Here is a 72,089-nt window from a genome sequence, read left to right as displayed (position 1 = left end):
AAAAAGAATGAGCTCCAAAGAGAGAGAGAGAGAGAGAGAGAGAGAGAGAGAGAGAGAGAGAGAGAGAGAGAGAGAGAGAGAGAGAGAGAGAGAGAGAGAGAGAGAGGGAGGGAGGGAGGGAGGAGAGAGAGAGAAAGGGAGAGAGAGAGAGAGAGAGAGGAGGGAGGGAGGGAGGGGCTCTCGTCCTCCTACACCTTATACACTGCAACCTGAGAGAGGTGGAGAGCATGTTTTTCATTCTTGAATGCAACCTCATTATATTGACAAAAATAAGACATGTGCCCTCATGCATTTTTATCATCAAGCAACATTAGGGAAATTGAACTAATCATTAGGCTTAAAGAAGATGATGGAAGAAGAACATTGGCCTATAAAAACCAACAAAAAGAATTGTGAGAAAAAAAGGTGACAAAATAAAAATTCAACACAATAATATCAACACAAAGAGTGATTAACTAAGAATAAGAGAGTAGAAAAGAAATTGGAAGAATAAACAATAAGACACAAGGGGGCTAGCAGCAATGGAGGTGGAGTGACATGTCCAAGAGATGGAATAATAATATGATGAAAAAAGAAAATGTCTAACATTAAAAAGAATGAGCTCCAAAGAGAGAGAGAGAGAGAGAGAGAGAGAGAGAGAGAGAGAGAGAGAGAGAGAGAGAGAGAGAGAGAGAGAGAGAGAGAGAGAGAGAGAGAGAGAGGGAGGGAGGGAGAGAGGGAGAGAGAGAGAGAGAGGGAGAGAGAGAGAGAGAGAGAGAGGAGGGAGGGAGGGAGGGGCTCTCGTCCTCCTACACCTTATACACTGCAACCTGAGAGAGGTGGAGAGCATGTTTTTCATTCTTGAATGCAACCTCATTATATTGACAAAAATAAGACATGTGCCCTCATGCATTTTTATCATCAAGCAACATTAGGGAAATTGAACTAATCATTAGGCTTAAAGAAGATGATGGAAGAAGAACATTGGCCTATAAAAACCAACAAAAAGAATTGTGAGAAAAAAGGCGACAAAATAAAAATTCAACACAATAATATCAACACAAAGAGTGACTAACTAAGAATAATAGATTAGAAAATAAATTGGAAGAATAAGCAATAGGACACAGGGGGGCTAGCCTAGCAATGGAGGTGGAGTGACATGTCCAAGAGATGGAATAAGATTATGATTGAAAAGAAAATGTCTAGCATTAAAAAAAATGAGCTCCAAAGAGAGAGAGAGAGAGAGAGAGAGAGAGAGAGAGAGAGAGAGAGAGCCACCATAGACAAATTTTTTCTCATTTCTCCTCCTTTGGCAAAGATGCAAATCCCATGCCTAGGCTAGTGCTTTGCATTGGTAGTCTCTCTCTCTCTTGTCCTCTTGTTGTCTCTCTCATTTCACACTCCCATGTGTATGTAGCTCCAGGGCACATGAGCTTTAGACCATGCACAATAGTAGCTCCAAAAACTAGAACTTTGGTAAGTCAACAACCTACTCATGCATAAAGTAAGTCAAAAGTAGAATATGCAAATGTCTCCACCATGAAAGGTTACATGATGTGTTTTGATGTGCCATTCTAGTTTCTAATGCATAGCCCATACATCACATTGAGACCATTCTCTAAATTGCTAACAAACAAATAACATGTGGCTCTTAAGAGAGGATAATGTTTTATTGTAGTGTGGAATATTCACAATTCAAATCAACATACCACCACCATGGTGACAAAAATTTAGCCTCATCTGCACATTTTTTATATGTAAAATACATCTCTCAGTACATAATGGACAATGGTAAGATAGAGGCAAACAAGGTCTACAAAGATATATTTTTCTTTTGTGCACTTAGCACCAATACTAATGTTGTCAATGCATATTGTACACGTAGGTAGGCCACAATTTTTGTAGCTTTGTGTATTAGTTAGAAATATCTAGATCATGATATCATACAAAATGTTAAGTATTAGCCTTGCCAAGAGTCATAATGGATTCTCATTGTCATGTGGATAAAAGTCCCATGTGATGAAAAACTCCGAAGAAGGACATCAATGAAAGTAGTTGAGTTGAATGCTTATGCGACTAGACTTACTAGTGTATATGTTGAATATGTACATTCTGTGAGTATCTATCATGAAGATTAAGTCACCTTACGTAAGAGAGAGTGTTAGGGTGCTTTGAGGTAGAGCAAACATGGACTATAGAGGGCAATAAAATGCATATAGTTGGGTGGAGACTAACTTTGTGTGATCCTACAAAAAGTAGGGCAAGACTTGGAAAGAGAAACCTCTGCGTAGTTGTGGACTGTTACATGAATAAACAGATTATTGTGGACTGATTTAGATACAGATTTTATGCAATCTATTGTTGTTCACAGAGTTCTCTTACTACTTTATGTGTGAAGATTGCTCTTAACTATCCCATATCAATGCTTTTTGTGGATTGCTTTGATGCATCTTGATTCTCTACTATAATAAGATGAAAGATTGAAGTTTGGAGTATAAAGAAGATAAATTTTGTGACTCAAAATAGGGTTAGTCATGTTTATATGGGCTGCATAGGTTCCGAGATGTTCTCATGAATATATAAGATTGTTTATGAGCCAGAAACACATTGTTTGATGCCTAAACTCATGTATGGTGAATCTAATGCATATGGCCTAAATATATTTGGGATTATACTAAGTCATAGCCTCACTTCTTTATTTATATGTTGATGTACATGTAGTATATGGGTTGAGCACATGCTTTTATGTTGTAGACATAATCTATTGTTGGGATTTTTAATAAATTGGATTTCTGTTGTTTCATGTCTTATTCTTCTATAAAATTTCTTCTCTTTGTACTTCTAGCAATTCTTCCTTGATTCATTGTGCAACTTTCAGTTATACATGCTAAATACCCAACATGAGAAGCCAAAGGAAGAGTTCTTCAATAGGGGGGATAATACATGTTAATCTGATAATGTGAGGCAATTGCTTCACACTATTATTATGCATTTCTAGCAATAGCAACAATAGTTGTCTTCAACTTAGCATGATTCCATTGTAAGAAAAGCACTATAGGCTGTTGAAACCTAGGTAAAGTTGTTTGATTGACGAAATGTATAGAATTACTTGAAGGTGTATGCAAAGAAATTGATTTCTTTTGGACAATATTTGATTTGGCTTGTAGTTCATGAATCCAAAGATTGAGAGACATATAGGGATGATTTGGACAAAAATATGATCTTTTTAAAATATGGAAAATTTCATCTATGTGAGATAGGATTACCACTTAGTCCAAATTTTAGAAAGGGTGGCATGCAAAAACTAGTCGATGACATGGTTATGAAAGATGCATATGTTGCAATTGAAGTTGCAATCTTTGGCTTGGATTGAGAAATATCCTAGTTGTGTGACTATACTTGGCAAGGAAATAGAATTCTGGACACATATAATGCATATACTGCAAAGAAATGAAAACTTCCTAGAGATGAATTGGACAAGGCAGGTAATTTATTCATGAAAAAACAAGATGGAATGCTCTAGTTAATTCTTTCTCTATCTATGCATATCTTGTTCCAACTCAAAATACTAAGGTTGTTGATGAGAAAAAAGGAAGTAAGAAATCCAGGCACACCAAAGAGGGCAACAAATGGGAGTGGCAGGTTTGAGACTGATCAATATTCACCTCTTGTTAGGACTTCATCTCAGCATTCTATGAATGATGTATCAAAAGAAAAGAAGTATGATCATGAGAAATAAAAAAGAAAGCAGCCAAGCTACAAATTGCAATCTAATATTGAGACATCCCCATTGATTTAAAGAAGGTTCTATAAGAAAGGATTTTAAATAGGAAAGTAAAATCCATTATGGGTGAGATTCTTGGCATTTCTAAGAGATAATGTCTTGAGGAGATTATCAATATTATCAAGAGAAAATGATACTTTCGTAGAGATCCAATGCACTGTATTGTTCAAGAGAAGAAGAACCAAGTTTGCAGGGTATACATGCAATACAAGATGTGTTGAGATATTGGCAATCACACCTAGCTTAGCCTCTTTGTATGAAGCAGTGTGGGCTCAAGATGCAGAATCCCATATGCATAGTGGTGGAAAGTGCAACCCAGTCTATCCCTATAAAGCATTGTACTAGCTCTCTTTTTTAATGCAATGTCATAGTACTTTTGTCCTTTCAACAAAGTGTTTGTGTCATTGTCAACACACAAGATTGTGTTTATGAGTCCAAGTCTCGATCTTGGAACCTAATTCTCTTATGTGACAATCAATCTTAATGTCTATGTCCTCATGAGCTCACTCTTCCTCTTTCAACCTCCATAGCTGTGTCCTAGCTCATCTCAGCTTACTTCTCTGCTCTTCCAGCTCCTCTTCATCATTGCTTAGTTGAAGGTCTCATCTTCCACCTCTATCTCCACTTGACATTTCTTTGGCAACCATAGCCAGTCTATACCTACCCTACCTAGAGCTTTCATATCTCTCAAATTAGGCCATATCTCACGAGCTTCCTTCTAGAGAATTGTTCCCCTACTTCCAAAGCTTCTCTGTGGCACTTCAGTTTTGCTGACATTGGTGGAGCATACTTCTAGCATTGTAAAACTTCTCCATCACTTCCCTATTTGTGCATGTTCCTATTCGTACTGATGGCGCACATCGTGCATGTCACGATTTTGGTTGAAATCATGGGGCAACTGGAGCTTCATACCTAAGCTACCCCCCACTTAGAGGGCTTCCCAAATGATCATCTCTATGAGCTACCCCAACCAAAAAATAAGACCTCTATCCTAAAAACCCTAATCTGCCGTAGCTCATTTTCACTGAAACTTTTTTTTCACATCATCTACTTCACTGATTCAACCACACTAAAGGTCTTGTCACTCAGATTGAAGGTCCTAGCATCAAATCAAGGAGGGAAAGATTTTTATTTGGAAGAAATTGAAGGATCTTGCAAATTTGGAAGACTCAAGGAAGAACATAGTGTCCATTGACACTCAATTAGTGCTCTTAGCACTTGTGTCTTTTGACACATCTCAATCAACTCATCTACTGCTCAAATTTGATCATTATGGAGTTGATTTGCTGCTGTCTCTACCATTCCATCATGGGCAAAGACTCTCCAATGGTTTGATTCAATAGTGTCGAGTTTCACACCTGGCAAACCCACATCAAACTCAACCTGATGAAGAAGGGCCTATGGGCCATTACCAATGGAGAAGAAAAGAAGCCTCGAGGTGCAACTCTTGCAGCTACTTGGTAGAAAAATGATGACAAAGCACAAGCCATTATCAAATTGGAGTTGGATGACAACTACATCCATCATGTAGATGCTTGTGACACATCCCATGACACTTGGGATAGATTAGATACCTTGTTTGGTGCACAATCCAAATTATCAAAGTATGGTTTACTGATTGAATTCTTTCGACTTGATATGAAACCTAATACATCCCTGGCATCTCATTTGAACTACATGGATAAATCTCAAGATGGAAAGTCTCCTAACCCAGCTTGTAGGGATAAATCTCAAGATGGATGAAGATATTTGTATTGGTGTGTTGTTAAAAAGCTTGCCTACTGACTATAATAATGTGTCAACTACATTAATCAGCATGCCTAGTCCTAAACTGGTTGACATTAAGGCCTCCCTACTAGAAGAATAAAAGAAGATAAAATCCAAAGAAGAATCAAGCACCTCTAAAGATGAACAAATGTTGTATGTCGATAACAAGTACACGGGCAAGAAAGATCAGTTGGTATGTGACTTCTGCAAAAGGATCGAGTACACTGAGAAATTCTTTCATGCTAGGAAGAGGTCTCAAAATGCCTATCTAGATGCCATTAAAGAAGAAGAAGACCATGAAGCAAAAGAAGAAGAAGAAGAAGAAGAAGAAGAAGAGGAAGACCACCAAGAGAAGGACAAGCCTCATCAGTCCTTCTACTCCTATTCTGATAGACTTTTTAGCCTTGTATTGCCTAGCCCTAATGCTTCTGACATAAGCTTGTAAACTCCTCATGTAACCTTGTACTACAGCCTCTGTACACTTTGTGAGGCTCTTATTATAGCCTCTGGATGTCCACCATGTCTTTGGTACCCACACTTAGCCATTTCTGCGATAGCCTCTGGTGTTTACCATGTTTGTGGTGTGCACACACTTTGTAGGTGGTTGCTCACTAAAGCCTCTATACACTTTGTACTTTTCTAGTTGTGATTGAGGAGGGGTGTTGAGATATTGGAAATCACACCCAGCTTACCCTCTTTGTATGGAGCAGTGTGGACTCAAGACGTAGAATCCCATATGCACAGTGGTGGAAAGTGCAACCCAGTCTATCCCTATAAAGCATTGTACTTGCTCTCTTTTTGAATGCAATGTCATAGTACCTTTGTCCTTCTAGCAAAGTGTTTGTGTCATTGTCAACACAAAAGATTTTTTTTATGAATCCAAGTCTCAATCTTGGAACCTAATTCACTTGTATGACAGTCAATCTTAATGTCTATGTCCTCATGAGCTCGCTCTTCCTCTTTCAACCTCCATAGCCATGTCCTAGATCCATGCTTTTAAGAAGATGATGAAGAGGAGGTATAAGTGTAATTTCTAATGCTAAAAATGTTTTTGTTGATGCTCAAAATGTAATTTTTTGCAAACACATCTCAAGAGAAGTACATTTAGTGCATTTTAGTGAAGATTAGGTAGCAAACATTATAGTTAGAAGCCACTATAAATGAAAAACTTGGGCTAGAGCACCATAGAAATGGTAGTAAAAATGGGAAATCTTGAGGTGCCTTGTATTGCTTTGATTGATTATGGATCTAAAACTTATGTAATGGTTAGAAGTCTTTATGATCCAATGGATGTGGAGCATGCACGCTACTAATAATGCTCATGGGGACTTGTATACACCTTATCCTAATGTAGAGGCTACTATTGGGGATACACACGATGAATAATATTTCTTTGTTTGGGATTCTTCTTCATATCCTCTAATTCTTAGGAAACCATACATTAATGCAATATGCATAAAAACCAAAGTTTTGGACGATGGTTCAATATATGCAAGAATTAGAAGTCATGATGGAAAGCAGGTTGTGCAATTTCTTGTATTGTTTGTATGTAAGTAATCGTGATAGTTTGAGAGACTATTGTTTGCCTCTTAATGTGAAAGAATTCAAGGAATCTCATAAAACAATGGGTTTTCAATAGCAAGTATCATTATAAAGTGAGATTATGATGATGCAAGATAGAAAGGCTCTCACCTCATATAGTAGGTTCATGCACTTTTTCTATAGATTTTGTCAGATTTTCACTAGGTAGCATAGTATATTTCTAGAGGTTTGAAAGTAGAGCTATTAAAAAATATTTCTGCAACACATAAGAAGATAAGAAGAGACATGGATTGCTTTGAGAGAGAGAAAATTGGGGAGGTAGCACTCGCTTCCAAGCTGGTAGAACAAGTCTTAGGTCTCTATTAATCATTAGAGAAGCATGATGGACCTGTGAAACCCATGTGGTAGACCGAACATGTGATGATAAGCCTAGTGTCACTCTGTATGGATTATTATTATTGGCCATTTAGGATGAGGATCTTAAGGCCACTACATAAGTTTTCCATCACTTGTTTACTTACAATAAACCCATCAGTGAAGGTACCCAAGGGCCTCATGGAAGATGTACTATATGGTAGGATACTTAAGTTAGATCCAAATGCCTTTTGGTTGGATCAAGCTTGTGAGTCCCTTTCCAAAACACGTACAACTCTTCCCAAAACTCTTGATGAGAAGCTCACCATTGCTAAGGCCAAGTTGTGCATGATCAATTATGGCAATGCTCTTATTAAGGCCATGATTTCAACATTAGGACTCTTGGAGCCATTGCAAGTGGCCCAAGCATCAATAGAGGTAGGCCAAATGAAGGACAAAAAACCGAGAGAAAGATGAGCCAAGTATGAGTAGCCACTCAAGAAAATGAGCCAAAAAGGTAACAAGAAATGAAAATACCAACAAGAAGAGCTCCACATAACCATCAAGGAGTCTTTGAAGGAGGTGCAACACAAGAGGAAGGCTTTCTAGAAGGAAAAGGAGGACACGGCCATTGCCATACAATTGTCATATGAAGAAGACATGAGGAGGAAAGAAGTCTCCATTTCCTAAAGAGTTAAACAAGAACTTTCAAGGAGAGCAAGATACTCTAGAAAAGGAAAGGCAATAGGCCATTTGCATTGTACTTTCCAAAAGCATAAAGGATGTAGAGGAGCTAAAAACTTAATTAGGATTGGTTACAATCACCTTAGCCAATCTTAACCAAGGAAGAGAGCTCACATTATTGACCTTAGATCCAACAAGATCTCAACTATTTGATAACTTGTATGACATGGGCTATGGTGATCAAGAACTTAGATATCAAGGAATGGGGTAGCAAGAATCTTTTGAGCCAAGTGACATGTAATAGGAGTCACTTTTACTGAAACCTCTATTACAATAGAGCCTCTTAAGGTCATGGCACCTCCATTTGATTATATGGATCCTCACGATTTTGATGAACTAAAGGAGGGTGTTGAGGCAGAAACTCAAGAGCTACTATTAGTAAATTGACCTAGTACCTAAAGCCCAAGAGTGCTTTGATAAAATTCTCTAGGTTTTTTGGGCTTACACTCAAAGGTGCTAGAGTTTTGAATTGACTTGTAGGGTGTAGAAGCACAAAGAAGAGATCTAGATGAGCCCATTGGAAACTATCATGAGAAGCAAAAGAAGGAAGAGACCATGATTATTATTTTAATCTCTATCAAGATGCTAAAATTAGAAATCCCACACCACTAAGCACTATGCATAAGCTCATCAAATCAGGAGAGAATATTGCAAGAAAATGGTTGGAGAGACAAGATAGATGAGCTTTTGAGGATGCTTGCAAAATCCCCAAGGAGAAGAATCAAAGAGAGTATCTCATTGAGAAACCATGAGAGGTATGGAAGCTCTAGCTAGAATGGCGATATCCTATCCTTGAAGTAGATGAATTGATCGATTCTACCTTTTGCTACTCCAATCACAAGGTAGATATGCTTTGTTGCCCCTATATAAGAAGGCATGGGAGAGAGTATGATGTTAAGCAGCATGGAAGATATAACTTTCCCAAAATTCACAATATCAATGCTTTGTTGGAGAGTAAAATTTATCTATTCCAATTGTGGAATCAATAGTCCTCCTTTATTGTCTTCTTAAATGATTCACAAATTTTCTAGATCCAACATTCATATTTACTTGTAATTATCTCCGCCTCATCTTCAAGCTCTTATAGTAACAACATTGACTTCTTATGAGGATGGCCTACCGCATTTGTTTTTTGACATCAACATAGGGATTGATTATATTGTCATGGCAAGACTTCATCTAGAGCTCTACTGTTTCATCTTACTATGTAGCCTTACTGGACGATATGGTAGATAGAGTAGATTCATAGAGTGTACTCATCCCTTCTATCTAGAGTCCTCCCTTCAGCTTTGTGAATTTCTCAACCCTATTTATGTAGTAGAGTGTATCTTTTGCATTCCTTGTAGTCACTCCTTGAGGAGTAAATCAGTTGTATCATTCATATATTTATTTTAAGAAACAAAAAGTCAAAGGCCAAGAGTCAACAAAGCATAATTACCAAAATGTGTTGAATTTATCTAATAGTGGCTATTATTTTTGGAGCACTCCACTATATTATTTTTGTGCACTTGAATTATTTTTGTATTGCATGGACATCACATTATTCTGAATGTATGATTTTGTGAGGGTTAGTCTCACTACACCCATGTACATTGTATTTATCACCCACAATTGTATTCCACAACTATTGCGTGGGATGCGCACATGGAAATGTAATTACAATAGTATAGGCTACGTCTAATTAGGCTAAGTATAAGCATGCATCAAGGAAGGACTAGCCAAGATCCCACGAAGTGGATAGGACACTAAAAGAGGGCACAAATCCTAATTTATAGTTGTAAAAACCCCTCGGGTAAGTTACTAATGAATATATGTGTGCATCACGTGGGTTCAAAATAATGTATTTTTAAAACACCATTTTTACACATTTTTTATATACAAAAGGGTGTAACATAAAGGGGTTATTTACAGATTGAATAGAAAAGGGTTATGTTTTATTCAAAAAAAATTCGCAGATAAGGATATTTTTAAATAGGCCTTGAACGCACGTGATGTAGAGGATATACATATAATAACTTCCCCGAGAGAAACCCTAAAACACAAAAGGGATGAGAACTCTAAAATGTAAATGAGGACCCACCCTAGAGAAGTGACCTATCTTTAACCCTAATCTTGGTCTATATAAGAGTGGAAGGTCTTAGTTGCATTTACACGTTGGTGTATCCATGTTGCGGAGGCTCTACAATGCAACTATTGAAGCTTTCTATTTACTTCTTCTCTTCTATCATCTTGCCTCCATTGTTGAGAGCTAGAGAGAGAGAGAGAGAGAGAGAGAGAGAGAGAGAGAGAGAGAGAGAGAGAGAGAGGTGTGTTTGAGTAAGGGATCGAGGGAAGGTGAAGCTCTATATCATCTTCTTGCTCCTCCTCCTCTTTTTCTCTTTTCATTGTTGTGCTTGGTGGTGGGTGCAAAGGAGCAACAACATCGGATCATATTGTTTGGGTCATGCAACTATCTTTAAGTCTTAAAGCTTTCATACTACAACGTGGAAAGGCAAGTTAGTGAGTTTATTATACCTCAAATCTAGTCTTTTGTTCTCGCTTCCTAGGATAAAGAGAAGGATGCATAATGAGGTAGAGTGAAGTGTCAAGAAGACAAGGTGAGAGATTGTCGCCAAAGTGAGTTGCAGCTTCTAAAAGAACAGAAGTTCCGTCCAAAGTCTCAATTGTTGTGCATTTGGCCAACACTCAATCAAGTTGACTTCCTTTGTTGTGCCTACTGTACATAAGTTCAAGTTTGATTTGATTAGAGGATCGGTTATTTTTCTTTCAAACAGATAGTTGTTGTTGCTTATCCATATATTCCAAAGGTAGAGACCACTTAGCCAATTCCAAATTGTTGGTGATATGCCATATTTCTTTTCATATGAGAATAGTGGGATGGTGTTCTCATATCAATACCTCCACAAGGCAAATAATATTCTAATTATTTTTATAACTAATAAATAAGTGTGATATTGTTTCAAATTTCCCTTTTGCATCTTGGAAACAAACCATTCCCTAGCCCTAATTTGGTTATTGACTCATTGGTCCATAGAGCTTTGCATAATATTAACCATTAAAGGCATGAAATTTTACCTTAAGTGTTCGGAATCTATACTCGCATTGCTTGTTGTTCCATTCAATGTGCTATCTCCTATTGAGTTTTTAGATGTTAATAAGGGGATATGGAGGATAGGTTTGTTGATTTTCCACTCTAGTCCTCTAGAATTAAAATTTAACCACCCCTTTCTTGCAGATTTTGCAAGCCATTAATACTAATCTAGGCTAATAAGTTGTTGAGAAAAGCTAAACCACCATACAATGTCTAGCCAACACCGAGTGTGAAGTTAATGTTGTTGGAGAGAGTGATCAAGAGAGTATATTTGAACCAAGCCTTCAATCTAAAGGAGAAGAATCTTTGATAACAACTTTAATTTCACTGAAGGCAACTCTAATAAGGTTTAGCCCTTTCCATCTAAAGTGCATGACTAGTCTAAATTGGCAACAATTGTGACGTAGTAAGATTGCCTATTTCTCTTCAATATGGAAAAAACTTCTAGCTATCCACTTAGTAGCCATTATATTGGCTATGATTTTTATATGCAGGAGACCTAACCCTCCTTCCTTCTTAGTTAGGGTACATGTGGCCCAAGCAACTTTTGGTATTCTAAACTCATCGTTGTCTCTAGACCAAAGGAAATTTCTAGCCAAGGTGAGTAGAATGACTCCATCAACTAGGTTAAACCATAATCCTTTCCATCAACACAATGGATCCATTAGCTCAGTTAAACTATAATCCTTCCCATTTGTCCAATTTCTATTCTATTCTATCTAAAACCAACTCCCATCTTTGCTTTTGGGTCACCTCAAACCCTGTAGGAATATCCAAAGGTTTGAAATTTGTTCCTTCTTCTACGACCTTGCATCTTTCCCTTAGCAACCAATCAAGAGGGTCTTTGATTTATGTTTAGATTCTTGTTTTCAAGGGGTTGATAATAGAGCCTAATCCCTTATAAAAAATCTAAAGACAATTTCAAAACATTCTTATTGAGATGATATCATTTTTAACAGTACCATTTGTGTCATTTGTGAATTAGTTTAGGACCTTTTTTAAATTTCCTAGAAGCTTGATTCCTTAGAGATTTCATTTCCATATTTCTTGTTTAACCAACCATGTATTCGAGAGCATCCATTACAATTGCAAATAGTAGTGGTGTCAAAGGGCAACCCTATGTTGTTGATCTTTTGAGGGGAAATGTGACAATGATCTCACCATTGATAGCAACTCTTGGTGATGCATTGCCAAATAAGGTGTTGATATACTTTATGAACCTCTTGCCTAGTCCCATGTCATGAAGGGATTAGAAGATAAAAGTGCAATTTGATCTGTCATAAGCTTCATTGAAGTCAATCTTTTAAAAATTGAAGACTTGGTTAGTTTTCTTGGCATGCTTAAAACCTCCCTTAAGATTAATTATTGAGTCCAAGATGCAACAACTGTTAATGAACCCTTTTTGTCTTTTTTAATCCAACCATCCAAGTGGTTTGAGAGTCTTCTAGCTAGGGTTTTTAGAAACATGCAAATGTGAGACATGTTATGGGCTACCCATTGTTCAAGATGTCATTTCATCTCATTTATGTATTGGTTTAATCACTTCTTCATTAATACTAATTGATAGGGCCCCAAACCTCATAAGTTCTCAAAATAATGCTAAGAATTCTTGGCCTCTTGCCTTTGTTTAGTGATGACACCGAAAGAGAGATAAAAACAAGGCACAAAAACATCTATACATACACCATATTTTCATCTTTTGTAAATAGAATAATATTCACTTTGTTACAAAATCACTAAAATGAGATACCACATGAGGGGGCCACATCCACATACATAATAAATAAATGGTATACACAAAAGTGTATGTGCGTGCATTTTTAAAAAGTTAGAAACAATTGAAATGTAAAGGCTAAAGCCTTACGAATGCAAATGTATCAAAAATTTAAAGAAATAATAAAAATATGAAGGGTTGTGAGCCTTTTGGGGAAAGGGTGGGGTGGAGTGCACTATGTATCTCTTTCTTCCTTTTCTTCCAACATTCACACATTCTCTTTTTGGATGGTGCAAAAATTTCTCTCTCCTCTCTCCTTTGTGCAAAAGTTCTCCTCTCTTTCTATTTTTTCTTTTCTCTTTTCTCTTTTACAACTAAGTTATGGAGGATGAAGATAAAGATGAAGATGAAGATTATGTTCACTGTTAAGAGCAAGATTTGTGATTCTTTATTGTTTTGAGATTAATGGTGCAACCATATGCATAGATTTTGCATGCTTCTACCCTGGTTTTGTGTGTTTTTTTTTTAAATGGGAGGGCTGCTTTCATTTTGGCGTTCTAACACAAAGAAATGGAAATCCAAAATCTTTTGGAGGCAACAATATGAAAGAATGGGGAAGAAATGGTTATTTGGCAATAGTTATTCATGGTGGCTTGAGTTTTTGAAACCTTCTCCTTGCAAACCCCTCTCACGACACAAATAAACTTCTAGCCATTTGTTGACCCTTTCAGTTTGCCCACCTATTTGTGGATGATAAGTTGTACTAGCAGTCAAAATAGTCCCCATAGAATATAATAAACTCCTCCAAAAGCTACCCATAAACTTGGTGTCATGATCGGACACAATCTTCATTGGCATTCCATGAAGCTTAAAGACATTTCATAAACTGATCAGCCACTTGCCTTATTGTAAATTGAGTCTTTGTTGGAATGAAATGGGCCGATTTAGTCAACCAGTCTACCACCACATAAATGCTATTGCACCCGTGTTCTGTTGTAGGCAATCCCGTTAAAATCCATGCTAATATCAATCCACTTACCATGATGAATAGGTAGTGGCTAAAGCAAACTACTAGGTAGAAGTGTGGAATCCTTATTTTGTTGACACAGAAGACAACTCATAATATAGCCTTTAATATCTCTCCAAATCCCTTTCTAATAAAAGCTCTTATGGATATTATCAAATGTTTTGAACAAACCATGATGTCTCGCTAAAGGTGAAGAGTGCATCTCTTTCAAAATGCGCTCTTTTAAAGATGATTGAGAAGTCAAGAAAACATGTCCTTGATACCATAAGCGACCATTATGCCATTTATAATTTTGATGCTCTTCTCCTTTACCTTGCTGAAATTCCTTCATTATTTTGGATGCTTGCTTAAATACTCTTCTTGAATGTCATGGATCCAATCCTTATGCATGGTTGAAATGGTAGAGATAGAACATACCCACATTCTTGATAAGGCATCTGCCACCGCATTGTCTTTTCTAGCCATATAAGATATCTCAAAGTCATATCCTTGAAGAGTAGCTAACCATCTTTGTTGCTTGGGATACAAATTTGGTTGTGAAAGGAAGTATTTCAACACACAATGATCGCTTTTGACCTTGAAATAGCTGCCATAGATGTAATGATGCCACTTTTTAATAGCATGCAATATTGCCAACATCTCTTACTCATAAACATGTAATTGATGCTCCTTGTCATCAAGATTTTGGCTTTCATAAGCTATGACTCCATGTTCTTGACATAAAATAGCCCCAAATTCTCTTCCACTAGCATCCGTGCATATGATAAACTTCTTGGAGAAATCTAGGCATACAAGAATAGATGCTAAAATTAAGAGATATTTCAGCTCATTGAAACTTTCATCGGCAATGGACTCCCAAAAGAAAGCCTCCTTTTTGAGCCTATCCATCAATGGGGCCACCACATTAGCATAGTTCTTAATGAACCTCCTATAGAAGGATGATAACCCAAGGAATCCTCTCAAAGAGGTTGCATTCGTAGGAGTAGACCATTCTTTAACACATTTTACCTTGTTGGGATCCACTCTAATGCCTTGCTCTCTCACAACATGACCTAAGTATTTAACTTCATCTTCCATGAAAGAACACTTCATCATCTTGGAAAAGAGTGCATATCTTTGTATGTGTCAAAGGCCTCTCATATATGATTCAAATGCTCATCCTTAGATTTTCTATAGAAGATAAGGATATCATCAAAGAAAAAAAGGATTGTTTTGAACAAGAAGGGCTACAATATCTTATTCATAAGGGCTTAAAAAGTAGCGCGTACATTGGAAATTCCAAATGGCATAACCAAGAAGTGGTATAACCCTCCTTCAGTCCTAAAAGCTGTTTTGAACTCATCTCCTTCCTTCATTTGAATTTGATGATAGCCCAATCGAAGATCTATTTTGGTAAAGACCTTTGCATCTTTAAGCTCATCCAAAAGATCATCAATTTGGGAAATAGGATACATGTTCTTGACCATTGACTTGTTCAAATCTTGATAATTAATACACATACAAATGTAATGAAGGAGACCTAACTGTCCTAACTAAGGGGAAAGAGAGAGAGAATGACTGCAGAAAAAGAGGGAGAGGAGAGAAAAAGGCAAGAAGAGGAGAGAGAAAGAGGGAGAGAGGAAGAAGAAGAGGAAGCCATGGAAGCTTGAGAAGGTGAAAAGAGAGTTTCTTGATAATTTCTGAGATACCTCAAAATACCCTTTTACACCTTATATACCGTCAGTGTGACTGGTATGTTCCCATGCCATATTCCCGTGATCCCCGTTCATTACAAACCATCCCATCTCACAAAGTTTTTGTCCTCAAAAACAAGGGATGTAGTCATGGACTGTAAGGGTGTGCTGTAGGAAATCAGCCATAACTTTGTGTGGAAAACTCTGAATGGGACAATTGAGGTGTCGTTACGGAGCCCATGAGATGTACTTTCAGCCCATGTGGGTGAGGCAGGGCTGCAATTAGGTCAAGACTAAAACTGGTACAAAATAAAGGGCTCTCTAGGAATTTCTAGTGTGTAGTCCCAGGTGGTATGGCTGGAGAAAAACAGCCATAACTTCCACTAGGGAACTTCGATCGGGGCAAGTAAGGTGTCGGCACGGAGCCCTCAAGGTGTACTTTTAGCCCATGTATAGAGGATGGGGCTGAGAATGGATCAGGACCAAATCTGGTACAAAACAGGTGGCTGTCCAGATGCAGACTGGCAGCCCAAAACAGGGGTCATGGTGAAGTGCCAGCCAACACAGCCTCCTTGAGGTGTGGAAATTCATCCAATATAGATGCTAGGTGCCAAGAGGCTTCCTGTATTGGTAGGCCTTGCCATTTGATCAGGTATTCATGTATGGAACGAGTGTGGAGTTGCTTTTCACGTTGCCCAATGACCGCTTCTGGAATGTACTGAATAAGGCCCTCCTCATCTATGGGTGGGAGCTCCTGTACATGATCTTTGGGAGTGCCAATGAAAGGTTTCAATTGGCTCACGTGGAAGACATCATGGATCTTAGTGGTGGGAGGGAGTTGGAGACGGTAAGCCAACTCCCCGACCTTCTTAATGATCTTGTAGGGCCCATAGTAACGATGTGCCAACTTGTTGCAAGAGCCGTCCTTTAGCGTGGCATAACGGGACTTGGGGACCTTGAGGAGTACCATTTCACCCTCTTGAAAGTCAAGGGGTCTTCTTTTTGAATCAACATGGAGCTTCATGTGCTCTTGAGCCCTTTTGAGGTTTACCTTGCATTGTTGAAGTAGAGCTTGCATGCGGTCCAACTCTTCTTTTCCCAAGGGGTTGAGCTTTTCATTGAAAATCATGGTAGGAAGGGGCACCCGATAACCATACAATGCTTCGAAGGGAGAGACTCCAATGCTTGAATGAGTGGAGTTGTTGTAAGAAAATTCAGCCAAGTGCAGCCATACGTCCCAAGAATTCTACACATCATGACAAAAATGCCGCAAATAAGTTTCAAGCCACTTATTGAATCTTTCGGTCTGCCCATCCGTAGCCAATTTGGTCCCCATGGAGCTGAAAATGGTCTGCCAAAACTGATTCATAAATTTGGTGTCTCGGTCATGTACTATGACTTGGGGCAAGCCATGCAACTTAAAAACATGCTCCATAAACTGAGTGGAAACTTGGGATGCTGTAAACTGGGATTTTGTAGGGATGAAATGGACTGCTTTAGTGAGTCGGTCAACTACCACGTATATGCTATCCCAACCCTTCTTGGTTGTAGGTAAATCAGTGATGAAATCCATGGTAATGTGGGTCCATTTTCCTTCGGGAATAGGTAAAGGCTGCAACAAGCCACCGGGTTTAAGAGAGCTATCTTTATTTTGTTGGCAAGGCACACATCTAGACACAATGTCTTTTACATCCCGCCATAGGCCTTTCCAATGGAAGCTTTTTGAAACTCGACCATATGTTTTGAAGACCCCTAAGTGGCCAGCAATTGGTGAAGAATGCATCTCTTCAAGGATCCTTTGGGTGAAGGGAGAGGCACGGGGAATCACAATACATCCATGGATCCAAATGAGGCCATTATGGAGCTGATATTGGGAATTGTCATCCATGACACCTTGCTGTAATTTTTGGAAAAGAGGGATGAATTCAGCATCAAGCAAGTATGCCTCTTGGAGCTCTTCAATCCAATCATGGTGGAGTTCAGTGATGGATGAGACCTTGTATGCCCCACATGCGAGATGGGTGTGGGTAATCTCAGAGTCATAGTTTTGTAGTGTCGCCACCCATCTACGTTGTTTGGGAGTGAGGTTGGGCTGAGTCAAGAAATATTTGAGCACACGGTGGTCACTTTTCACCTTAAATCTGCTGCCATACAAGTAGTGGTGCCACTTTTTGATAGCATGAATGGCTGCCAACATCTCCTGATCATAGACATGCAACTCTCTCTCTTTATCATCCAATTTTTGGCTCTCAAATGCTATTACCCCGTGTTCCTACAGTAAAACTGCACCAATACCCCGTCCACTAGCATCACACTGGAAGGTAAAATCCTTTGAAAAGTCGGGGCATACGAGGATGGGGGCTGAAGTGAGCAAGTCTTTCAGCTGCTTGCTGAAAAATGCGGGTAGCCAATTCATCCCATAGGAAAGCCTCTTTTTTCAGCTTGTCTGTTAACGGGGCTGCAATTGTGGCATAATGGCAAATAAATCTCCTATAAAAGGAGGAGAGACCAAGAAAACCACGCAAGGAGGTAGTGGTAGTGGGGGTGGGCCACTCCCGGACACATTGCACTTTTTTTGGATCAGCTTGGATGCCTTTTTCACTAACGATGTGTCCTAAGTACTCAACCTCTGTTTGCATAAAGACACACTTGCTTTCTTTGGCAAAGAGGCGGTGCTCTCTCAATACATCAAAAATCTGCCTGACATGCTTCAAGTGCTCATGCATTAACTTGCTGTAAATGAGTATATCATCAAAGAATACCAACACAAACTGGAAAAGCCATGGCTACAATATCTTGTTCATTAAGCTCTGAAATATGGCGAGTGCATTTGTGAGCCCAAATGGCATGACAAGGAAATGGTACAAGCCACGGTCAGTCCAAAAGGCTGTTTTGACTTCATCACCCGCCCTCATTCTGATTTGGTGGTAACCGGATCGCAAATCAATCTTAGTGAAGTAGCGTGCTCCCTTGAGTTCATCAAGCAAGTCATCAATTCGAGGGATGGGATATCTATTTTTTACGGTGATCTTATTGAGATCACGGTAGTCAATGCATAACCGGAAAGATCCGTCCTTTTTCTTAACTAATAGAACCGGGGAGGCATAAGGGGAAGAGCTAGGCTCTATGAATCCCATCTTAGTGAGCTCCTTGACTTTCTTTGCTACTTCCTCTCTCTCACATTTAGAGAGTCTATATGGGGGTTTATTGATGGGCTTGGCATGGGGCTCCAAGTCAATCGGGTGATCCACTAATCTTTGAGGGGGAAGGGTAGTGGGGGGCTGAAATAGGTCCTCATATTCCGCCAAAAGTGCTTTTAGTGCTACATTTTACTTCCCCAAGGTCTGTTGGTCCTCATTATCCTTATGCAAATGCAAGACAAAGATTTGGGAGCATTTCTTGAATTCCTTTTTGAGTTGTCTTACTGTTATAAGCTGAAAATCTGCATTTTCTTTTATTCCCTCCAAGTGTACAAGCTGCCCATGCATTACAAACTCCATATACAGCTGAGAGAAGTCCATAGAGATTTTTCCCAACTGTTGAAGCCAATCACATCCCAATACAATATCCACGAGGCCCATATCAAGGGTAATCAAGTCCACCTTTGCTATGTAATTTTCAGCCAGCATAAGAGACACGTGTGCATACATAGGAGCTCACTTCCTCATTTCTATTGGCCACTTGAACCCGAAGAGGTTGCTGTAATTCAGTGGGAACACATGTCAAATGGCCAAGAGTTGATTTATTTACAAAGCTGTGTGTGCTGCCACTATCTATGAGGATGTATACACTCTTGCCATCAATGTTACCATGCACCCGTAAGGTGTTTGGACTCCTAGAGCCGGTCCATGCATCCATGGAGATTGAGCAGGCTAATATAGCAGTGAATGAGGGGTGCCAAGGGTCATTCCCAAGCATGTCATCAATGGGGCAGCCATCGGGGTCAAAAGGGAACCCGTCCGATGAGTCATAAAACTGATCGGGATCAATATCCTCCTCATATTCAGCATTTTCAACAAGTGTCATTATTTGAGAGTTGTCATGCATGTCCTCTTCCAACTTGTCACTATCTTCCAGCACATACATGCTATTAAACTTGACAGTGGCATTCTTAAAGGGGCATTTGGATGCATGATCAGTCGTGTACTTATCCCAGCATTTAAAACACAAGCCTTTGGCTTTTCTATCCTTGACAACTTCAGGAGGAATGAATTTTTTACCGTTGGGACTGAAGCCATTCCTGGCCTTATTTTCAGCAACTTTGGGTCACTTTTGGAGGGTGGTGCTATCCCAAAACTGCCATATTTCCTTTTAGCATTAAAAGTGGGGTAAGTAGGAATTTTGGGGCTGCCATTCCCTGCCTTGTTGCTGCAATAATTATTAGCATATGGGGGTTTCCTAATAGGGTATCTTTGTTGTCCTGCAATGGGCTGCGTGCTCTCATTGCGGCGGTACTTTCGACCATAGCGTTCGGCCAATTCTATGGCTGCAAACAGGGTGGCTGGATTTTGAGCCATTACATCAGCTGAGAGATGCGCATCCAACCCATAAATGTATTTATGCAATTTGGCCTCATCACTAACTGCCTCAACATACATGGATAGGTTCATAAACTGGTTGGTGTACTCCCTCACGGTGAGATTTCACTGATCAAACTGATACCATTGCCTAGCCAAGCGTTCTTTTTCCACCGGGGAGACAAAAACTTGGATCATTTGCATCTTGAACTCTTCCCAATCATGAAACTGCTGGTTTTCTCATTGAACAAATCTCCACCATGTGTAGCCAAAACCTTCCAAGTGAAGGGAGGAAAAAATGATCTTTGCTTCATCGGTACGGGGGTAGATGAGAAAATAGGCTTCCAATTTAGAGATCCATTCCTCTAGTTCAGCTGGGGATGAGGATTGCCCATTGAATTTTGTAAACACAATCTTGTCACGCAGCTCATTTGGGCCTGGCTGCCCATGAATACCATGTGCTACATGCTGCCCATACATGCCTTGCTGTCCAAAATTCCCATGGGGGCCATGCTGCCCGTGCATTACATGAGGACCAAATTGCCCATTAGGACCTTGCTGTCCAAAATTTCCATGCTGCCCATTACCATATACATGCTGCCCATTGCCATATGCATGCTGCCCATTGCCATATGCATACTGCCCATGCACTCCGTGCATTCCATGCTGCCCAAGATTTGCATTGGAGCCATTCCCTTGAGTGTGCAAGTAGCTTCCGTTACGGGGGAGTTGGGGTGCCAATGATGAGCTAGAAGGATTCGTAACGGGGGAGGGAAGGAGGGGCTCATCATGTCGAGTGGAGGGCTCACCCGTCTCATAAGTGCTATGGGGAATGCCATGGGTACCACCAAGATCTTGTGTGATGTGCCCGGTCTCCAAGGGGGGAGGGCGGTTAGCCTCACGGGGAGGGACATACTCCTTGGGTCGATCCGAGGGGGGGGCAATGGCGGGGATGAGGGTGCCCATGCACTCTATGAGTAAGTCCATCTTGACCATCATCTCGGAATGACGATGATCTTGGCGGGTTTCCATCTCCCTGTGGCATTGCTCCATCTCTCAATGTCATTCAGCATGACGGTTCTCATGTTGGCATAGGTTTTGGTTGAGCAGAGACAAGCGATCTATCTCGGGGGCACCTTCTTCAAACAAGTCTTCACGATCCTCCTGGGCTGAGCTAGGATCATTCATTGAGGCACGGGAGTCCCTTATTTCACGCTGAAATTCCTCCTGGGCCTTTGCTTTACCCTTGTGGTCTGCCATCCCAAGTGCAGACCACCAGACCCCTTGTTACAGAAATGATGATAACTTGAGCTACGGAACTCCGATTGCCAAACTTTCTTATTCAAATGAAAGTCCTCGATCCCCTCTACGAGGCTATGTAAAAATATCTCCGATAATAAATGAGCAAGGCTTTGCTGTAATCACTTTTTGTGGGCTGACTGTGTAGGCTTGCTGCATGTCCCACAGTACCTTTGGGCACAAAACTAAGTGTATCTCCCAAAGCCTAAGGCATAATGGGAAGATTTTTAGCTCAGATCGAAGGGGAAGATACCCTCTTCGAATCAAGCTATAGAGCTCATGCTCAATCACACGAGAAGGCTTTTCTATAATCAGTTTTTGCGGGCTGACTGTGTAGGACTACTGCCTGTCCCACAGTACCTCTGAGCACAAAACTGAGTGTATCTCCCAAACCATAGGGCAGAATGGGGAGATTTTTAGCTCAGATCAAAGGGGAAGATGCCCTCTTCGAATAAATCTATAGATCTCATGCTCAATCACATGAGAAGGCTTTTCTGTAATCAATTCTTGCGAGCTGACTGTGTAGTATTGGCTGTCTGCAATATCCTGCAAAGACTCCCTCAAGGAGCATACTTTATCCCAATGGTGAGAGTCTTATCCCAGACTTCTAGGGCCTAAATGGTGGCTCTCAATTCCCCCATAAATTCATACATCCTTTGCATCCATAGCTCATTGCTGAGACCAATTCCACAACTGCATACCCTGCCCTTCTTGCATTGCATCCACCATACATTACCAAGTGGTTTATGACATTACCAATGCATGTAGGGGTTTGTAAGCTCAAGTGATCAGGGTTTGGGATATTCCATCAAATGTACCTGCTCTTGCAATAATTTTTGGGCTCCGAATCACCGGGAGGTGGGCAAAGTTCCCCCCGGGCCGGGTTGTGCACCCCTTCAGGGTCTTTGATGGCAAGGGGGGTCACCCCTCTTTTGTTTTGCCACCTCGCCTGGCATCGGGCTTTTCCTCACTCGAAATATACATGGTAGACATTTATTAATTAAACAACCAGCATGAGATGCATTTCAGGAATCAAAACTTTGGGCTTTTCATGAAGTGCATGGAATTGGAATGGGGAATAGGGATAGAGAGCTTACCGGCAGTGACTCACTGCCTACTCACCCTTATACAATGGATTTATTTATTTATTTTCACTTCTTGGCTCAGCCAATTCACAAGAAGCCAAACGGGTTATGGGTAAGCAAAATATAATCACAATGAAGCTTCAGCATGAGTAAAATCCATTTCAGCACTATAAGATCAAAGGGAAATGACTGGGACTAATACTCAGCATGCATTCAAGGTCTGGGGCCTCCTATTATCTACTTGGACTCATACATTCTCTCAAACAAATGGATGGGATTCAACAAGAGGCTTAAATGGAGAGAATGAGAGCCAAGAATCGGTTACCTTGAGTCTTTTGGAGAAGAAGGCAGCCACTAATGCCACCTCAGTCCTTCATGAGAGCTCCATTTGATCCCGCATGCTCCATGGCTCCAAAATGGGTGTGCTCCGTCAAGAAAGGGTGAAGTCAAGCTTGGGGCAGGATGGTTCAGGACCTTCCCATGAAGAGTTCTTATTGAAATTGAAGTCCTACTCCATAGCCATGGCTGCCCACAAGTGCATGCCTTCAAATCTTGCTTGTAATCTTCTTCCTGTTCTTCTTGATGGCTGAAATCTTGAGCTATGTTGAAGAGGGACTCCCGGGGACCAAGGAGAGACCAAAATCTTCAAGATTTTCGAGCTTGATGCCAAGGTTCCATGGCTACCATGGACTACGCCAGACCAGGGTTTCTTGAGTGCAAAAGGGGAGTCCAAGGGCTGAGGAAGATGTCTGTGATGCTGCCCAAGAAAGTTGCCAAGGGCCAGGAGTGAAGCCAGGAAGGAGGGGAGGGCTGTCTTGCAGGCCAGGAAGCAGCCTGTTTTTTGCACCGCAAATTTCGGGCTGCTCGTGGGGGGCCACAAGCAAGGGAAAGGCAATGTTGCTGCTCAATGTGTTGCTCCAACTGAGAGGAAGACCTTGGGACAAGCCAATCTTGTTGAGGAAGAGGAGGGGGAGCAAGATTTCTAAGTTTCTTGGGCTGGAGCTTCCATGGCAGCTTGGGGAAAAGAGGAGAGAGAAGGTTATCTTGAAAAGTAACTGAGTTTTTTGCCTTCTCTAACTGTGCTACCCTCCTTTTTGCCCGAAACCCTAAAAAACTTGCATGAAAATTAGTGACGACCTATCAAATAATTCTGCCCACCTCCAGATTTGTCCATGGTTCTTGGGAAAGCTCCAAGAAAGGCTGCCACAGTCTTCAAGAGGGCTAACAGCCTGCCTGAGTACTCCTATGTACCTGTGAAATAGATGTAACTGGAGCTTTCTAACTGTGAGAAACTATGAGAGCCCTAAATCTATGGGGAAAGAGAAGGATCAAGGACAAAGCTCTGATACCACTTGTAATGAAGGAGACCTAACTGTCCTAACTAAGGGGAAAGAGAGAGAGAAGGACTACAGAAGAAGAGGGAGAGGAGAGAGAAATGCAAGAAGAAGAGAGAGAAAGAGGGAGAGAGGAAGAAGAAGAGGAAGCCATGGAAGCTTGAGAAGGTGAAAAGAGAGTTTCTTGATAATTTCTGTGATACCTCAAAATACCCTTTTACACCTTATATACCGTCAGTGTGACTAGTATGTTCCCATGCCATATTCCCATGATCCCCATTCAGTATAACAAAATGATCCATTCTTCTTCTTGACTAAGAGCACGAGAGAGGCAAACTGTGATTGACTTTGCTAAATTAAACCCATTTGTAGTAATTCTTTGACTTGTCACTCCACTTCTTCCCTTTCAAACTTGGACAAGCGATAGGGAGGTCTGTTGGATAGGCTTTGTGTTGGGCAACAAATCAATAGGATGGTCAACCTCTCACTTTGGAGGTAAGGATGATGGTGGCTGAAATAAATCCTTGTATTCCTCCAATAGCTCTTTCCATCTTGGATCCCTTTTCTTTGTAGAAGAAGATGGTTGATTTGATGATTGCTATTCATCTACTTTTGCAAGTAAAAGAGTAAAGATGCATGACTTGGCATTGATTTCTTTTTGCAATTTCTTCATGGAGATGTGTTCTATATGTTTGTGGTCTATGCCTTTCAATTATATGCATTGTCCTTGTCAATTAAATTCCATTTGCAATTGTTCCAAGTCTAAAGTGAATTTACCAAGTGTCTTCAATCAATTACATCCAATAACAATGTCAATAGGTCCCATATCCAAAGCGATCAAGTCCACTTGTATTGTGCAAGAGGGCGATAATTCAATTGAAGTACATGGACATAAAGAAGAACAAGATCATACACAACAAGAAGAGGATGAAGGGGTTGAGCGGACCATGTATGGGGCAAGTTGGCCTTCTTATGGATGAAGATCATCAATTGGGAGAGGACAAACAAGAAGAAGATGATGATGATGAATTTTTTTATAAAGCACTCAAGAAAAGAAGAAGGATATTAAATAGAAGAGGAGGACATAGCAACATGCCTTGATCTCCCCTTTACCCCATCCACTAGAAAAATCAAAGACCTCCTTTGTGATGTTGCATTTCTCTTCTTTGGGTCTATCCCTACCCCCTCCATGTGTCATGTTCAAAGACTAGGAGAAATAGATCAAGAGGAGACAAGACAACAAGCATATGCTGAAAGAAGAAACGGGAATTGTAACATGTACTATTGGTTTTGTGGAAGGAGAAGAAACACCTTGTGCTGAAAAAGAAGGGAAGAGGAGGAGGTGAGAGGAGACATGGGAGAAAAGCTAGATCTGCTACAATACCACCTTGGCCATTAGGTTTCTCCCACTACGGCAAAGCATTTTAGGTCTTGAGTTCTAATGTGGAAGAGGTAGAGAAGGAAACAAATGCATTGAACTAGAATAGAGAAGAAGGCAAAGAAGAAGAATAGGAGCAACAAGTCTCTGGTTGCTGCTAGAGTTTTAGTAGAAAGAGGTCATCATTTGCATTTCTACTTGGACAACTCTAGCACCTTCAAATCAACAATCCCCTTCCAATACTTAGTAATCTACATATTAAGAGGAGAAGCATCATCTATGATGTTGTTTGAGGTGAGATAGCATTCAGTTGTGTCTTTAGGATATCGTGATCTATGTATCTAGATTCCAAAGGGACGTAAAGAGAAAGAGACATCCTTCCACTTCATGAATATTATCCCTCCACAACCCCAAAGGTTGCTCCAAATGATTCAAATAATAGAATAATGAGAAAAATAAATGTGATGGAGGAATCAAGAACATGTAGATGCACTTGTCTTGGTAGAAGAAAGAAAAACAAGTGCAGAATTTGATGAGTTCAAAGCAAAGTTTGAAACAAATGATGTTGAATAGGGCCCCAATCGGCATATTCATAGTTGCACAATGAGGATCAAAGGATTGTGAAGGCATGCTCGTGCAACTTCCATCATTGATGCATCATGCGGGTCTATCACTTTCAACATTTCTAGTAGCCCAAATGGGTGCCAAAATAAGTGCAAATAAGAAGAAGATTGAAGGAGGAGGAGGAGGAGGGAAGTAAGAGGTCATTCTCATCTTAGATTGAAAAGACAACATGAAAAAAAAAAACAAAAGAGGGACTCCTCTAGATCTCATCCTCCACTTGCCATGTCTCATGCCTTCTCCTCCACCAGGTGCCTCACCCACCTGAAGCGTCTACCAAAGATGTAGAGTGAACACTACATACTCCTTCCTAAGGGGATGTCAATGCTACTTGGCCTGAAAATAGAGGAGAGAGATTGTGAGAGAGGATTGAGGAGAAGTAGGCCATGGTGGAGGCCATAAGAGAAGAAGAAAGGCGAGATGGTCCAGGCCTAGTAATAACAAGAAGATGGCACATGCTTCTCATTCCAATTCCTTGCCATTACCTTGTGAGGCTATACACAATCACAAATAAGGAACAAAAGAAAAATGGAGGACATCTTATCATCCTCATCCTTTTGCTCTTGCCCTTTGCACCACATCCATGCCTTGCTCTTCTACCTTCCCAACCTCACTACCCACTTCCAAAATTGTGATACCTCACCATTGGGAATATCCTTCTGCAATCTATTGCTCTTCGTGCTCTCCATATACAAGTCGTAACCCAACTCTACCCCTCTTGGTGACTATGGAAAGAAGAAGATCAATGCAGATGAAGTAGAAGAAGGGGTCACTAGGAGCAATCGAGAAAAGGAGAAGACAAAAGGTCTCTCTTTGAAATTGCGAAAGAACAGGGAAGATAGTGTTTTGCAAATTTTTTATTTTAAATAAGAATTAATCACATATTAAAAAAATAAAAAACCTTACTCTGGCTATCCTTCTCTAAGTCCTTGGCTACACATCGATTCCAAGACAAATAAGAGATAGTAATTAGATTACCTTTGGGCTTTAACCTTGAGAAAAAAACCTAATTAGGCACCTTGTCTCTTCTATTACGCTTCTCCTAAATGCCTTTTTGTGCAACCTTTGTTGCATCATCACAAACACACCAATTTGATCACCAAAAAGAGAACACCTCACGCATTACCATTATCTAACCCTTCCATCCCCATCCTTGTTCATTCTATACCTCCCTTTTTCATCCTCCATGTGATGGCAACCTAGATTTTGTTTCTCTCCTCTCACATACATGCTCATAGGAGAGAGAGTTTAATTAGACCACCACTACTTTAATCAAACATATTCTTTTTTTAATTAGAAAAAAACAAACACAACAAAATAAAGCCTAAATAAATTTCCCAAAGCTTCATAATCATTCATATCGTATTATTCACGTTAACAATAAAAACCCTTTTACAAAGGTAAATCTCTATTGAAGTTTTATCCTCGCAAACTAAGAATGCCAATAAAACTTCACAAGTTCTTTGGTAATAAATGTTGGAGTTTTCTTTATTTCCCTATTGGGATGGAACAAGTTGTTCTTGTGATCCCTTGTTCCAGACTGAACCCTATCCTTTGAAGAGGAGTCAAACTTTTTGGTGTGGGACTATAATGGAGGCAAGAGTTTCCTTACTCTGGTGGTCATGGCATAGTCCCTATATCCTACCATGGCTTTTGCTAATAGATTTATAAGTTTATTATGTTTGATAGTGGTTCTTCTTTGACAAGGTTCACGAGAATGCTTCACATTTCATTGTGGGAGGAAACAATGACACCAAAAGAAGCATATAAACAAGGCACAAAAACATCCATACATAAACCATATTTTCATCTTTTGTAAAGGGAATACTATTCACTCTGTTACAAAATCACTAAAAAGAGATACCACATGAGGGGGCCACATCCACATACATCATAAATAAATGGTATACACAAAAATGTGTATGCATGCATTTCTAAAAATTTAGAAAGAATTGAAATGTAAAGGCTAAAGCCTTATGAATGCAAATGTATCAAAAATTGAGAGAAATAATAAAAATATAAAGGGTTTTTGGAGGTGTTGTGCTTGGATGTCCAAGGTGCAAAAATGCACAACCCTCTCTACTACCAAGACCAAGTATGTTGCAGTCGTTGAGGCTTGCAACGAGGCTCTCTGCATAGGCTTAACCTTGTTGGTATTACTGATGTGGTCCCTATATTGCATTTGGATTCTATGAGTGCTATTTAGTTGGGCCAAGAATTCGATCTTCCATGTGAAGACAAAGCACATTGAGGTGCATCACCACTTTATTTGAGAGGTCATTGATGACTAGTTCATTGAGCTTGTCAAGATCTCAACTGACCAAAATCATGTAGATCTACTTATCAAAAGTCTATTAGCAAGGCGATTTTCGTTCCTTAGGAAGTTGATGGGCGTTGGATGAGATACTGTCACTTTTTTCCCATTGTCTCCTCACTAGGGGCACATTTGCCTTTAAGTGGGAGGTTATTGGGGGTAAAGATGCCTGTGCCTAGCTTCCCGTGTATTAGTTACACTTATAATACTCGTATACCTACACACTATAGGTGGTGGTAGGCACCCATCACTATCACTTCATTCTTTATTCTTTCAATAATATTTGAATAAGGGAAGGTTGATCACACATTATGACTATTGGAGTTCTCATATCTTGTGTCTCTTGCCCTTGCTTTCTTGCTCCTTCCACCATAGATCTTGCTTCCACTCATGGGCTTCCAATCTAGGCTCACTTCCTTCAGGGAACACAAATTAACAAGTGGCTAGTATCTTTATCAAGTCATTAAGAAAAGGATGTATCAATGTATTTTATGAAAAATTCCAATAATTGATACTTATTCCTTTTGTACCTCTTCTATGTTTACCTAGAAAGGATGGAAGGAGAATGACAAAAAAACATAATGATGAATAATAATAATAAGATATATCTTCCTCTCAATCTTCCATACTCCACATGGACATTACAAGGAGCTTATAAAATGGCCTAGCAATGCCTAAATAGTTTAAGATAAAGTGATTTACACAATCTAGTCTACTTTAAGAAGCACTCAATTCCTTTGGAGTTACTAAGGAGTGATAGGTTAATGATCACTTAATCTTTGTGATGTCCATGCAATATCATTATTAGAAAACATGTGTCCTAAAATTAAGAAATAAAATTTATCCCCTACCCCTCCCAATGACTTTTCTCAAATTCATAAGATGCTCTTCTTGAGCATATACTCTAATTTTCCCATTTCTCTTTGGTACCACTATGATGGTTGAATCTAGTCTGCATGCTTGATTTTACAAATGAACCTACTCATCCTTTACATCATTGGGTTCATGGGATGAGGCCTTTTTTTTCTACATTTGAATCTAGAATCATAGAGGTGGTGTGAGTTATCATGCTTAGAGATATCCCTTTTAAGATCAAAATAATCTCAAGTGAAGGTGTCAAATATTTCTTTGATGAGAGCCACTGGGTCCTTCTTCATCTATGTAGTGAGGTCCTGGACCAATGTAGATAGGCATTGATTTCTCTCTCCTCTTGCCAAATTTATCTCTTTCCATTTTGTAAGTCCTTTGATTATTTCATCATTGGTTGTTGGTTTTATTTCTCTCCAAGCAAGAGTCTCATTCAATCTCATTTTTGAACTTTCTAAAGTGATTTGGAGATCTTGAGGTTTACCTCATTCTTTGAAGTTATCAAAGCCCATCTTTTCACTTTTTTGGTCTCAAAGGGACAATAAAGTCACTTTTTGGTTATTTTCTCCTTTATGTCACCCATGGTAGCTCCCCTTCTAATGAGCTTATGGCAAGTCCCCCTTTGATAAACCCTTGGGAAAGTCATCCTCTAAAGATATGTCATCCACATCTCAATCTCCACATCTAGGAGGGGAAATGAGGGGGAAATATTATTATAGTGTTGGTCCATGCCTCCTTTTAATCTAAGACTTCCATGGTTTCCATCGAGTCATCATAATCAAGTCTTCCATGGTTTTTAGTCAGTCAAGATCTAGACTCAATTCTTTTATCCCTCATTAGATGGGTCGTTCTAAGTCTCACTATGTTCATGATTGGCTTGCATTTGCTAATAACCCACCCAATTTTAGCACAATCAGTAGCATAATAACTCACCTAATTTTAACACAATCAATAGCATAATAACTCACCCTTTTGAATCCATCCTTGCCATATGGGCAGAATAATACTAGAATTTTAAGTTGTGGATCCTACTCCATTCCCATTTGGTAGCCTCTAAGAGGTTTTGTAACAAAAACAAGTTAAAGAAGCATTGACCTTCAATCTTATCCTAAAGAATTTCTAGTGCTACTTAGCTCATACATATTCTTGGGGATTTGATAAAGCATTTACTCATCTAAAACATTCATTGAGTTCAACATTAGTATAGGCACACTCTCTATTCCACTCTTCACATTTATAACTTTGTCTCATGATTTGAGTCACTAGTATCAATTAGATATTATACTTAAGGGGTCTAGTACTACTTATCTTAGAACTAGCTGCCTTCAATTCCTTCTCATTTCCAAATGGTAAGTTAGAGTGGCAAGTATATCCATCCAATCCTACTCATTGTAGGGTGTGGGGAAGTATCTGCTTGTTATTAGTAATGTTGGTCGGGGATGTCCTTCTTATCTTGTGAGAATCTTTAATACTAGGTCCAAGTTCACAAGGGAAATTTTGCAAGTTTTGCAAGAATATTTGATATATTGTCCAACTTTTCAAAAAAAACATTTTCATGTTTCCATTTCAACTCTCATTACTTCATTCATTTTGTAAAACACTAGGCCATTTTTCCAATCTTCAATTAGACTTATAGTTTGCATAGAGATCCTTCTTAGGAGCAATTCATGGTGAATCCCTCTTATTATGATGAAATTGTATGAGAATTGTAAAAACCGATCCTTCAACACACGCATAGACTTGAGTTTAGATCCATCAGTTGAGTTGAAAAGCAATCCTCACCCCATGCTTGAAGTACTTGGGATTTGACAATGCTTACCTCCTCTTTGATGTCTATGATTCCTTATCTTGCATAATTTTCTAAGACTGACATTAGGAGCACTTTAGTTGTCTCTAACTCCTTGGCTTGTCAAATCTCCTAGGGTTGACACTATGGGTACTACATAATATTCTATCCAATCCCAGAAGTTGGTAACACCTAAGCCTTTTAGATTGTGGCAAGATGTGATGCCATCTATCAACATGCTAGGCCAATTTTCTATGTGCCTTGTGCCTCCATGTCACCTTTGATCTAGAACTTTGAAGGTCCTCTAGATGGCTAGATTCCATTTAAGGAATACTTCGATAGGTACAATTAAAGAGGTTGAGGCTAGCTCTATAATAATGTTGGTGTTTACTTTCTCAAACTCATTGTTATTGATTGGCCTATATGTTTCATGACTCCTTTTTATAAGATTTGGGGGCTCTTTATGCTCTACACAGATCATCATTAGATCCTCAAGAGACTTAACTTGTCTAATCTTCACAAGCACAAATATAAGATAAATCATAATGTGAAAACTCAAAAGCAATAATTCCAAAACAATAACTAACAAATTCTCCTAAATAATCATTTCATGATAACTCTATCCTTGATCTTTCCTATCTAGTCTTTCTTATAAAAGGTACTGATTTTCTTGCTAGGCTTTCTAGCTTTTTAAGGGATTTAGTGTTTTTAACTTTTGCTATTTATAGGTCCTTCTAGCTACTTTTGTTGGCTTTTCTCATAACTCCAACTTGTTTTTGGGTTATTTAATGGTGTATTTAATAGATGATAGTAAGGGTTTTAGTTTGATTGCATTGAGCTTTTTCTTTACAATTAAATGATTAAATTCACTAGATTTAGTAAAACTATTTATCAAAGAGAGCCTAGTTATCTTGGTTAGGCCAACCATCATCTCCTTGAATTATCACTACATCATGTTGTTGAACTACTACTGCCACTTTGATTTTTGTCACCACCTCAACCACCTATAGATTCTTTATTGACAAGTCTCTTTAACAATATCTCTATGCCTCTATAGTGCTATAGCATTCAAATCTTAGTACATCCCAATCATACTTTAAGATTCCAAAGTACACTATAATGTGCCATGCATTGTCATTAGCTAGTTTGTTTCACGATAGCATACATGAGTTTTCTAGTTAAATTCCAATAGTGTCTCCTTGCTTGAATCAAATCCCAAGTCCCATCATGGAATTCTAGATTGTATAAATGGGGATGTGATAAATGAGTCTAAGTTGATAAGTTAGCTTAAAAGATAAGAAAGAAGAGATGGAGGTGGCAAAGAGCAATGTGATGGTTTGGTTTGGAGAGGAGGAGGATATGGATGTGAAATAGGAAGAGAGGATCTAGAAAAGGAAAGATTAGGCCTCTCTTAACCCTTCCATGGCATTGCCAACCTAATTCATCAAGATCATGATGATTGGGAAGAGATTCTAAGTGGGTATTTGTATATGTAAGAGAGGGAGTGTTGTACAAGATATTCAAGAAAAACACTTGCTTTTCCTACGTCTGGAAATGTGTTAAGGCTTCTAGTAGGAACTCTTTATGCTCAAAGCTTGAGATTTTTTCTAGGAAGCTCTCGATATCATATCAACAAGCCAAAAAGCTTTTGTAGTTTATTACTTGCAATTAGTAGATATCTCTACACTTTGGTATTCCCTTCTATTTTAGCCTTATTTTGGTTGAGTTTTGGGGGTTGATTTGCAATCATTTACAATATCCTATTCTCTTGGATTTCGCATTGGTATACATTCAATATGGTTGGCTCTTCAAATAATAGTGTTATTTTTAATATTAAAAATATTTATGTGGCACACATTTCAACTATTGGAAGACAGTAGTATGACAAGTATTGGTTCAAAAGAAGTAGGTTAGGCCTTTGAAAACCAAGAATATAAAGCCTGAAGGCATTGATCAGGATACTTGGGATGAGTTGGATGAGCTATGTAAATCCACTCTTATATTGCCATTATCTAAACAAGTTTATTTCAATGTTGTGATACTTGAGGATAATGCTTAGTAGATATGGGAAAAGATATGCAAAATTTAAGACAAGAAAAGCTCTACTTCATAGATGTATTGGTTGAAACAACTCATGAACCTTTACACAAAGGAAGCGACTAGGGTGTCCATGTATTTGAATGGGTTTCATTTGATTTTCAACCAAGTGACTTTGTAGGGCATTGATTTTAAGGCTAAACTCCCTCCCTTGTTCTTGCTTGTGATACTTCCTGAGTCATGGGACACTTTTTGTACTGCCATGTGTGCTAGCATACCTAAGAATGGTTTAAAACTCTAAGATGTTGAGGGTGCATTACTCATAAAACAGATAAATAGAAATAATATAGATGCAACATGTACTTCTCATGCATTGATTGTTAGGGATAGACATGATGGTAAGAGCAATAATGCCCACTATGGTAGAGACTTATAGAAATCTTAATCTTGTTGGTAATCTTGTGGTAAGTCTTGTAGTCATAAGGCCTCTCTTACATGTCATTATTATGGAAAGTAGGGTCATATTATCCCACATTACCATAAGATGCACTAAGGAGAAAGGCAAGGGTAAAGTGTAGGATAAGTCTAATAACTGCATCATTGTTCCTAGTAAGTCTAGTGTGAAAATTGAGATACATACCTTGTAGCTTGAGTTTGATGATGCTTACATCATGGCAGCTTTTTCTCTTGATGCTAGTTGATTGGCTATTGCCTCACTTTTGATTCAAGGGCTTCTTTCCACATTACGATGCATAGGGATTGGTTTCATTCCTATCACAACATGAAAGGTTCTCTGAGATTGGAAAATCACTTGGCATTAGATATTATTAGCATTGGTGATATTAGACTATAGTTTGCTTTAGGCAGCACTTTTGTTTTGCATGATGTATACCATGTTCTAGCTTTGACCAAAAGCCTACTCTTTGTTGGATAGTAGGATGATACAAGATATCATATATATTTTGGTGATTCTTCATGGAAGATTACCCATGGGAATCTTGTGTTTTCTCAAGGTGCGAAGGTTGGCAGCCTCTATATCTTACTTATATCTAGATCTATTGGTCATGCTTTGGTTGTGGCTAAAATACCACACATATCTTTATGGCATCATCGTCTTGGATACATATTCTTAAAAGGAATGAAAATGATTTCTTATTTGTAGTATCTTTCACCCCTTGACTAAAAATATTTTTATTAGCAGCAATGGGGAGGGCAAGGACTTCCAGTATCACCATCAAGGAAGTAAATGAAGAGGAAGAACCAAGTATGGAAGTAGAGATTGAAAAGGCGACAATCTATGTCGCTCTCCATAAAAAGGAACCGAATCGCCGATTCTCAGTGATCCAAACCCCTTCACACTACCAAGGTAAGAATTTCAAAACCTTCATTGACTGTGGAAGTATGCATTCTTTTATTTCTCCTACTTGTGCAAGAAAGCTAGGAATAACCACAATAGTTGCATCCACTTTACTTGTGGAATTAGCAAATGGATGTGAAATCACTTGTACTAGACAAACTGTCAAAGTGAGATTTCTACTCAGTGGAAAGACAACAATTGTAAAATTCAGAGTAATGAACTTAGGGGCTCACGAATACTTACTTGGCATGGAATGGTTAATACCCAACGATGCCCACATTCAATGTGGAAGGGGCCAAATTTCCTTTCGAAGTTCTGAAGGGAAACTAGTCACAACTTAAGGGGAGGCTGGTAAACCCAAAATCCAATTAGCAAAGGCATCACGGATAGTTAAGGGAATGCAAAAAGGTTTACCCATCTACTTGATCAAGCTAAATAAGCTAGAGCAAAGAAAGGAGTCTAATGAAGAACCTTCATGGCTGAAGGAGTACGCAGATGTGTTCCCCAAACACTTGATGGAGATACCGCCCCCAAGGGAGATTGATCATGAGATCAAACTCATACCAGGTGCTGCTCCAGTTGCAAAAAGACCTTACAAAATGTCTATTCCCAAAGCTATCGAATTAAAGGAGCAGCTCAAACAACTTTTATATTAGGGGTTCATTCGGCTGAGTAGTTTGCCATGGGGAGCTCCTGTGTTGTTTCAGAAGAAGGATGGAGCACTCCGGCTATGCATCGACTATACAGAGGGCTTAATCAAGTAACCGTCAAGAATAAATATCATATCCCAAGGATAGATGAGTTACTTGATCTCCTACAAGGGGAAAAAATCTTCTCAAAAATTGACTTAAGGTTGGGGTATTACCAAATCCACATCAAGGATGAGGATATTCCAAAGACAGCTTTCAACACCAGATATGGTCATTTTGAGTACATAGTAATGTCCTTTGGATTAACCAATGCTCCTACTATATTCAATAGGCTAATGCAAGATATCTTTAGACCATACCTTGACAAGTTTGTACTTGTTTTCTTTTATGACACCCTGGTCTACTCCAAGGAAGAAGAAGACCATGAGCCTCAACTTTGCATTATCCTTGAAATCATGAGGACGCTGAAGCTTTATGCCAAAAAGAAGACATTAGGAAAAAAATGAACTCACAAATGGGCCTTTTAGTCCCCCCTCTCTCCTCCTTAAAACAAGGAAAAGAGGAGAGAAGAATAGTAAGATAATCCTCTTCTCTCTCCACTTTTGCAATCTCATTTTTCATTTTTTATATTATCTACAAAGATATACTCAGATTCCTTCTCTCTCCTCATTCAAGAAGTCTTTTTCAACCAAATTTTATATTCAAAAAGGAGTTAGTTACGGGAGTGTGGTGCTTCGTTTTCAATGCAAAATGATTAGTAGATACGAGGTAATTGATTTTTTAATCGAAACAAGGAAAACAAAATTTTGAAAATTCCTTTTAAGATATTTTGGGGATTTTTTATATTCTAGATTTTGGTCAAAAAACAAACTAACTGGTCAAATTTTGTGTTTTTTGGAGATAAAATCGAAATGTCTAAAAAATACGAAAAGTCTTGGATATCCCTATCCTCTGAGCTATTTTCTCCCATATCTATACTCTCTCATGGCTCTATTGTGACCTGTTCTCTATGTTTATGCAACCTTCATTAACAGAGTGAATTACTTACACCCTCCTTTCCCTTGGCACCTTTGTGTGCCTCTCTGTGCATTCCACTCTACCTCCTGTGACAACCAAGTAGGCTCCCCATTTCTATTAATAGTAAAATGAATACAGGAAAGAAGGATCTGCATATTGAGGTAGAGATTGAATATGCCCCATTATTCAAAAGAACCCAGCGTACCAATGTCAACCCTCAAGTTTTGCAGAGTTACAGGCAAATGGGATTGAAACATGTGGATTTGTGGGTTGATGGGGGAATCTACCCAATTGACCCCTTAAACAATAGACCTCCAGATTTCTCAGGAATCACAAATTTGCTAAAGTGTCAGAGAGAGAACTAGGGAGAGAAGAAGAGGAGAGAGAAAGACTGCAGGAAGAGAGAGAAATAGAGTGACGAGGAGAGAGAAAGACTAGAATTGGAGAGAGAAAGACAGGAAAGATGAAGAAGCCATGGAAGCTTGGAGCAAGAAGGGAGAGAAAGATTGTAATTGTATTGATATGTCCAAAAGATGTGGAAAATTACAACTTATCTCCTTATATACCAATGTCAGTGTGACATGGCATATTATCAACATTTTAACTATTTCCAACTTCTTACAATCCATCCCTTCCCAAAAGTTTTTGTCCTCAAAAACAAACCTAGAAACAAGCTAAAAAGGAGATGGATAGAACAGAGTACTACTCTATACAGCATTACAAGGGATAAAAGAAAAGATTACCTAATACTCAATAGTAGTACTAATCTATACAGGAGGTCAAAATCAGCTTGTAGCCTCCCGGATCAAAAGGAAAAGTTGTATCTTTGCCATGCATAGGATCAACTTTCATAAGATCGAAATCAAATACTCCTGGAAACACGATCATCATGATAGTACTCACTAATAAAGTCTCCATTGCATGATGGCCTTCCAAGTCCACACGCTGTCCATAATCTGCCTTCTTGAACTGAACTTCTTGTTGTTGAACTTCTTGTTGTGGACTCATACCAGAAGGGTCTTCAACAAGATGTTCTTCATCATCTTCAACAAGATGTTCTTCATCATTTACATCATAATATTCAAATAGCAAGATTATTTTGGCAGACCTTGCACTACATGTGGCTTGGTGGTTACAAGATAGTGGCTTAGCACAACGATAGCATAAGCCCGCAGCATGCAGTTCCCATATTGTATCACTAGTAAGGTGTCTAACACGTTTAGCCTTAGATAGCAATTTACACACCTGTTCATCACCATTAGTCAGCTCTATGATATTTTTGACATGCTGCTCATAGTCATCTTGCTGCTCATGCATAACAGATGGCTGTCCATGCTCATCATGTACAACAGATGGCTGTCCATACTCATAACCATATTGCTCATGCTGTCCATACTGCATATGGTGATAATAGTCCTGCTACACATCAGAGGGACAGTTAGGTTGAGCATATGCAGTTGTTTCCACTGCAGTTTGCTGCTCACATTCATAAGCATGTTGCCTTTGATCATTGATCCCACTGTATTGGTCATAATCACTTGCTTGCTGTTGATCAAAGCTAGAAGTGTACTGATAAGCATAACCATTTCTGTTACATCCATAAGAACTATTTTGCTGAAGAGATGGATACTCATAAGCATAAGCATGTTGACCATAATAACCATTCTGCTGCCAAGGTTCAATGGAATGATACTCTGCATTATGATATGGTACATCATATTTATAAGCATTAACATGCTATCCAGATGTACTTGCATACTGCTCATATTCATTTGCATATTGTTGCTGTTCATATTCATAAGATGCATGTGGATCATAGTGTGTACCATCAGCATATACATGCTGTCCATAAGCATGAACATTTGAATCAGGTCCTGTTGTTTTTCCCATAGGAGCAATACACTGTTGAATCGAAACTACAAGTTTGTCAATATTAGCTTTTGTTTGAAGCTGATCTTGTACAAGTTTGTCCATTTTAGCCTGTGTTTGAAGCCAACCTTGTCCAATTTTGTCCATTTTAGCCTGTGTTTGAAGCCAACCTTGTCCAAGTTTGTCCATTTTAGCATGTATTTGAAGCCAACGTTGTTCACTAGAGCTGGAGCTATTGTTCTTAGCTGCTGCCATTGCAGTCAAGTTGCTTTCAAAATATTCCAAAGCATAACAGAAGTCAGCTATAGCAATATCATGAATCATAAATCCTCAAGAATGCAGAGGTATCTTGTGGTTCTTGTACCAAACTTTACAAACAAGAGATATGTTGTTCCTGTCCTTGCCTGTGTTGGTGAATTTTAGGACAATCATAGCCTGCATTCACTTGCCCATTGCTACATACATATGCATCAAAACTGCTGCTTCTCTGACTGTATTTAGAATCTACTTCTTCTAGCCCATATTTCTCTGACTGAACTGGTTCAGCACCAAACCTCAGAGGTTTTCGATGATGCCAAGTTCTGCAAGACTGCTGCTATAACTGATGTGTCTATAACTGATGCATGTATTGCTTCAAGCTATGATGATATGGTTGGCCAACATAAGCACAGCAAAGAAGTCAATGATAATACAATCTTCTAGTTGCTATGTATTGATGCCACAGTTTCAAACAGCAATATCTGGACTAAAGTGTCCATACATCACAAAGAGATAGCATTAGTCACTATGGAGACTCGGCATTCATCATTGCTAACCAGACAATTTTAGTTAAGGCTGAGCAGCAACATTTCTCAGTCAATATCCTGGTACCTCATAAGCCCACATCAACACCTTTGCAGTCCAGAATCCTGGTGCATATGTTCACAGTCTTTGTGACCTTGCTTGAACAATATAAGAATGCCATTTAACATCCTGTAGCATTGCATACCAATACATTCAGTGGTATGCCAGATCTTTTGAAATTGGCAACCGCGTGACCACGATCATCAAGATACTTTCAGCAAACTGGAGAGTGATATCCCTGGCCAGCAAGCTGGAGTCATAGCTGAATGTAGACATAGACACTGCCATGAAGTCAATCAGTCAAGCTAAGTGCTCTGGTCAGTAGCAACAATCAGGATTGGCTCAGCTTTGAGAACAATAGGTCCCGTGCCAGAAATTTTCTCCGTCAGACTCTCCAGAGGCGCCTGCAAGTGATTCGAAGAGATTTAGAGAACTATGACTCAGAATTTCACATGGAAGGTTCTGATGTGGACAATCATGTGGGAAATCCAGGGGATTATGTGGATGCTCAAGGTTTTGAAGAGCTGCTTCAACAGATTGATACTAAAAACTCTCGGAGGTGAGCTCCCCCAGCAGTTAAGTCGGCTGTGGAGTGCCTTCCCTCCATTCTTATACAACAACTCAATCTTGAGGATGGCTCAGCATTGTGTGTCATCTGCAAAGAAGTGGTTGCACTTGGTGAGCCTGCCAAGCAACTATCATGCCTGCATCTTTATCACAGTGTCTGCATTCTTCCTTGGCTCAATTCAAGAAACTCATGCCCTGTGTGTAGATATGAGCTTCCTATAGACGATCCCGATTATGAGGAGCAGAAGAGGAATTGTTCCTACAAAAATGCAGCACCGCCACAGAATGCTTCCTTTCTGGTTGAGCTACAACAATTCCATCAATTGCAGCTGGCTCAGGAACTGCTGTAGCATGGTCAAAGCTGTGGGGTTGCACAATTAGTCAACAATTCAGGCATTAGTGTCTGAGCTGCCCGAGATCCTAGTCTCTAATGCAACTCAGACGGATATGGAAGTAGAGGTATCTCCGGAGGGGGACAAGAAGGGGAAGAGCCACAAGGATGAGGTCATCAATATAAGTTCCTTGCCTCATACAGGTGCTTCTGGGAGGTCATATGTTGTGGGCATTTCGGATCTGCCTGGTGGAGATACCAGTGTATCAACAGATGCACAAATCAAACTTGGAATGTGCAAGATAACCTCCTTGCCACTTTCTGGTGCAACTGATCAGGCTGGTACAAATCATTCTTGTGAGGAGCTCACAATTTCTTTTCAGTCTGTTTCATCACAAGCCCATTGCATTAAAACCAGTATTCCTTCAAGGAGTTTTGAGTTTTCAGAAACTTGAACTATGCAGCCCTCTTGACATTTCCAGAAAAAGTTGTGGGATAATGAATTCGTATTGCTTCTGTGAAGTTAAAGCTCTTTCCAATGCTGTAGCAGGCTCCAGAATGTATAACTGGAAAAGCTAAAACCAATCCTTCAGGCCTCACAAAATAAAGCCCAGGCCAACAACATGGCAAGCTGAATGCCAAGACCTGAAGCAGACTGTCACATCCTTTTAAGTTGGGTTATTGAGCAAACTCAATATAAACAATCGTTGTTGCAATTGGACTCCCCAGAAAAAGCACAACACATCCACGGCTATAGAAATCGCCTTCTGAAAGTCCTTGTAGTTGACTGGTAAGCCCTCATCATCAATCCAACACCAATGCCCAGACCTACACACATGCCCAAGCCAAGGCCCACACCAACACGTACACCAGCATTGAACCAGGTGATTTCACCCTCGTGTAGTAGTTGCAGTTGGGACTTGCATCTCTCTTGTAGTTTACTGTGTCTACACCTTCAAATGCACAAGCTTCTGCAGGTAGAGGTCAGCAAGGGATACAACCAACTCCCGGTAGAGGTCAACAGGTTTTCTCATGGTGCAAGTGGAACACAAAGTGTGCTGCCTGGTCAAGTTCCCGTGCAGGTATTGCAATTTCCTTCAGGTAGAGGTTAGCATGTTGCAAGACCACAAAGTTTGCCCACAAGCTCGAGGAATGTAGAGTCTACTTACATTCCTTGGTTAAGGAGAAGGCTGCTAGGCTTCAAAAATTATCAAATTGCACCAACTCGATCCAAAATCTCTGTAACATTCTTGCCATGGATTTCGAGAAGATCGTTGCTGAAGTGAGAGAAGTTCCTATTCAGATCATTGCTTAGGCTTCATCATCTGTCCTTCCCTTACCTTCACCATTCGAGACAGAAGCGCTTCTGATTTGATCACCTCATCACTGCAAGCTGCTGTGTTAGAGGCTTCACTATTTCCCTCTTTAGCAAGGAGACGTGTGGTGAACCAGTGCTGGCTCGAACTGTAGAGAGTGCCAATTTGTGAGACTCCTTGCGAAGCTCATTGAGGGAAGGAAGATTTCACATGATGGAATCAAGATGAAATTCTGAATCCTATAGGAATGAAGATTTCACAGGACCAAATTAGGATGGAATCCTGAATCCTACAGGATGGAAGATTTCACAGAATGGAATCCTAAACGAGATAGGGAAAATTTCTGATCTAATAGCACATTAGTTGGTTTAATATCTCCATGGATGACAGGAGGGTCGCATTCTAGATGCAGCACTTCTTGCAAACTTCTGTTCTGCACATGCAGTCATAGACGAGCAATCTACCTTCTCACCATGGGAGGAATACCCTAAGAGCTTCACCACATACCTAGAGTCAAGGTGCCGGCAAATAGAGAGCTCGTTCTGGAACTCCCTCTCACCCTGAATGGAAGACAGAACAAAACTTCAGAAGATCGTTGTTGAAGTGCATCCCACCCTTGGCGATCCTTCTCCTTGTGAATCGAAAAGCATCAGCGAGATGAGACTCTTTCTGGACTGAACTCGGCCTTGCAACTTCTACTTAAGGAGCAAAAGCAGCGTCTGCAGCAGCTTCAAGATTTACGGGCTTCTTTGGTCGAACTGTGGACTCTCTTAGATATTTCTCCAGAAGAACATGGCGAATTCCAGCACATTACGAGTGTCATAGGAGCTCATGAAAACGAAATTTGTATCTCTGGAGCTCTCTCAATGGATCACGTGAAGAAGGATAAAGAAGCATGCTCATATGGTGCTAGGTCTTGACTCAACAGAAGAAAAGATTGTTGCCTCGGACTTTTGGAGTGTATGGATAAGAAATTGGCAGCTGTTAAAGAGGAGGCTCTCAGCAGAAAAGAGATCTTGGAAAAACTAGAGAGATGGATGTCCGCCGGTGAAGAAGAAATCTGGCTGGAAGTACGTTACATGGACAAAAACCAGTGTAGTACGACTAGGGTTGCCCCTCATAAATCTGAAGCGTGCCGAATGAGCTCGAGTCACGATCCAGAAGCTGCCAGCTATGATGGAGGTGCTGATTACAAAAAGCTAAAACATGGGAAGACAAGAAATGCACCCTCTCTCACGATCGAGCTCCATGCTTCCAAATCAACAAGATCTTCTCCTTAATTGAAACCCAAGCCTTCACCAACTTTGTGACTCCTCCTTTAAAATAGATGCAAAAAATGGTAATGCTGCACAGAATTCACAGCAACAGTCACAAGATATTAGTGGACCTGGAATGTCCTCTAGCAGTGGTTCACATTCTTCGCCATGGACAGGCAGATTGAGATCAGGAGAATCTTCTCAAAGCAATGCAGATAGTGGTATGCAGGTATCACGAAAAGGAAAAGAGAAGGTAGATCAGCCCATGTTTGATGTGAATGCAGGTCACTCTTATGTGGATGGTGAATCCAGTGGCTCAGAACAGAGCATTGATGATGAGTTGGGTATTCCTTCTATTGTTACACCTGGAGTAAGGAAGACCAGGGATGTTTTGAGAGCACCTGGGAGTGAACCTACTTTGTGCAGGTCTACCAGAGCTAGGTATCCTATGGATAGGCTGAAATATGATGGATTTACAGCCATTCACTATGCATATATGGTCAAAGTGATACAGGAACCAGAACCCACTTCTTTTGAGCAAGCCATGGGAAAAGAAAAATGAGAGAAAGCCATGGATGAAGAAATGGATGCCTTGGAAGTAAATGCTACATGGGAATTGGTACCTTTGCCTAAAGATAAGAATGCAATTGGTTGTAAGTGGGTTTATAAGGTGAAACACAATGCAAATGGTTCTGTGAATAGATACGAGGCAAGATTAGTAGTCAAGGGGTATGCACAAATATATGGCATTGATTATGAAGAAACATTCAGTCCGGTTGCACAACCGTAAGAGCAGTCATTGCTATGGCTGCATCAAAGGGATGGTCTTTACATCAGATGGATGTAAAGAATACCTTCTTGCATGGTGATTTGCAAGAAGAGGTCTATATGGAGCAGCCACCAGGTTATGTGCATGTTGTTCATCCTGAGTTTGTTTGCACGTTGAAGAAAGCCTTGTATGGCTTGAAGCAAGCACCTAGAGCATGGTCTGACAAGATAGGACAGTATCTTGTCACTATTGGCTTTCAGATTTCCAAGGCAGATTTTTCACTTTATGTGAGAAAAACAGAGAAAGGTATTATGCTACTTGTCATTTATGTTGATGATTTGATTATGACAGGTGACAGTGATGAAGATATCCTTCATGTGAAAATGCTATTGAAGCAGAAGTTTGAGATAAAGGATTTGGGAGAGCTGCGTTATTTCTTGGGCATTGAGGTGATTAGATCACCAAGTGGGATACGGATCTTGCAGAGGCAGTATGGATTGGACATGCTGTCCAAATATGGGATGACAGGGTGTAAGCCTATTTCAGTTCCTTTGGAGCAAAATGTGAAGCTGAGCGTAGATGCAGGTGAGCTTCTGGAAGATCCTACTATGTACAGACGCATAGTAGGAAGTTTGATTTATATGACTATTACCAGGCCAGATTTGAGCTATGCTGTTGGATTGGTAAGTCAGTTTATGCAGGCTCCAAGGAAACCGCATTTGGATGTAGCTAGACGCATACTCAGGTATGTGAAGTCCACATTGCAGTATGGACTACTTTATGAGACTGGGGTTTAGATACAGTTGCATGGATACACTGATGCTGATTGGGCTGGTAGTATTTCTAATAGACGATCTACCAGTGGATATGTGTTCTCTTTTGGGAGTGCTACAGTCACTTGGAGCAGCAAAAAACAGCCTACAGTTGCCTTGTTGAGCACAGAGGCTGAGTACAGGGGCGCAGCAATGGCTGCATGTGAGGTAGCTTGGTTGCATAAGCTACTTTATGATATGCATCAGCCTACAGATGGGCCAGTTGTCATTTATTGTGACAACATGAGTAGTATACACTTGGCAAATAACCCAGTCTATCATGCTAAAACAAAGCACATTGAGGTGCATTATCGCTATGTGCGGGAGAGGGTTTTACTAGGTCTTATTGATCTAGTTTATGTCAGCATAGAGGATCAAGTAGCTGCCATATTTACGAAGGCATTGGGCGCAGAGAAGCTGTGCAAGTTCAGAGACCTGCTTGGTGTGTAGGAATTGGGATTGAGCATGAGGGGGAGTGTTGAGATATCGAGCTCCACTCGTGATATGCCAGGGTGACCGTTGTGCATTTATATCACCGACTTGTTAGCTGCAGATGCGGTTGGTACACCGCCCATGAATAATAGCTAGATGACAGCTATCCTTATCTACTCTAGTTCATGGCTCAGTTAGTATGCCACCTTAGTTAGTTGAGTTTGGTTTGAGACCCATATATAGGGTTCTTCTATTTCTCTATACTAGAGTTCTTTTTGGCTTACACAAACTAAGAAGAGGAAAACTGTTTTCAGCCTCCACCTTTGTGTGTATTCCCCCATTGTGCAAGCAAGAAAGCTACAAGTGAGACTCCTTTCTTCTCTCCCACAATCTTGACAGTGGGTACAACTCAATTATGGTTGTAGTAGATATGCTCACCAAGGTTGCACATCTCATCCCAGTAAAGACAAATTATAAGGCCTTGTTCATTAAGGATATATTTAGACTCCATGGTCTACCCAAAAGGATCATCAGTGATGATGATCGAGACTCCCTTTTCACATCTCATTTCTGGAGAGGAATATTTAAAGCTATTGAGACTCAGCTCTGTTTTAGTACGGCCTATCATCCTCAAATTGATGGCCAACCAGAAAGGGTCAATTAAGTGATTGAAGATATGCTTAGAGCATATTGATGTCACGAACCCAAGAAGTAGATCCAATATCTAACCTTGGTGGAGTTCACCTACAATGCTTCCTTTTAGCAAAGCATTCAAATGACACCTTTCCAAGCATTGTATGGGCATGATTGTCGTTCTCCATTAAATTTCTCAAACCCTACTTAAGAGTAGAGGCTTCCAAGAAGATGCTAGAAGAAATGGATGAACAAGTTAAGGCCATTAGACAAGACATCAAAGTCACCAAGGATAGACAGAAGGCTTATGTGAATTTTAACAGGCAAGAGCAACTCTTCAAGGAGGGGGATATGGTTTTCATTCATGTATGACCCAAGAAGATTTGCTTATCCTTGGGAGAATTTAAAAATCTTAGCCCATGGTATTGCGGGCCTTACAAGATCCTCAAAAGCCTAGGACCCAATGCTTACAAACTTCAAGTCCTTGAAAATGTAAAAGCTCACAAAGTACTTCTTATTAGTCTACTAAAGAATATGTGCCTTATCCTAACCATGTATTGAGTAATCAACAAATTGTAATGCCTAGCCAAGGAGTCCTTCAGCTGCAACCAAATAAAATCCTAGATACTAGGGAGAGAAAATTGAGGAGTAGAACCCTTAGAGAATACCTTGTCCAGTGGAAGGATTATCCTAAAGAAGATGCTACATAGATAGATGAGAATGCTCTTCATCAACAATACCCACGGTTTCTCTTGAGATGAGGACATGTAGATTTCTCTAAGGAGAGGAGGATGTAATACTTCCTCCACGCAATTAAAAACTAGTTGGTTAGTTTGAAAGTTAGTTAGTCAATTAATAAGTTAGTAAGGTTACTAACTAAAGACTAACTAAAGACTAACTAAAGTAAAAGTTAACTAACATTAATAACCAAAAAAATGCATGTAATTAAAAGTATTTTTAAAAAATTGAGAGTCGTAATCCGACATTTTTCTTGGATTGACAAGGACTGTAACCACCCTTCACGGAAGTTACAACGTGAACGAGAGTTATGAGCCATATTAATCACTAGTGTTAATGTGTATAGTATGGATGGTCCAAAAATATTAGATTTTTGGGCAAAACTAGCATACTTTAGATATTACTTATTGTAAATATCCTAAAAAGCTATGGAGATTTCTAAGATAGGATGTCATGTAAAAAAAGTAAGTGGTTTTTTTCAGCTTGTTTTGGAGATTTAATACAAAAAAAAGAAGGATTGGCGAAATCGTGCACGCTGCGATCATAGTTTACAAGCAATAAATAGCACTTCGAACAAGGAGAAGGAGTGATTTGGAAGATTTCTAAGCAAGTTTCTTGAAGTTTTACCCCCCTTTTGGAGCCAACAAAACTATCAGAATTGTGATTTGAGCATCAGATTGCTAATTTTTTTGCTATGAATGCTGCTATGTGTGCTAAAGGCAAAGGAGTGGTTACAGACATTAAATTACGAAAGAAATCTATTGGATATGTAAATGTACAAAGGTTGAAATTAATGAAGTCCAAAGGTTTGGTCACAGGGTTGCATGCTTTTAGAGTTGTTGAATTTCATAAAGTGTATGAAGCACGTTAATTTAGTAAGCACACAAGACAACCTTTTTCACATGATCTACATGTAAACGAGAATATACTTAATATTGTGCATACAAAAGTTTGGGGAGGTACACAAAACATATATCTTGGTGGTAGCAAATATTTTGTCACATTTATTGATGATTATTCAAAAAAGTTTTGAAAATATTTCATGAAGGAAAAGAGTAATATAATTGAGTATTTCAAAACTTTCAAGGCTTTTGTTGAAATAGAAACAAGATTGAAACTTAAGTGCTTGAGGTCACATGGAGAGGGAGATTACCTCTCTAATGAGTTCAATTACTTCTTGAGGTCTCATGGGATAAAGAGACAATTTACTTGTTGTAGGTATACCCCACAACAAAATGGGGTTGCAGAAAGAGAAAATAAACATATTGCAAAAGTTGCACATGTATTGATGGTTGAAAAGAATATGCTAAATTTTTTTTGTCTGAAGTTATTCATATTATCATCTATATTATGAACAGAACTCCCACAATTGTAGTATATGAGATGACCCCCAAAGAATGATTTACAGATAAAAAGCCAAATGTATCACACTTGAAAGTATTTGGTTGTATTGCATATGTCCATGTGCCAAATGAGCTGTGAGAAGCTTGATTCAAAGGCTTAAAAATGTATTTTTATTGGATATTCTTTAGAGCCGAAAGGGTATCATTGTTATAACCCTATCACAAGTGAGTTCAAAGTGAGCAAGGATATTATTTTTTATGAGATAAGTAGTTGGTATGCATTTAGTGGCAATGCATTGGATGTCAATGATCTTCACGATAATTATGTGCAAAAAGAGAAGCAAGAATCACATAGCCTTAGTGGACCAAAAACATCATATGGTACTACATCTACAATTAGCCCTTGGTCTAGGAGACTAAGGAGTAGTCCCACATCTTTAGGTGAATCTACTAGTGTTGTAGGTAAAGACAAAGGGAATAAAAAAGTATCGAACATTAATGATACATCCGCTAGTCATTCGGCATTTGATGGAGTTTCTAGTAGTTATAAGGATATAGAGCATTCCACCTATGTATGTAGGTTAAAGAAGGCGCTCTACAGGCTAAAGCAAGCATCTAGAGTATAGTCTAACAAGATTGGAGAGTATCTTGTCAACATTGGCTTTTATGTTTATGATGTTGATTTCTCACTTTATGTGAGAAATGGAGATGCAAGCTTGGTCATTATATGCATCTATGTGGTTGACTTGATTATTATTATAGGTGACAATGACAATGAGATTGTTAATGTCAAGGATCTTTTGAAGAAGAAGTTTGAGATGAAGGATTTGGGAGCTAAGGTACTTTCTCGATATTGAGGTGATCAAATGTGATGATAGTATATGCATATCCCAAAGGTAGTATGACTTGGATATGTTGTCCAAGCATGGTATGACAACATGTAAGCCTCCTTTAGTGCCATTGGAGCAAAATGTAAAGTTGAATGCCAATGTTGGGGATGAGATAGAATACCTTACTATATTTAGGAGGATATTAGGGAGTCTAATTTACATGACTATCACAACGCCAAACTTGAGTTATGCTATTGGCCTTGGTAGTCACTTTGTGTAGATGCCTAGAAAGTCCCATTTTGTGATATCCCAACTTTGAATTAAAATCTTTTTGACTTCTCGCAAAATGGACTTTAAGAACTCTAAAATCATTAAATAGAGAAGATCTCGAGTAAGATAACCCGAGTATCGTAACCCGACATTCTCCTGGATTGATAGGGACTATAGCCATCTGTCATCACGGAAGCTACCACGTGAACACAAGTTATGGACCACAAGTCAAAATTGATCGATCACATTTAAAACTTAGCAAGGCAACTAAGACACAAAATCTTAATCTTTAAATCTTAAAGCTTTAAAAGAAGAAAAAGAAGAAGAATAGAAGATGTCGACGATCTAGTCATCCCCCCTTTTTTGGGATTAAAAAAACGGCGCAATCTTCCCCCCCAATCTTGGCATCTTCGATCCTGAACAAAAATGCTTGAATTCACCGTAAGAAATTCAGCAACAATCAACTCCAGCAATCTCTCCTCTTTTCAGTTCGATGAGAGGCTTGGGATGAAGCAAGATCATCCGAGAGCTAGGTGAATTAGTCATGGCATCTTTGACAGCCTCTCTGGACCTCAAAGATCAAATTGCCAACATCAGATTGCATCTTGAAAGTTTCAGATTGCTAATTTTGCCAAGATCCCCTCCATAAAGAGTCTTCTTCTTAGCCACAACCCTTCTTCTCTCATTTAGTTATAAATAAGATGCATGGGGAGCCGTTGAGGGTAGTCCCAACAAGAGGAGAAAGGCCCTTCTCAAGAGTATAGAGCAAGAGAGAATGACACAAGAGAAGCGTGAGCATGGAAATTTCTCATCAAGAAGATAAGGAGGATACTCAACGAGCTTTCGAATTCAATTTCTCCATCCATTCTATCCTATTCCCCCCTGCGGAATCAAGACTCTTTTCGATTTCTCAAAATTCTTGGTGATCGCTTCCCCCCCCCCCCCCCCCCCCCCGCCCTTGTCAATCAAAATTCTATCAATCTAATTACCCCCAAGCTCCTCCGCCAAATTCCCCTTTTTTCAATCTCACGATTAAAGACCATGGCCCCGAAGAAGAAAGCTACAAAGGTCGCAGAGGTAGGAGCTGCCAATAACGTCACAGACACAATTACTAAAAACTGAATGGCGAGTACGGGGATTACAAATGAAGTTGCAAATACCATCAACCAACCACCCACCGTCATGGATTCTTAGGTACTATTTTTCTTAAATAAAAATAGCTAGCAGGCCTTTATCCTATCGATAGGCAATAGAAGCTGCATATGTAAAATAAGGTTTTATTCGATTCTTGCATATAATTTCTTTGAGGAATTCTTAACCGCGAATTCCAAGGGGTAACTTGGGTCTGTACAAGATGAACCTAAGCAAGTACAAGGAAGAAACTATGTTCCTAAAATATTTAATATTGTTGACTTTTTTTGTGTTCATCAAATGAAATCTTTGATGGGTAATCACAAACGCTAATCCTCGGTATATAAGAGACCTTGAGATACAATTTTCAAATGATAATGTTCGTAATTAAACTAACCAAGATTTCCTTTTATTGCAAGCAAAGACCCACAAAACTCCAAGGGAGTTATCCTCAAGTATGAAACTCTTGCCTAAATTCAGTCCAAACTAATCCCCAAGGAGGAGGAAGTCCATGAAGACTATTGGAAGGTATTGCCACTTATGCTGATTTGTCTCCAAGTTATTTTTTCACTTATATTGATTTGTCTCGAAGTTATTTTGCCACTTATGTTGATTTGTCTCAATGTTATTTTGCCATTTGTGCTGATTTGTCTCAATGTTATTTTGGAAAGAAAAGATTTATCTTGGAAACCTTTTAAGTACAATACACTCAAAATAAAGATGTTTGTGATTGCAAGCTAGGTACGAATCTTTTCTAAAATCATCAAGCTAAAAGATGGATGACTAAGTACAATCGTCGACACGAGTGAGGCAGTATTCCGATGAGCACAGAACATTGGCTGAGGTAGTGTTTCTAATGGTGCTAGACCTCCCCAAGGCCAATGTGAATAAAACATACTCCAAGGGGTTTTTCTCTTTTGTTTCATGTTAGTGAGATTAGACCAATCATGATTTGAAGGGTCTTGTCATGTAGGGAACTCTAGTCAGCAGGAGGAGGTGAGGGTACTCAAGGGGCTCTGGTCACAAACTCCTTAGGCTCTTACAAACTTCCAACTACCCTTCGATTTCCAGATTGTGTCCTGGAAATTGCAATACTAGTTGGGGAACTAAACTTGGAGAGAATAACACTTTGAACAGAAAACATTGTAAATGTCATTTTTTTTCCTGAAAGGAACTTTAAGAAGGAATTGCTTTTCTTTGTTTTTTTGTGTTGTGAATTAAAGGCGTGTAACGAATTTGTATCAAGAGATAATTCAAAGAAGTTGTTTTTGTATGTTGAACCTAAAGTGATAGGTAATTAGATAACTAAAACTACTCTCTCGAGGGAAGCGGGAGGATGGATCCCCAACGGGTTCCAGACCTATGGTTGGCTTGTCTAGATAAGCTTAGAGCTTTCCTAAGATAGAATAAAAATCGCACTTGATGGACCATTAGAAACTAGAAAGTCGGATTCGCATCACTTTAGAATCCGCTAATAAAAATTTACCGCCAGTAATAGATTTGACTAGGAAAACTCAAGTTGATCCTCGTGGGAGCGGCTGGAACTTCCACTGCAGGGGGGTAGACTCAAGCAAGACTAGTTAGCCAACTCCGAGGATTTTATCAAAATCCCGGATGGTGCTTCCTAGGACATCTCTTGATGGGCTACTAAGAATGTACCACCAGAAAATCTTGGGTGGCATGTTACAGTTAGTATCAGAGCGCACATTGATGTAGGACACAACGCAAGTAGATAAAACTAGCTATATTTACAACATAAAATATCTTTTTCCTTAAGTAGTGAAGTCTTCTCTTGTTGATATATGTTCTTAATTTCTAGCAAAAAGATGAACCTTGGAAACGATTCTTGATTTTCCAAGTTACGTTTATGTAAGCAACGCACTCCTCTAGCTTTAGCTGGAGAAACTAGATGATGCAAATATTAGATCAGATATACAACCCTTCACCCCTGTATTACGAAAGGAAATGGATTTTAAGCAGAGGATATTGTTACATTGACGCAAACCATCTTGCTTACCTCCAGAATAATTTAAAGAGGTTAAGGTAGATAGAAGCCCTTAAGATTGCCAACATTTATCTCTTCTATGAGGCCAGAGTAAACTCAAACATGTTCAGTAGAGGGCGACAGATCAAACTAAACTGGTACATCTATGAGAAGGTTACAAGGGTTATACCGGCTGATCGACTCATGGTTGTAGGATGCTCCAGTTGCCGCAACTACAAGAAAGATGAATTACTTGATCTTCCTTTGAAATATAGATTTTTGGATATTTATTCTTGGAATCATAGTTACTATGAAATGGATATATCGCAATGACATGCCTAGATTGTGGTAGGAAAATATTTTCCAATAATAATATGAGCTCTTAAACTACTCGAATAATGTATTCCCTTCCTATTGATGTAAAGAATTATTTTTGTCCATCCGTTTGTCTCCTTGATAAATCAAAAATAGTAGATAGATTTTTTTAAACTCTCTTTTGAAGTATAAATCTTGATCATTATCGGAAGGACAAACAGGATGTAATTTCCTTCCTAAATTAATGAGTAGAGCAAACAAGTAAACATCTTTTTGTTTTCTAAATATGATTGAAGAGAAAATTGATCATAAATTTGCATAATTTTTCAGAACGTCACTCCGAATCTCAATACTACGAAAGCTCAAGGAGAAAAAGTTTCTTCTAAAGTAGTACAAGCCACCACAGTTTGATGGTAAAGGAAGGGACATTCCAACTGAAGGAGAAACATGGATAGAATGTATGGAGGACTATTTCATTGCTGCAAGAACTACACCATCAAATCAAGCCATGATTGCCAAACTAAAACTCACAGGAGATGCCCATCTTTGGTTGAAACAATGGTGCAAGGACCAAAGAACGCCTGAAGGCACTATCACTGGACAAAATTAAATATGCGGTACGTGGAAAATATCTTCCGCCCAAATATCAAGCCTAGAAGATGAATGAGTTCTTCAATCTAAAGTAGTTAAGCCTAAGCCTAGAAGCCTACTACTCCAAATTTGTAACACTTCTAAAATATGCACCTACGATGGATGTTTCACAGCAAGTATCAAAATTTTGCAATGGTCTAAATCCACCCCTAAATATGCATCTTGAATCAATGAAACCATCAGATTTACAAGATGCATTGATTCGAGCACCTCCAATAGTTCAAGAGATTGAACAAAGACCAAGAAATGCAAAAATTTGAAAGAAGAGCACAAGGATAGTACCAAATGCCATGGGAAGCTTTATACCCACATGAACAAGCAATGAGACTCCAAGGTGTTTCTATTACAAGGAACCGTGACATTTCAAGAGACAATGCTCGAAGGTTGGCCAAGGTCAGTTTCGCAGACAAGGCCAAGATTCCAAGGGAAAAGTCACTAGAATAATCCTAAAGGAGATCAGTAATGATAAATATCCTACAATGGAATCTGATATGGAAAGAGCTAGAGTACACGCCACTCTCAATAAGAAGGGTCCAAATCACCAATTCTCAGTAATTCAAACACCAGCAAATTATGAAGGTAAACCCTTTCAACGACTATGGAAGTACCCACTCTATCATATCACCAAAATGTGCAAAAAGTCTAGGCATAAACATTATTCTTGCACCTAGGATGCTTTTGGAATTAGCAAATGGAAAAGAAGTTCTATCAACACAACAAACTAGCAAGGGTAGAATTTAGCTTGGGTAGCAATTCTTCCAAAATGAACTTCCGAATTATGAACCTCGAGGCTTATGAGTGTTTGCTAGGAATGGATTGACTAATTCCAAATAATGACCATATCCATTGTGGAAAGGGCCATCAGAACTCAAAGGGAGAATAAGTAATCACTGAGGGGGAGAAGTAAGAAACCCTAAGGTCCAGATAGCTAAAGCATCCTGAATAGTAAAGGGACTAAAGAAAGGATTACCCATCTATCTATTTAAACTCAACAAGGCTGAGCAAGATAGTGAACCCAAGGATTTACCATCTTGGCTAAAAGAATATACGAATATTTTTCCAAAAGACCTGACAGAGCTCCCACTAGCAAGGAAAGTAGATCATGAAATTCAACTTATTCCATGCGCTGCCCCCATCGCCAAACAGCCTTACCGAATGTCAATTCCTAAAGCCATTGAGTTGAAAAAAAAATGAAGCAGCTGTTGGGCCAGAGATACATCCGGTGAAGTAATTCACCATGGGGAGCCCCGATTTTATTTCAAAAAAAGAAAGATGGAACACTCTGCCTTTGTATCAATTACCATGGATTAAATTAGGTGACAATGTGAAAAACAAATATCCAATTCCCAGGATAGATGACTTGCTTGACCGAATCCAGGGAGCAAAGGTCTTTTCAAAGATCGATTTCAGATCAGGATATTAAAGATAAAGAATTAGGGAGGAAGATATCCCTAAAACTGCTTTTAACACAAGGTACGGTCATTATGAGTTTATTATGATGTCGTTTGGGTTAATAAATGCTCCATCCACCTTCAACAAGTTGATGTAATACATTTTTCGACCCTACCTTGACGACTTCATCCTCGTCTTCTTTGATGATATCCTAACGTATTCCAAGAATGAAGAAGACCATGAACCACAACTACAAATAGTTCTTGAAATAATGAGGGCCCACAAACTGTATGCTAAAAAGAAGAAATGTGCTTTCTTCAAGAAGCAGATTGAATATCTAGGGTTCATAGTATCGACAAATGGCGTTTCATTGGATCCTGCCAAGGTCCAAGATGTACAAGACTGGCCACCCTTGACAACAGTCAAAGAAGTGTGAAGCTTTCTAGGGCCAATGGGCTGGTATAGAGTTTTCATTAAAGACTATGCCTCAATCGCCACACCTCTCTCTAACCTTCTCAAAAAGTAGGTCTCCATTACATGGACATCCACCGAACAATCTAGCTTTGAAAAGCTCAAGGAGAGTTTGGTAACTGCCCCTATTCTAAATCTACCTAACCTCAGCAAAGAATTCGAAGTCGTAAAACTGACGCAAGCTCTCTTGCTTTAGGTTGTGTGCTTATGCAAGAAGAATATCCAATAGCCTATGCTTCAAGAAAATTAAAGATCCACAAAGGAAACTATGCCACACATGATCTAGAATTACTTGTCACAATTCATGCCTTTAAACTATGGAGACATTACCTGCTTGGTAATAGGTTTTCTCTAGTCACTAATCATAAAAGCCTAAAGTAGATTTTTACTCAGCCAGATCTCAATATGAGACAACGATGATGGATTGAGACCTTGCAAGAATTTGACTTTGAAATCAAATATAGACCAGGCAAGGAGAATGTGATTGCAAATGCCCTAAGCCATAAATCATTCCTTAATGCTCTAATCCTAGAAGAACCCTCTAGGGCCAAAACTCTTGCCACAATGATTTCAATGCCCAAAAACCCTCTCATAGAAATGGCTAAAGAAGAGGCAGCAAAGAATCCAAGCTATCAGAACTTGTTAAGAAAATTTCCATCAAGGATTCAAGTCCAAAAGTCAAAACTGCGTATTAGCATTTTTCCATAAACGAGGAGCTTGCCTATTACAGGACAAGACTATGTATTCCTGCAAGTCATGAACTCAAAAGGAAAATACTCTGGGAAGCTCACGATTCCCTATTTTTGGGCCATCCTGGTTATCCTAAGACTCTTAATACAGTCAAAAGATTCTTCTACTAGGAAAGACTCAAGGGTGATGTACTCAAGTATGTCACTGAACGCCTAAATTATTAACAAATTAAGGCCGAGCGTGTCAAATTGCCAGGAAAGCTCCAACCATTTGACATCCCTCAAATGAAATGGGAGTATATCAGCATGGATTTCATAGCTGGATGACCCCTGGGACAAGGAGGATATAACTCCATAATGGTAGTCATTGATATGTTAACAAAAGTTGCACACCTTATTCCTATAAAATCCAATTACAAAGCTTTTGATATCGCCAGACTTTTCATTAAGGAAATTTTTAAGTTACATGGATTACCCCAAATAATCATCAGCACAACCACAATTCTGTCTTCACCTCAAACTTTTGGAAGAGTTTGTTCAAAGCTCTAGGAACCCATTCAGTACTGCTTACCATCCCCAAACCAATTGTCAAACAAAGCAAATCAACCAAGTTATTGAGGACATACTGAGGGCTTATTGTAATAGGGAACCCAAACGATAGATCCAATACCTACCCTTAGTTAAATTTGCCTACAATCCATCATACCATCAAAGTATTCAAATGACTCCTTTTTGGGCACTATATGGGCAAGATTGTCTTACGCCATTGAATTTTTCCGATCCTACCCTACCGGGTAGAAGCACCTAGGCAAATGCTGGAAGAAATGGATCAGCAACAACAAGTGAAAGCCATAAGACAATATATTCAAGACGCCAAGGATTGACAAAAGGCATATGCCAATCAATGAAGGCAAGAATGCATCTTCAAAGAAGGTGACATGGTTTTTCTACGAGTTCACCTAAAGAAAAGTTCCTTATCTTTGGGGGAATTCAAGAAGCTAAGTCCCAGGTATTGTGGGCCATATAAGGTGGTAAAGTGTCTAGGGCCAAATGCCCACAAGCTGCAACTCCCTAATAACTTGAAAGTACATAATGTGTTTCATGTCAGTCAATTGAAAGCATATGTCCCTAATCCTGACCATGTACTAAACGACCAATAAATTGTAATGCCCAGTCAAGGAATCCTCGAACTTCAACTAGAAAAGATACTTGACATGCGAAAGAAGACTCTAAGAAGCAAAATCCTTAGAGAATATCTCATCTAGTGAAAAGACTACCCTAAAGAGGAGGCCACTTGGATTGACCATGAATCACTATGTAACCAATATCCCTAGTTTCATTTAAGATGATAACATCTCGATTCCTCTAAGGGGGAGAGGATGTGATATCCCTGTTAACCATTAGACAAACAAGGTGGAAAATCTAGAAAATTTAAAGCGGAGGACAAAGGCCAATGCAAAAGTGAAACGGAAGATGAAGGCGTGCCAAGAAAAATATGGAAGCACAAGAAATGCAAAAAATTCCTAAATAAAGGAAAAAGGCGCACAAGGAAAAGCACAAGTCAATACTTTTGTAAAAGAGTGCAAGCGGATCATGATTTAATTTAAGGAGCATCGGGCTCTCACCCATGCAATTTGTAAATGTAGACGGGCGGTGGAAAGAAAGCTAGGAAGATAGAAGGACAATGGGAAAAAGGGCCTAGGCCATGGCCGGCCATGTAAAAAAGGGGATAAGGGAATGAACGCCCAAAAGGGATTTAGGGTTTTGTATATAAAGTTGAAAAGTGAATGAGAAGCTCATTCTTGTGTGTGGCCAAAAGTGGCTCTCTTCTTCTTCTTCTTCTTCTTGCTTGAACTTGTGCTTGAGAGAGGGAGTGTGAGAGTGTGAGGGAGTGAGTGTGTGAGGGTGAGGGACCGGGGAGGAGAAGCTCTCCATCTTCTCCTCTCTTCTTCTCTTCTCTTCTCTTCTCTTGTCTTGCTCATGGCTATGGAGCTTGGAGCGCGGAGCTTGAGGATGGAGCTTGCTTGAAGCTTGCACTTGGATCGTGGAGCTACCAGAGTGCGCGGAAGAGGAGGTAACTCGATCGGCATGGAGGTAAGCTCACTACACCCGTAAGGTCGGCATTGCACGTCGGCTATGTGAGAGGTAGTCATGGCCGCTCGGCTTGAAACGCTTGATCAATAAGCGGTTCGTAGGCCTCGGGGTAGAGCTCCGTAGCTCCCCTCCATTTTGGTTCCGTTGCCGGGACCGACGAAATTGAGCCTTGAGCGCCGCGCGCATTGAACCAAGCATAGAAGTAGGGTTTGCAGCCCGAACCGGTGCTCGAGATAGTTAGGAGATTTAGGAGGTTTTAATCCTTGAAGCAAGTAAGTATTTTGATTTGTTGTTGAATAGTAGAGTAGGACCATCCATCTCCATCTCTGGTTTTGATTTTTGTTGCATTAGGTTAAGATTAGGATAGGAAAAAAGTAGGAAAACAGAAGGGTTCTGCTGCTGCTGGAAACAGGGAAATAGGGGGCAGAGAATCAGATTTCTAGCTGGAAGAGTGTGAGGGATTAACTTCTGAGGTTGCAGTAGGCTGGGATGGGGCAATAAGAGGCCCAGGGAAACAAGAAAGACCACATTTGACATTCTTCCCTGTGAGAAGAGAGTGAGCTTGAGAACCAGGGAGAGAGAGAGAGAGAGAGAGAGCTGCGGGGAGATTGTTGAAGTACTGATTGATTCAAGCGCCACAATGAGTCCAGGTATGCTTGACAATTCCTTGTATTGTTTTACACCTATTTGGAAGGCATGGGACAATTCCGTGGAGTAGGCGTTGACCTTGAGGCATCACGCGCAACCCGCAGGCCATCGTTCGCGCCGTCAAACCAGTCCGTCCGATTCCCAAAATCGGACCATTCAATTTCGAGAGTTGGACCGTCCGACTACTAGAATCGGACCACCTATCCAATTCGATTCCCAGAATCTGACCCAGTGTCAAAATCAAACCCAATGCCAAAATCGGACCATGTGTCCTATCGCAGGAGTCGAATCACCCTGTCCGACTAGGGAAATTGGACCAAAGTAGAAATCGAACCCAGTGCCAAAATCGGACCACCCTGTCCGATTTTCACAATCGAACCAGCCCATCCGATTCCCAGAATCCGACCACCCTGACCGAGTCCCAGAATCGGCCCTCGGCCCACTTGGCCACTCGGCCCTCGAACAACCAGACTCGGACTGGCTGAATTTCACATTCGAACCATTTACATTCGGCCCTTTCTACTCGGCCCTCGGACGGTCGAATCGGGGATTCGGCCTCTGCAACTCGGACTTGTTGGGCCGAATTTGAATTGTTTCAAATTTTAACCCGTAGACTTGAAATTGACCGAGAGACCATATAGAACTGAAACCATATCATAGATCGATCACTGGGCTGAAACTTAGAGCAAGTAGTTCAAAATTTGGCTATAAACGGTCCTCCAAATTGCGCATGGTGTTTACCGTAACGGCCCTACGGGCCAGGGGGGACTCCCCCCCCCCCCCCCCCGAACCCCCGCAAAGGGGGCTCCTCTGCACCTCCCCCAAGTAGGCTGGAGAGAAAATGTGCGTCGTGACAGGTCCTCCAAATTGGACCCTAGTGTAGTAATGGCTCTACATGAGCATGGATTCTCACTTGCAAAAGAGCAACCAAAAGCCCATACCCGAACAGAGAGAAACAGAGACCCTAGAACATCAATGGGCCAATCTAGCCAACAAGGGCAAAAAGGCCACACTGCAAAAATACATACGAGAATGACTAGATATGACAGTCCTGACAATAGATGCTCCTTGAATAGCAGTGCACTGACGATCCAAGACATCAGTGGAGAATCCACATCTGGTCGTGCAGTTGGGGACTCAAGGGCATTTGTCAGAAGGCTTAAATTTACAAGCCAAGACCCGGAAGATGAAGACATAGTACCACCTGCTTATTTTAGGGTCAAACTCACCGCGAAAAGAGAGCACACTATCGATGCTTTGATTGATGAAGGATCAGATTTTAATATCTTGACCTATGAAGCATGGACCCTACTAGGCCAACCAGAGCTCACATCGATTAATGCAACTCTTAGTCCTTATGGGGAACACCCACAAGCACTCATAGGGAAGTGCAAAATCCTTGCGACAATTGAAACTGAAAGCTTTCCTATCCTATTTCATGTTCCTCCAAATAGTGCTAATTACGGGAAGGAAGCCCTCCTAGGAAGACCCTTCAAAAGGGCAACCAAGTGTGAGGCCGACTATGTAGCACAGAGGATACACTTGACACTACTGGGTGTGAGGATAGTCACAACCTTTAGCAAGGATGACCTCATTAAACCTCGAGGGAAAGGCAAGGAGGGTGCTAACATAATAGTCAAGCCTGCTAACGAGAGCAAGGACTTGTTGGAAGAGTTGATACAAGCACAGGTCAAACAACGAGAACCAGTGAGTGAGGCCATGCCTGAAACAAGAAGGTCAAGAGACAATGCCAAGGACGGGCTTTGGACTTACAAATATCGTAAAAGACCCCAGAAGAAGCCCAAGCCTTATAGACGAAGGCATCGATGGAGGGTCAGCACAATGTCATGATGGATATCCAAAGCATTGCTACGTGCTCAAGGGTATTACGCAGGTAACCGATGGATTTGGGTGCCAAAACCCCTTGCTAAACCTCCCCAACTGAAGGCCAGATCATATCAAGAGCAAAGAAGCATAGAAGGAGATCTAAACGAAAAACCAAGTCTCGAGTCAACAACAGTGGAGTGACCGAGCCCCTCATGGTCGAAATCAAGAAACCAAATGGGACTAGTCGGAGGGTAGATCCTCAGCCTAGCGTGCTTGACAAGTAGATATCAGACGTAATCGTTGAAGATACGCAAAAGCCGCTAGTGCCCAAGGAGCCTTTGATTTCCCAAGAGGATAGCAAACATCATAGGCACAACATTGCTCATGGCAAGGTTTAATGCTCAACAAAGCAAATAGCAAAATCATCTAACAGCCACGAGCAAATCTCCCAGCTAGTGTCAAAGCCACTTAGAAGTCCCAAGTCTCCTACACCCTCTTCCCCTAAACGGACACAAGAAGCACAACAATCATCAAGTGTGGCTACTCAATCCCAATCTCTACCTACATCAGAGCTTCGAAATGTCCAAGAGGCAAGACACGACACCACCCTTAGCTCTCAACCTAAGGATATGCCTGTGCAATCCACCTTGGCTAGCTCAACTGATACTCGATCTATGCAAGTGAATGCTCTAAGGGCAACAAAAGACACAACCACTTCCAATCGACCTAAGGACTTGACACCGCAATCCACCAATAGTAGCAAGTCCACTGAACTAGCTACTACTACTTCCAATCAAGGATCACAGCAGTCACAGCCCTTGGCCGTGACAATGTCCCTTGCGGAACGTGTCCTTAGTAGTTTACCTGTGGAGGAGGTGTCGTAACCAACTTCATTGACAACTCCAGCACTTCCAAAGCGCCTAAAGTCTAGGCCGGAGGAGTTAAAAAGAAGGGAAGAGCTAGACTCTTCAAAAAGGGAGGCAGTTGTACCCTCACAACCTAGCGAGGCTATTCCGCAGGCCACGGCTATGTCCCATAAGGACACACTAGAGAAAGGGAATGCTGAGGCCCAACCAAGCACATCAACGGTTGACCTAGTCTAGGGTCCTGAGTCATTGAGAGATGTGCCTTTATTGATCCTCTTCTTAGAACTCAATCCATCTTCATTTATGTGTAGCTCCTTGGTTCTTGTGTACACTCTTACACTTGGCAGGCACTTCTTTCCCCCTTCATAACTTGCACTGCATGTACTAGATATCCTCGTCATAGTGCTTTGATCGCCCCATTAAGTGATGCACTAGGAATACTGGTCTCTAAATGGTCTCATGGCCATGCTAGATCATCAACACTTTAAGAAAAGTGAGTCATTAATTTATTGACATGAACTTATTAAATCGAGAATGCATAATAAGCAATCAACACTTAAAGAAAAGTGAGTCATTAATTTATTGACATGAATTTATTAAATAGAGAATGTGTAATAAGCAATCAATTTAGTGACACCACGAGAGATCTGTGGCGGATGAAATCGTAGTCAATCTTGAGGAGGAGAGAAGGCTAGAAAGAGTTGCTCTGCAATGCTTAGCCAGCTACAACAAGGAGCAACATGCTCATAGGCTATGCCAAGAGATAGACCTCAACAAGATCCAATGAGTCCTAGCCATTGCAAGTAGAAATAGAGTAGGAGGAAATGCTAATAGGGAGAGAGTATTAGAGGTTGATCTTACATTGAGTGAGCTTCTCATGAGGTGGCTGTTAGATAACACTGCCATAGAACAAAGCAAAGAAGACCTAGCAACTTTGTTGCTAGCTGGACTAGGAATCATCCCAAATGCTAGAAGCCAAACCAAAATACCTATAGCTACAAAGCAACTTGAGAAGTATCAAATAGGTAACAATCCTTATAGCTTCATTAAGCAGTTTGAGCAAGTGTGTGAGGCAAACAGCCTCATAGACCCTGCTCAGCATGTTCAAGCTTTTGGACTCACGAACTTGGTTTACTAGCCTAAATAACATTGAACACAACAACTTCAATATCTTAAAGGATCTTTTCATTAAGAGATTTTTTGAAGTAAGATACTCATACGACCTCATTGCTAGGTTGATGAATGTCAGCCAAAAAGACAAGGTGGAAATCCAAGACTATGTCGCTCATGTGAGAAGTCTCTACAAGAGGATTCCAGCAAGATAAACTGACCCAATGGTAGAGTAGTCTCCACCATGTTTATCAATGGAATCCAAAATGAAGAACTCTATAAAGCCTTAGCTACTAACTTAAACTTGCAAAGGGACATGTTAGAGCTAGGGTCTTTGAAGAGGCAATACACACGAATGACTTGCTGAGAGAGAGAAGCTCAAGAGTCACACCACAAGAGAACATCACCTCTAGAAATACCAAGAGAACCACAACCCTTAGTGAGCAGTCAAGCCATAGCACATAAGATAAGGGAAAACACATAGATCAAAACCAAGAGATAGCTGACTTGAAATCAAAGTTGGCCAAGCTACAAGAGATGTTGAGAAGGCCAATGTGACCCCACATATAGTGTGTGCATTGTGGTGGAAACCACCTTCCACCTGAATGTCCAACCCTAGATCATGGCCTTGTGCTAACTATGGTAGATTTGGACATGATGCAATGCACTCTTGATTGCCAAGAAGGCTCTCATACCCACAATTATATACTCAGCCCTACTATCCAAGAAATAGGTAGCCCAACTTTGGAAGAGGAGCTCCATTAGCTCTACCAGTGCGCCCAATGACTCAAAGCCAGCTGCCCCTAAGACTGACACCAACCCCACAAGAATCTCGAGGCCACCTAGACCCATAGTGACCCATCCACCAAGCAATACTCCAATACACTTTGTAGAGAAGCCACTAGAGGAAAAAGCATATGTGAACCCCTATGTCTCCTATGATAAGGAGGGTAACCCTATATTGATGGACTTTAGACCAATGCCGCTTATGGCTTTAGAGACAGGGGAAGAGGTAGAGGCCTAGGAGGGGACCCAAACAAAGAGCCACTAGCATGTTGGACTTGTGGACATCCAAGGCTCATTTCATCTTGTTGCCTTGAAAAGGAGTAAGCAAACAAGGACAAGGCTGATTTGAGATGTCCAGAATGTGGAGCTACACATTTATACGATACCAATTGCCCTAGATGGAAACCCTCCACTAATATGGCAATTGTGCCATCAATATACCACTTGGACTCTTTAGTGTCAAAACACTTAATGATGAAGCGACACTAATTCTAGTAAATGTCATGACCCGAGCTCAAAGCAAGCCGATATCTCATTACTTGGACCTAGTGACTTAGAGGCAACATCTGATGGAAAGAATGACTGGAAAAGGAGAAGGAAGAGGACAAATGCCAAGATAACACTCAAAACTAATAGTGTCACCACACTGGCTGAAGGAAAACAGCTTATGGATGCATAGATAGAAACATCTACTCCTAAGACAGTGGAAAAGGGAACTACCAAGGTTGGCTAACCCAAAACACCAATTAGAAGTTGTGGAAAAAGTCAAAAAGTAGGTGAGAGAAGCTCAAGTGCACCTCCAAAATGCAGAGCTTGTCATGGAGGATGAGATTAATGAGCTCTCTAGCATGAGTCTACCAGTCTCTTGTATGCACTTGAGATCAAGAGGCGCATCAATGGCCTATATAGCACCACACAACTAGAATCTAGATGCTATGGACAGACGAACTGCCCAACAACATTGGAAAAAAGGCCTTGAGTTAGAGGAAAAGGAAAAGGTTGAAAATTTTTGCTCACAACACCAATATCAACTCTTGTAGCCTTACCATTAGGAGGATTGCTTAAGCAAAACCCCATGCTAGGGCAAGTGTTGAAGACGTAGGTAGAAAGACCTGACAAACATGGAGTGATCAACCTGCCTGACCATGATGCAAGGATGCATATACCAAGCTTAACCCTAAACCCATTTTCTAAATCTCTATACATGAATGCATTTTGGGAGGACATAGAAATGCATGCAGTTTTACCTATTGTTGCATTAGGTGATGCCACATGTGTGGACACAAGAGCAGGAGTTAATGTGCTTAGCCATGCAATTTTGCAAGCTTGGGAAAACCCACCAGTGGAAACTTCATGATTTAATGTTACACTAGCAAATGGAATGAAAGTTAGACCATTCAGAGTGCTAAAGGATTAGCCTCTAAAGGTATCAAGAATCCAATCCTCGGTTAACTTCATAGTCATGAAGGGGGTGGATTACAATATTCTATTAGGCAGGCCATGGTGGATGAAAAATGATCGAGTGATAGAGGATTGGGATAATGGCCTAATATTATTGGGCAACAGAATAGAAGCTATTAGAGTAGAGATGGACACTTGGAAAACCTCATCAATTGACCTTAATGCTATCTTTGCAATATTAAAGGGTGATTCACAAGAAAAGAGTGAACATGGACCTTTAACTAAGTATATCCCTTGCCTTAAGCATGAGCAAGATTGGATGCATGTATTGGCAACCATCAACTTGCCATTCTCATATGATGAGGATGATTATAGGCTATAGAAGTAGCTAGTAAATCCAATGGAGTTACACCTTTTGAGTTACCCAAGAATGATGCTATATCATCAGTACCTCTCTACATGATGGCCAAGAATTCCATCATCCAACCAATGCCTATTACCTACCATGTACCAACTAATAAACTTGAACTCCATAGAATTCTTGAGTACCTAATGAGAGAGCTAGTTGGTAATCCAACTGCAAACTTTAAACCTCTTAAGGATCTCATAGAGAATCGGAAGTGGCGAAGGACTAAGGTGCATGACCTAAATATGTTGTACAACTAGGCCCTCGTTGCGTCTGAGAAAAGTCCTACAAACGGGAGCCATGGGAATGATGAATAGTATGAGTATGAGGATTCAGATGATGAGTATGAAGACTACTATTCCAATGGTGAGGAAAGTGAGAAAGAATCTGAAACCATAGAATATGACACAGATTGACGAGTGATTGAGTAGATAAGAGAGGAATGTAAACCCCGAGAGGCAAGAGCTTTTAGGGTGGAAAGAGGAATCATCAAGGTAAATTGCAATCATACCTAGTTAGAGCACCTAATCATACTGGACCATGAGCGACTAGCTGGATTAGTTCAATCAGGCACCACACCACTACTTAGAGTGGAATCAATCTCAAAGCTACGACCATCAAGGGAAACTCCTTCTTCTAGTGAAGGTTGTGAGTTCAATTCTAAGTCGGAAGTTAGCTCTGAGAGTGATCTAGAAATGCCATGACCACCTAGGACCAAACGCACCAAAGGGGACCTCCCAGTGCATCTAAGGTGCAAGAGATTCAAGGAAGAAAGAACGAAACAATCCAAGCCCTTGGAAGCCAAATAACAAAAGAAACCGCATGACTTACCCAAACGCTTCACTAACTATAAGAAAGGGTGGACTAAAATTCATATCCATGGACATCACCATTCCATCTTCCCATTGGAAACCTTGGACTTAGTTGAGCATGGAAATCTCAGTTCTACTTCATAGGGGAAGCGTGGACAAGTCACCCCTAACAACAATCCAATGCCCACCTAAGAAAGACTACTTTGTAATCAATCAAAGGCAAGAGTGAGGTTAACACTGCACTTGGTTCAAAGATAGTGAGAGATGGGGGAGAGTGTAACTCGATCCCCCTACCCATAAGGTAAAATCTCAGCTCCGAACCCCTAAAATAGTGTTAAACCTGGTAACTAATCCTACCGATATTGGGAGGGTCACAATTTAATTAGCTCTATCTAGTGTTGGAAAGTTATGTGACTTATTAGGTCCACCCAACCACAGGCACCTAATCGTCAGGATCAAAGCCTCCCACTTTTCTCGATGGGTTTGCTTTGTTTTCTAATTAGCAAGGCATATTGCCACACTGTTTGGACATATAAAATCAGCTTCTTTTTATTACTCCATTAAACTGGCTTCATTAAACTTGATCTTTAGCACATAACAAACAATTCAAAAATCATATACTTTATTTCACCATCACTCCGCAGAGTGATACAAGACTGTCTTTCTGCAAAAAGACACCGTCCGGGCCTTCTAGTCCCTCGGAATTGGGCTGTATGTGATCGCACTCCATCCGTTGGTCAACAGGGAATTTACTGACTCAGAGCCCCTCTAAGCTTCCCTAAGCCTCCGAAGTTGTCCTACATAAGAAGGGCGCTTACCACTTGGCCCTTTTCCCTCTCATGTGCTCAAGTGATCAAAAATCAAAAACACCTACCTCCCTCAAGAGCATAGGTCCCCCACTCGTAGGTGAGCTTTTCCACACTCCACAGAGTGTTAAGGAGCATTGGGTTGGGGACCCCAACATCCTAAACCACCACAATCCACAACTCATCCGTTTGTGCAAGCACGAAATCATAAGAGCCATAATTCATCATTCACAAATCCAAAAGTAGTCATAACCATCAAACATTATTAATAGAGTTGTCAATGTATGTGATGCATAGAATTAATTCCCTTCATTAATTTACATGTTCTTTTCTAAAAATCAATTGATAATGCTTTTGCAAGTTTAAGTTCTAACTAATCGTAATACTTTTCTTATGTACTAACCTGATTATCTCCGTTTGCCCATCCATCGTGATTATGGTTTATGACCGCAACCTCGGTTTGTTATGGAATAACCCACCCTTCGGGTTGAATGGATTCGAGATCAACTTCCACTTCCGTTTCAACAACAACTACTTCTTCACGTGGGGGAGTTCTTTGATCGTGACCTCACTCAGCATCTCAACATCTCTTTAGAGCCATGGAAGAAGCTTAATGGGTTCGGGTAGCGCTTCCACGTAAGAGTAGAGAGAGAGAAGAGAGAGAGAGAGAGAGAGAGAGAAAGAGAGGCTCGACTGATTGCATCAGAGCTTCGTTGCGTCAATAGTAGCAGAGAGACTTCTACATGGATCGTTGTGTGTCTTTGACATGACGCTCTACCCATGTTTATATAGTAATGGGGGGGAAGGGGATAAAGAGAGGGTGCTTGCTTTTTAGCTTTTTTTATGACGTCATTGATGACAACGAGAGAACATTTTCTTTTAGTGTTTTTGACGACGTTAGGGAAGGGCTCCATTTTTGCAATGTGAATATAAAAATTGATGAATATATAGGCAAGGACACAGAGAGACATCTGCGTGGATCGTTGTGCATCTTTGACGTGACGCTCTACCCTTATTTATATAGTAATGAGGGGGAGGGGGGTAAAGAGAGGGTGCCTGATTTTTAGCGTTTTTTATTACGTCATCGATGACAAAGAGAGGATGCTTTCTTTTAGCATTTTATATGATGTCAAGGAGGGGCTCCAGCCGTGTGGGCTGTGACTAAGGTGGCGACCAAGGCATAGACCTTGGCATCTTGGCCTTGGCATACTTGGCAACACGCTATGAAGGCTTCGTTGGCGTCATTGGCTACACATGAGAAGCTCCCACTATCTTGTAGGAAAATATTCTCGGGAGATTGCCCATCCCGACAGTGTCATCACCCAAGTGCGCTTAACTGCCAAGTGACTATCCACTAGGCTAGTTCTTTTTGTTGTTCTATACTATAAACATAGTCTTAATAAGCTAGTCTTGGGAGGGTTTCCCAAGTCTTTCTTCCATGAACTGGCATATAATACCTCATTAATAATAACAATTATCTTCATAATTAGAGCTAGTTTCATTATTAGAGCTAGTTTTGAAAATGTACAACATAAATCACTTTTATTTGGAATGTATAGGCACATTAAAATAAACTAAGTAATGGGGACATTACAGGAGCATAGTCTCATTGATCTCTTAGTATGTGGATATAGTTGCAAGTCACTAGAAGAGCTAAAAGGATTCAATCCAAGTATTGTGACTCACAGCATTCCTATGACACCCAATGCAACGCCAGCCAAATAAAGACCATACGCAGCAATGAATCCAGGAAATAGACAAGTTGTTGGATGTTTGATTCATTTACGAGATTGAGCACACACTAGATATCACCCATAGCAGTTGTCTTGAAGAAGGATGGGAAGTGTTGGGACCAAAAATAGGCCTGACACTAACTCTAGGGCTCTAATCGCGAGCCTCCTAAACTCACCTAAACAACCCCATGGCCTCGCGGTCAGGAGTGTATAGACACTATGAACTAATTTAACCAAAGAATGTGTTTGTAGATAAAAGCTTTAGATCGTAATCCAACATGTTGCCCTTTTCGACTCCAAACAATTAGAGTACCCAAACATAACGATGTCTAGCACCTTGTAACACAAATGAAGGAAGAACCCCTAGTTTATTGTTGTGGCCCCACTACAGCTCTCCTACATCCCAGGGATTAGCCCCATTATATGCCATTTCAACATAAAGCACATACACAACATAGTCCTCTCTTTATAATATACGTTCCAAGAGATAATTTAATCCTTGCAACATCATCGCCAAAGGAAACGATAATATTAGACCTACGGCTTAGAAAACCTCACTCTCACTGTTGATCAACCATTCGAAAACAAGTGCTATGCATCCAAAAGATAATTGTCCACGTATGAAAATGCATATGCAAAGTGAATGTCTTAAACTACACAAACAAGTAAACTTATAAATCAATCAATGTGGATGTGTACAAATAGCCCTTTCATGATTTCACTCTAACGTGGTGCATCATTGCTAAGGCAGCACTGAAATAATTTATGCTATTGCCTTTCTTTTAAAGGCTTAAAATAAGCAAATCGTATAGCTCAAATATGCATAAAATCAGTATTCTACATGATACTCAACTTTCTATAGCCCTTCCCCCTACCGTTTAAGGTTTTACATTTGATGGTAGGTGTAAAGAGTATTTTTTAAATGTGTTTTTCTTATGTGAAAAGCAATAAATATGCACTATAACATAAAGAATAGAGATAATAAACCTCATGCCCTAGCCCCACCATACATTCATGATGAACATATTCATTATTTTTAATTTTTCCATGTGTAAAATCTTTTTTTCTTAATTTTTTCTTGATTAATCTTATTATTTATTGATTCCTCTAATTTTTCAAACATGCAGATCTTAAATGAATCAAGAACCAGCATTATATTCTATATGACCCGAAATGAATACCATAGAAATCATAAATGCTCATGAAACCCTCAAATTTCACTAAATCTCTTGCATTGCTTTTTTTTTTCATTTTAATTATGCATAAAAAATAAAAATTTAATTTTTCTAATTTTTCAAACAATGGAAAACATGTTCTGTCATTTTAAACCATTTTCCATAATATGCACAAAGAGTTCATCATAAAACATCAATAAATTGGCACTTATACTATGAATCGCATACGCATCTATATGCATCTCAAAGAGACAGGGAGCTAATGATGCTCATTTATAGCCATTGATGCCTTCTTAACCTTCGATCTACATTTCATAGCACTTCAACATCATCACATGTCCAAGATCTATCACCTCAGCCCACCTCTCTCTCACATAGAATAAGCCATATGAACAAGGTGCAAGGAGGAGAGAGAAAGACTAAATCTGCATCTTTTTATTTATTCTACCATTTTGCGCATAGTCTAGAGCAAAGAAATTCTACATCTCACCCCTCTCATCATTCCCCTTGATTCAAACAGTTCCAAACTTGCAAAATCGTGGATTGAGGGGGTGCACCGAAAAAATACATCCCCCCATCACATTTTGTTTAAGAGCTTAAAAGCTCTCTTAAGCTTAAACATTAAAATATCTACTTCATCTTTGGTGTGTTCATACTCTGTGGCCAAGTGGTCTCAAACCATTTAGAGGGGCAAATGACATTGAAATTACAAATGGAATAGATGGTTGGCTTTGTAGCATCAAAAAGTATATACTTGGCTTTCCAAATCTAGTAACCGCTTTATAATGTGAAACTTTGCAGACATTAAATGGGAGGTCAACAGACTCCAATCGATGAACGGACACTTGTGTTAGATTCTTGGCGTCAAAATCCACTTAGGAAAACTCTAGCTCATTGATTCGCACTCAACTCATTTCTCACCAAAAATGCTGCTTTTATAGCTCCCTAGCTGCTTTTGCTTCCTAAAAATTAAACTCAAAATCCAGCTCTCATTGGCGACCAAAAAATAGGGCAACTCAACCTATCAAATCCATGAACTAACATACACATACATAAACCATAAAGAATATCGAGCTGCTACAAAAAAGAATATACTACAAAACACAAACACAATGCTCACCTTACCCCCTGACCAAATCAAGGCATGAAGATCCACAAGGGATAGGCCAAGTATAATTTGACAAAGATTTAGAGTCAGTCACTAATAACTAGCTACTCCAACATAGACTGGCTAAAAAGAACTATCAAAGGAGTCATCCCAAGTGGTAGTTTATCCTACCTACCTAACCTAAGACAACTAGACCAGGAACTTCTACTAGACAAGGACTTCTATAGCTTGGTCTTGCATTTTTAGATAGTATTCATTTAGCTTTTTGTTTACATTTCAGAACTTGATATTTGAGCATGTAAAAAGGAGGGAGCTGAGGGTATTGTGACTTAAGGAGAACAAGGCATTGGCCTTAGGTCCTGTCTCGGTATCTAAGAACCTACCAAGCTCTCACAAGGTGACACTAAATCCTTTTTATTCTGCTCACTTTTATTTTTGCCCCAACCATCCTTATTTATTTTCGGCCACCCCTAGGAAGACAAATCATCAATCCCAGGTCTATTTCATCCTCAAGAACCTACCATGCCTACATAAGGCAATGATCATGTGATCTTAGAATTTTTCTTAATTTTCTTCTCTCTTTCTTTTATTCACTAATTAGAATCCCTTTTTGCACACCTTCATATATTGTATAGAGTTTTTTCAAATATATTCATTGTTTCTTCTCTTTCTTTTATTCGGTAGGCTTCTCTATCTGCCTCACAAATAACAAAAACTCCTAGAAACAATTGCCTAGTAGGCTAGTAAGATAGGGTCACTAAGGACCTACCCTCAAAAACAGCTCTCTAAATACCTGACAATGCCTTTACATGGAGTGGAAAACTACTCAAACATCCCTAGACACACCTAACCTAAACTTTGGGACTTCATGCCTTGACTTTTCGATCCCCAAAAGAAGAAAATTCCCCATATACACATATACATATATATAGCACAAAGGGAAAGAACTCATAAAGGAAGGATATCACCTGGACTTGGCCACAAGAAGCTTCAGCACAGTAAGGGGCTCGCTCCAGGTACTCCACAGAATATATTTAGTGCAGCACTAAAATAAGAAACCATTAAGCTCACTCGCACCAAAAAAATACATGGCCCTCTTGGCCTTATGAAATCAACCAATACAATGCAAAAGAAATGGCCCTCTTGGCCTAACAGAACAAAACTATAGAGCACATGATACAGTGTCTTATAGCTAAAAATAAACTCTTGGTCCCCACATAAATCATACTTAAATACAATAGAATGCCAAGGGATGGACCGCTTAGGCCCTACACTAGATGCATCAGATTATTAGCTAGGCCGCTTGCATAAATAGCAAGGGGTGTTTGACGAATATGTCATTTAATGATTCTATGCGTCCATGAAAGAATAAAAAGATGGTCAATCACTACCTAACTCATCACCCATACTAACCATCGTTGGCCATAACAAGGTACGTCAGCAAAAAATCCCCACAGCAATCCTGGGCTAATAAGATCATGCAATTCTAATAACCTCTCAAGACCACAATTAAGAAATACATCCTCAACAAAGGCATAATTTGCAAACAAATCTACAAAGCAGTTCCATCAACGACGAGGAACCAATTGACAAGTCATTGTCTCAAACATCTCTAATAAATCCAAGGCTGCACCATGATACATCCACATAATGGGATCCCTCACACTATAAGTCACATTCAATTGGTTGATCACTAATTGGAATCACCTTTCACTAATAGTCGATGGATACCACCACATTGAGCTATATTCAATCCCATGATTAAGGCCTTGTATTCTACCACGTTATTAGTAAAAGCGGTGCCTAAACAAACTCCCATTTTCATAAAAACTCAATGTCAAGGGTCTTTAATAACCATACTAACACTCGCATGCTTAGTGGGCCCTCGTGAAGCTCCATCAAAATACAAAGTATAGGCCCATGCCTCATTGATAGGCCATGCCATACTGATCATTCTATCCATACTTATGGTAGTCAAAGTTGAGCCAAGAGAAAGGATGTACTACAAGTATAATCCCTCCTTCCTCACTAAACACAATAGGGATGCTAGTAAGAACCCTATGACAATGGTGGGAGTAGACCTTAATATCCCAAATAAAAGATCCATCTTACTACTCAATAATATAATAACCATAACTCCACCAAGTCACATAACCTTGGTGGTGACGTTGCTCTAAATATGGATTCTCTAGATAAGGGATGATTCTACCCATCCAATTGCCTTGGCACCGATTGCAAGATTAAGCTGAATCCTAGAAGACGTGCAAAGATACCAAGTCCAACATCAACCCCTACACATAACGGGGCTTCAACTTGTCAAAGCTTATTATTTAACTCTAACCCCTACAAATCTTCTAAAAGGGATGCATAGCCATTCTTCCCTATACGTACAATCTTATAAGGGCCATCCCACTTGGGTTCTAACTTTCCATGAAACAACTCGCAATGTGCATTATAATATAAAACCAACTGACCCTTCACAAATTTATATCTTTTGGCACGAACGTTGTGAAGTGCTCTCGTCCACTTCTTTCCTACCTCTTGATGTAACAAAGGCTGAAATCAAATCTCATCAAGATATGCCAAGGAGGTCAACCTTTCTTGCAATGATTCCTCTTCACCCAGAGAATGGTTCAATGCAAACCTCACAATAGGTAACTTAATTTCCAAGGGCAAGACACACTCTTTCCTAGATGCCAACTTAAATGGGATGTGGCATTTAAACATCGTATTATAAG

The sequence above is a fragment of the Lygodium microphyllum genome, unplaced genomic scaffold (genome assembly GCF_053477565.2).
Source record: "Lygodium microphyllum isolate KBCC unplaced genomic scaffold, Lygodium_microphyllum_v1.1.10 scaffold_203, whole genome shotgun sequence".
Taxonomy (NCBI): domain Eukaryota; kingdom Viridiplantae; phylum Streptophyta; class Polypodiopsida; order Schizaeales; family Lygodiaceae; genus Lygodium; species Lygodium microphyllum.
The sequence above is the reverse complement of the archived record's forward strand: the minus strand, read 5'-3'. Positions refer to the sequence as shown.